The following is a 72089-nucleotide window of genomic DNA, read 5'->3' on the forward strand; positions in this document are numbered from 1 at the left end:
GCTCAGGTGGTGATGGTGGGGTGTTCCAGCCAGGCAGCCCTTTGATGGGGAGTGACGCAGTCTCCTGGCTGGTCCTGGATGACCTATCTCCCAGTGTTCAGTTCCTTGTATAGGCCCCTCCCGCACAGGGTCAGAGCTGGTCTGTGTGACCAGTGGGCTGCAGCAGAAGAGAGTGAGATCTAATGGGTTTTAAAAGACACGGTTGGTCTCATGAGGAACACTTCCTCTTGGATCTCTCAGACAGTAAGCTAGCTGTCATGTCCTAAGGTCCTGTAGAAAATTTGTAGAGAGGCCCTGAGGCAAGAAACCAAGGCCTCTAGCTAGCCAGCGAGGGCCTGTGTCCACGAGCAGCTAAGCACATGCACTGGGGAGTGGCTAGCTGGCCCAAGGCGAGCCCTCGAGTTCTCATGTGACTGGAGCCCTTGCTGGACTGCAGCCTTGTGAGAGCCCCTGAGCCAGTACCACCCAGCTGAATCACTCCTAGACTTCTGATCCTCAGAGACTCTGAAAGAGGATTTGGGTTTGTTGTGAACAGAGACGGTGGCTGGAGGTAATTTGTTATGCAGCCATAGCTAACCAATACAAAGAGGGGAGATAGTAGTTCTTTCCCACTGTCCACATTCTTTTTTTTTTTTTTTTGTGGTACCAGGGATCGAACTCACGACCTTGTGCTTGCCAGGCAGACGCTTACGCCACTGAACTATATCCCCAGCCCCATGTCCACATTCTTTCAACACGAGGTCCTTGTTACTCTAACAGAGAGAGCTGTCCGTGCCTCTGGGTAGAGAGTTTAGGGCATCCCAACTTTCCTTGCTAGCTGGGGGACTGACATTTTGAGTTAAAAATAGAAGGGGATTTTCTTTGTGATCATTGCTGTAGACTGTTTTGTAGCTGATAGCACATACCCAAGATCAGCAATACAAGGTAGAACTTGTCTTCTTGTCCCATTCTAGTCAGAAGAAACACTTTTGTGCACGTGTAAGCTTTAGAAGTTGGTCTAAATAAGAAAAAATAAATTTCAATTATTTCTCTCTTAAGATAAAAGCAATAATATCAGCGGTGCAAAAAATAAAAAGCCAAAAACCAATAAATGCCATAATTACAGCATCTATATGTAGATATGGTTAAACTGGGACATATCTTTAACTCACTGTACCGCTGTGCACTGTCATGTCTCTATGGAGCTGCAGGGGATTGGTTCCAAGACTCCCACAGACACCAAAATCCAAGGACATCCAGGTTCCTTGTAAAAATGTACAGCATTTGCACATACTGCACAATATCCTCCCATAGCCGCATTTCCAGATGACTTAAAAACCCAATTCAATGTAAATGGTTTGCAAGTACTTGTTATATTATTTAAGAGCTAATGAAGTCAGGTGTGGTGGTGCATGCCTGTTCTCCCAGCACTTGGGAGGCTGAGGCAGGAGGATTGCTGTGATTTTTGAGGCCAGTCTAGGCTACATAGTGAGTTCAAAGTCATCCCAAACTACATTGTGAGACTCTGTCTCAAAAAAACCCAAAATCAACCAAACATACAAACTAATGATGAGAAAAAAAGTCTGCACAGGTTCAATATATGTGTAGTTTTTCTTTTCAAATCTGTGGTTGGCTGAATCTGTGCATGCAGAACCCATGGATATGCAAGGCCAACTGTACATATTTTGTACAAATAGGTAATACAATATGTACGTTTTATGACTTGTTTTTACCTTAAATATATTATGAACCTGTGTTTATTATTAACACATTTTGTCATCTACAATTATAATTTTATTTTTAAATTAAATTAAATTTTTTTTTTGTCTTTTTGAGTCAGGGTCTTGCTATGCAGTTCAAGTTGGCCTTGTGCTCACTGTGTAACCCAGGCTGGCCTTGAACTCACAATGATCCCCCTGCCTCAGCCTCCTGAGGGCTGTGATTACAGGTGTGCACTACCACACCCAGCTCTACAATTATAATTTTAACTGGTTGCATAATATTCTGTTACACAGATGTGTCTTAATTTCTTATGTCATCTGCCTTCTGTTGGATATCAATTTATATCTCCTTTTGCTGTTATATATAATGCTAAATAATACGTTTGTAGCTAAATATTTGTACCACCTGGACTTTCCCTCTCTTGGGGTGACTTATTAAAAGAAAAAATTATTGACTTAAAACAGATATACATTTTTAAAATTTTATTTTATTTTTAATTGATACATAATAATTGTACTACATATACATTTTTAAAGACCTTTTCCCCCTACATATTGCCAAATTGCCTTCCAAAGAGGTTGTACCAGTCTAAACTCATTGAGATTTATTAGTATGTATATTTCCTGCCAGTACTGAGTAATTATATATTTTTTTCTTTTGGCCTGGTGTTCAAATGGGAAGCACAAGGATTTTTCGAGTCTGGTTTACATTCAGAAATTGCCAGCAGCTCTGCGTGTGAGGAAACTCTAGGATAACCCAGGACCCAATCAAATGTGAGGGAAATGAAGTGACACATTGACTCTGCCTATTCCAGATTATGCTTAGAAGATGACAAGAAGAATGTTGAAAATCAGATGTATGTTTACGATGTAAGAAAGAGAGTCAAGCATGAAATATTCAAATGCTCTCACCCTGTTATTACGCTTTTGGGAATTTGTTCTAGAGAAAAATCTCAGTGAATGGAGAAAGAGTATTTACAGGGGAAAAAAGAGTTTATTAACATTGCTTAAGTTAAGGAAACATTATAAACAATTCAACAGGAGACAAATAGTTTCAAATATTGGGTTATATCCTTTCCATGGAATAGTATACAGTTGTTAAATTAGTACATACAAAGTCTATGTAGAAACATAGGAGTTTGTTCAGGATATTAAGTGCAAAATAAGTAAAGAAAATTTTAGCACGTAAAACTATACTAGTTAAACCTGCATGGATGAAAAGTGGAAGGCACTATAAAAACTACCTACAGTTGTGTAAAAGAATGACATCCTGTCTTAGTCTGTTTGCTGTTGCTATAACAAAATATTGGAATCTACATAATTTATATAGAAAACAAGTTTATTCATGTCACATTTCTGGGTGGAAGTGGGGAAGGCCAAAGGCATAGAGCCAGCATCATCTTGGCTTCTGATGGGTGCCTTCTCATGCTCCTGGCATGGTTGAAAAGCAGATGCACAAGCAGGTCATGTGCCATGAGACGGAGGGCTGACCTCCTGTAGTAGCTAAGTCATATCCATGAGAAAAACATTAATCCATCTGGAAGGCTTTGCTCCATGACCTGAACACCTCCTACTAGGCCCACCACCCAGTCCTTCCACAGAGGAATTAAAGCTGAACCTGAATTGTAGCAGGGACAAACCATGTTGAAGCTATAGCAAATTTCACATTTGAAAATTTTCTGTAAGGTCATCATTATGTAGTTACAGTGAAAAGTAGTAATTTTTTTAAGTGGGGGAAAGGTTTGTGTAAGCAGGCAAATGAATGCGTTACAGGGACGGCCATGGAAAATGCTTGGCCAGCACTGGGCATGTTACTTAGCAAGGTGTTGCTGACAGCGGATGGAGCAAGGGCTGGAAGCAGAGAGAGCTGGGCTAGAAGCCAGGCTCCACTTCATACCAGAAGCATGAGCCCAGACAAGTTCCTGAACTCCCTATGGCTTACAGAGCTGCAGAAATGGATGAATAAGACCTGCTTGTATGGTTCTTGCGGGTGGGGACCAGATCTGCTTGGAGGCCGGTATGTGCTGGGAGATCAGTGAATGGTGATTGTAAGATGTGATGCTGCTCTCTTTCTCTCTTCATATTTTCAGAAATTGTTGATACCGCCGTGGGGAGAAGGAAATCCAGTTTAAAAGGAAACATTTGCAAATATGTTTCTGTTCAGGAAATCAGCTGCAGACTGCACAGTTCTTTCCAGGACAGAAGAGAGTGAGTGAGAGAAAGCTCTTTCTCAACAGCGTCTCTGTTGTCTCTCTATCGAGTAATTTATCTGAGTATTTTGATTGATAAGGACATAGTATAAAAATATCACAAGACTGTAAATCTTCTGCTATGCACTGCAGGAATAAAATTAGTCATGAAAATGCAAAGAGCTGGCCGTGGTAGGGCATGCCTATAATCCCAGCACTTTTGAGGCTGTTGTGCTTTGTATCTAGATGTCCCCCCCAAGTCTTATGTGCTCATAATGAGGCTTTGGGGACTGACTGGATCATAGGTGTATGGTACTAGACCAGTCCGCTGATTGATTTAGCATAGTTCTGGACTTATGGAAAAGGGAAGACTCATCTTGGGTGTGGGTGACACCAAAAATAGGCTTGTAGCCTGTATAGAATAAAAAGGGAAAGAGGAAGGAGCTCTTGCTTCTTCCTGCCTGCCATGCCATGGACTCTTTTGCCTCTGCCATGCCCCTCTGCCTTGCTGCTCTGTCTTGGAGTCAGCCAACCGTGGACTGAACCATTACAAACTGTGAGCTAAAATAAACTTTCCTCCTTTAATTTGTGGGTGTTGAGTATTTTGTCCCAGCAACAAGAAAGTAAGACAGAGGCTGAGGCAGGAGGATTGCAAATTCAAGTTCAGCCTTGGCCCCTTTTGCAAAATTAAAAATAAAAATTAATAAAGGCCTGGGGAATGTAGCTAAATTCAAAAGTTCTGAGCTCAATCCCTAGTTCCCCAGTACTGCTTAAAAAAAATAAAAAGAAGAACAAGAATAGAAAAGAAAGAAAAAAAAGTGAGGACCAGAATTTTTAATTATTATTATGGTTATTATTATTGGAAATATAAAATCTTAACACTACCTATCGCTGTTACTTTTAAAAATCTGTGTAACTCTTGTTAATCTGGTATTTTGAAGTCAGTACTGAGAGAGTAAACAGCACAGAAATTTGCTTTCTGTGATATCAACAAAATTTGTCAATTACATTTAGATTTCCAGGACCTCTAGCCAGGGAGGAGAGAAATCAAATGGAGAGAGAAAACAGCTGACTTATGAATGTGAACAGAAACTCAGACCACCTGATGTCTGCAGAGAAATCTGTCGCCTGCAAAAGCCTGTATGTGTCTCCCTTGAAAATCCAGGCCAGCAACACAGCGGCAGTCCTCATCTCTGTCCACTCCTCCCGCCGGGGGAAAAAAATTCAGCACCTGTGTATACCAAGTCCTTTTCAAGATATTCCTTTTCATACTGGGGTGAGTTTTCTTTTTCCTCTTCCAATACTGTTTAGCAGTCAGAGCAGCTTGAATAACTGGAGTCATGTAAGCATCCGAATGCAGCTTTGCAGGCGGCTATGTTGGTAGAGGCAATTTTAAAGGAAAGCTCTTTGGCTGGGTATTTCGTGCTACATGGGATTGGGGGAATTAATAATGACTTCGTCAGTTTCCGAGCAGAAGAAAACGGTGTAGCTGGGGATATAGTTCAGTGGCACAAGCGTCTGCCTGGCAAGTGCAAGGTCTTGAGTTCGACTCCCAGTACCAAAAAACAAAAAACAAACAAACAAAAAAACCCCAAAACAGAAAACAGTGCTGCTCATTCCGACCCCTCTTCCCTCTGTGCATGTCTTTCCTCCATGTCCTGGAATGATGAAGGCTAGGAAACTCCAGCAGCAATCTGTCCAGCTTCTTGATGCCTGCTGGGCTTGCTGCAAACCTTCAAAACAGTTGGCTGATCACGGTATTAAAGATCCCAGTATAGCTGTCCTGTAGCCTCCCTGATTAACTAACATCAGCATGTAACCTTCTGTCATTCAGTAATTTTTATTATGCCAACAATAGTGGAGATTCTATTTTTGTAGTGCTTGGAATTGAACCCAAGGCCTCATGCACGCGAGGCAAGCCACCTACCACTGAGCTGCACCCCCAGCCTGATAGTGGAAATTTAAAAATAAACTCCCTGCAAACTCATGCACAAGGGTACTACCCCGATGGGCCACCTGCAACTATGCCGCTACAGTTGAAGCTTACTGCAGAAAGAACTGGGGTGTAGGTGACATAGCTTCATAAAAATAGAGTATTTTTAAGTGTGAGGCCTTGGGCTCAACCCCCAGATCCTTAGCACAAAAAGTAGTTTTGAGAGAGAGCTGTGAGTGCAAAAGCATCTGCTCCTCTTGCTGCAAGGTCTGCATCCCCAAGAGTCATCCTCCCTTCAGGAACTTCCAGCAGAGGAGCAGACGCTGACCTGACGCTCACATGTGTCCCCAGCCTGCAGGGGACAGCCACAGGCACAGCCCCCTTCTCCCAGCTCCCTGCTGGGTCTGCGGCTTGTCAGGCACCTGGTAAATTATGTGTCACCTTCCTCTTTCGGGCAGCCCCGCAGTGTCTGCAAGTGGCTCTCTTGGACTAAGAGTTAGTGAATGACAGCCCAGGGGCTATATCTGGCCTGCTGCTGTGCTTTTTTATGAATCACCCATGAGCTACAAATGGGTGGTTGAAGAAAAAAAGTCAAAACAGGACTACTATTTTGTGACATGTGCAAAAAAATCATATGAAATTCAAATGTAAGCATCCCTGAATAAAGTCTTATCAGAACCCAGCCTTACTTATGCCCCATTTGTCACTCTACCGCTGCCTTTATGCTGCCAGCAGTATTAGTACTTGTGGTGGGTACTGTGTGGCCTGTAACTCCTAACATGTTTGTCATCTGACCCTGCCCAGAGTGAGTATGCTGACCCGTGTCAGCACCCCCTTCACTATGGAATCTTTCTCCTTTCCTTCCCCACAGCTAGGGAGGCAGCGTGACCTGTGTGGGTAACCACAGCCCTCTCACTCCCAAGGCAAGAAAACCCAAAGGCTGCCTCTCCCTTCCCAGCCTGCTTGCTGGTAGATCTGGTTCGACTAAGCTCACAGCTGGGGGACAGGACAGGGCAAGGCACACGAAGGAGGAAGCTGTCTGCTCTGGGCCTAGATGTTTACGACAATCATTAGGATGAGAAATAATTAGGTGCCTGCACTGAAGACAGAAATGAATCAACAGTCATACGGGATGTGGGAGTCAAGGACCATTCATTCCTCTGTTTAGACTGTATTTGGGACCATGAATGGGGACAAGAAAGACCAGAGAAGGAACCGCTTTGGGAAGGGAGAAGGAAGATCCAAGATTCTGCTCTGGATGGACCAAGGTGGTGGTTTGTTGTGTGGACAAGTGGGGAACTGGCCACATGAATGTGGGTGGAAGCTCAAATTTGTGAGCTACCAGCAGAAGAAATCTTGGTAAATGAGAACACCAATGGAGTGAGTGCAGATGGGAATGAGGAACAGGCCAAGCACCCAGGACACGCCCTCCAACCTTCAGAAGATGGGAGGGGAAGAACCCAGGAGGGCAGAGTTCTGAATGTTTCATGCACTGCTATATTCCCGGCACTGGACACAATGCCTGGCACACAGTATGTGCCCATTAGAGCATATGTTGACTATGTCAGTGAAATTGCATTCCAGGGAACTAGAATCTTCCATTTGAAGTACGTAACAATAGCCACACCACACTCACCTACCCCCTCACGCTCCACCCCTTCTCATCTTCCTCTCCTCTTTTCTTCTGCCTTCTTGCCTGATCTATGCTACCCACTGGGGCACCCAGGCACCCTGGCTTGAGCATTACCTATTTGCATCAACTCTGGGTGATGCTGGTTGCTGGCTCAGTGACCAAGCCAGTCTAGAGCCTTCTTTTTGCCTATGTGCTGTACATTGTTTTAAAAAATGTCACACTTGGTCTTATTGGACTGCTCCTTCTATTGGAGCATTTTTCAGTTGGCTAATGCTATTGTGATTTCTACTTCCACTTCTTACATTAATGCCTCCCAGGTTGGTGTCATCTGTGATCTTAGGAAATTCCTGGGTACATCACTGGGGTAAAGCTAGAGATATTTCCCACAGGCTCCATTCTAACACAAGTGAGGTCATACAGGACACTTCCAGGTCAAGGCTACATCACTGATAAGGAGCCTTTTGGGCGATGTTATTCAGCTCTTAGTGCCTGCATTGAAGACAGAAAAATCTGTCTTGTTTCCTTCTATTCAGTTGATGAAAACTTATTCACAATGGAGTCTAAGGCCACATTCCAGCCCAGAGAGATTCTATCTCTTGCTCATTCCTTATCTATGCAGCTTATCTGCCATTGAATTAAACTTGTCCACCAAGACTTCATCTGCACATACCATGAGGGTGAGTGCAAACTGCTTGCTTGTTGTTGCTGGACTCATTCAAGAAAGGAGGACTTGTATTGGGACCTCCCTGGGAGTTGGGCGGAGTGGGGCACAGGACATCAGAGAGCACAAGCAAGGATCAAGGCCACCCTCACCCCCAGGCACTATGCCAGCAGGTGATGTAGACTTTCTCATTTAATGTACATAACAGCCCAGAAAGGTTGATATGTTTGTTTCTGTTTTCCAGCTAGGGAAACCGAGGCTCAGTGGGAAACACCTGAGGTAGAGCTTTAATTTCACACCCTTTGGGCTGACTCCCAGCAGTTGTAAATGTGTGCTACCCTGAACATTACTACCATGTTGTAGCAGAGATTTCTAAACTCACCCTGAAACACCACCGCGGTGTGGATGACTTCACCATGCATAACTCTGTTCTACAAGGTCCTGTCCCCATCTTTGATTCTCCTGGACATTTCTGCCTGGAAATCCTACTAAAAGCTAGAGCTCAATACATAGTCAAATAACTCTCTTCCCTGCTAAAGCCAGGCCTCCTTCCCTTGCCACCCTACCCTTTTCAGAGGTATGTGATTTTTTTAAACTTCTCGAAAGACCAGTTATTAGAAACCTCTCCCCAGGGATTTAATCTCCAAAATATTTCTCGCCTCTCTCCCTTTTCCATCTCCACCACCATTACCCTTTGGGCCTCAGTCCATATGGTTCCGTTTTCTCCAATGGCAAAACACATCTCTCCCCAGCTTTCACAGTTTAAACACAGCTCGATCAAGTCAGTTCCTCAGACCCCGGCACCTATGCATTGGAATCACCTGATATAAAGCACTGAGAATTAGTCAGCATCCTGGGTGTCCCCTTTTTAAAGCCCTTTTCAGAAGTCACATCAGGTGTATTTGTTCTTCTGAGATCAAGGACACTGTCAGGTTCTGAGGATCAGACCCAGCCCCCAGGCATTGAGAAGTTGTGACCCTCGCTGTGTTCTTGTCTTTTTGGATTGGATGAAGGCCGGGAGGCTATGCTACTAATAAAGAGTCAAGTACCATAGGTGAAAGTTAGCATCGTTGTGCTTTCTGATGTTTCCCCGAAAGATATCTGCTGTTTTCCAGTTACTCAGGTGAATGGTGCCCCCGTTAAGCCTTTGACCTCCCCACTAGAGGGTGATGCTTTAGGCTTACCAGCTGCAGTTTATGGATTTTCTGATCGGCTTTCTCTGACCTCTCTTCCGGGAGACAGTCCTTTGGTTGGCAAATCTGGCCAATTAAACCAGAATGTAATGGCGGTATTTCTTTTTGTGTTCCATATAACTATGAAGTGCTCCACACCAAAGAGAATCCCACAGCCCAACAAGTTTAGTACATCTCTTGGAGATCCACTTTAGCATGTTAAAAGCTCTGAGAAAATCTGCAGAAAGAACTCTTTGTTTAATTATATTTAGGCTAGTCTTTTTCCAAACATATCTGACATGGAACTCTTCTCCTTTTCCTCCTCCTCTTGCTTCTCCTCCTCTTTTTTTTTTTTCTTTAAACAATTTAAGAACAGCCCATCAAAGGCAAATTCCTAACCCTTAAAATCTAGCTTTTTGGACTATGTTTCCAAGTGAATAACTCTTCTTAGCATAACTAGACTACAGTAGATTGCCTTTCATTTATTTTCATCCATCCTTTTCCTGTGATGACTTCCAGGGACTATCTCCAGCCGCTATGAGTATTTTATAAAGGCTTGGCCATTTTCTAACCATGTGGGTGTACATCTGTTGCACATTAAGTCAGCTCACACCTTTCAGCAAGAAAAACATGGAATGTGAAGAGGAAAGGCATGATGCAACTAGCCAGGCACAATGGGAAGCTGCTCCAAGTATTTATTTCTCTGCGTTGAGAGCACTGTGTTCCTATTCAATTGAGAAAACCATCCTTACAATTCGGGGGAACGTTGTTATTTTTAAGCAGTATGCCTTACTTTGCCTTTTTGCAGCAATGCCAGCAGGAAGCTGGGAAGTAGTATACCCTCTTGCAGTTTTGTCACGCTAACAATTGTGTGGCATTCCTTTTCTAACAGTACCCATTCCCTCGACTTCTACAATATCACCCTTCTTGTAGGGTGGCCAAAGGAACTTTTTCTTTATGGCCAAGTAATACTGTATTGTGTGTATATACACCACATTTTCTTTACTTATCCACCGATGGGCATCTAGGCTGTTTCCATAACTTAGTTATTGAGAATTGTGTTGCTATAAACATGGGTATGCATGTATCACTGTAATATGATGGTTTCAGTTCTTTCAGGAAGATGCCTATCAGGGGAGTTACTGGGTCAAGTGGAATTTTTCTTTTTTTGAGGAATCTCTATACTGACTTCTGTAGTGGTTGTGCTAGTTTGCATTCCCACCAACAACACAGAAGGGAATTCTTTTATTTTCAAGTACCGTATTCCACTAAAACCAAGTTGCCAGAGCCTATAAGATGTATCATAATTTCACTGAGGTTCAAGCATAAGAAAAATGGTTGATGATGAACAAAAAATACACTGTTACACTCTGATTCCTTTTTCTTTTTCTTTTTGAGACAAGGTCTCTGTATGCAGTTCAGACTGGGCTTGAACTCACTTTGTAGCCCAGGCTGGCCTCAAACTCACAACGATTCTCCTGCCTCAGCCTTCCGAGGGCTGGGATTACAGGTGTGTGCCACCACTCCTGGCTAGTACACTCTGATTCTTGAGGTATTAAAATGAAAGATTGTATATCTTAGTCTTAATTAAAATATATTATTATCAGACCTGGTCATATGCGTGTACTCTCAGTACTCAGGAGTCTGAGGCAGGAAAATCACAAATTCCAGATCAACATGGACTAACAAAATACATAGTGAGATTTTGTCTCAAAAAAAAATAGGAAAGGAAATTAGGAAGAAAGGAAGGAAGGAAAGAAGGAGAGAGGGAGGGAAGGAAGGAAAGAGGAAGGAGAGAGGAAAGAAGGAAGAGAGAAAGGAGGGAGGGAGGGAGGGAAGGAGGAAGGCACGAAGTCTAGCGACACTCAGAATTTCCCTTGGGAATACTTGTGGGGCACTGCCAGGGCAGAGGCTGTGTTTTAGCAGGGTTATTCTAAATATGGTTAGACCTGGGTGAACATGGGCAACTTGGTAGAAAGGGCGGGATGAAGAGGAATCTGAGGGGAGTGGGGATTCTTGGCAGTTTTGGTTGCTCTGTTTTCTGGAGGACTGGTCTGGAAAGGAAGAGACTGCGTCCTCATTGCTCTGACTGGCAGAACAGCACGAAGTCCCCATGGAGAGAATGACAGATCTGGAAGAAGGGAAAATTGTCCACCCTTGGTTTTCAGATGCTGAGATAGAGACTCTTGGCTTGACCAGAAGAGGTATCGTGCACAGGAGGGTAGTGAAGAGGTTGCTGATAGGAAGAGTGTTGAACACCTATTCTGGCTCTGTGGACTTGAATGAGATTTTTAACCTACCTGAACGTCAGTGTCTTAATGAATAAGCACAAGCACTTATGATAGTATAGGCTGAACATCTTTTATTCAAAATGCTCCAAGGGCCTAAACTTTGAGTGCCATGGGTGGAAACTCTGATTCACACACAAAATTATTTAAAATATTGCATCGCAATAACTTCAGGCTATATATTAGGTATATGGGAAACATTAATGAATTTTATGAGTTTTTATTTTATGTTACTTTATGAGATCCCATCCTCCTATTTTAAAATCCAAAAAAATCCCCCAAATTAAAAATATGTCTGGCCCTGAGCATTTTGGATCAGGGATACTCAACCTGTAACTGTCATACAGATTACATTTGGGCTGTATACAATAAAAACTTAACCATGTTGTTTAACTAAGCACCGCCTTCTTCTTCTGAAGCTTCTTAGGAAGTCCAGAGGTCGGCAGTTGGAAACATCTTGGTGACATCCACACCCCTGGTTCCTTCTTTCTCCCTGTTGTGTGATACTCATTGGAAAGCTTTTGCTCACATCTGTCTCTTCAAGGTCATAACAAGGCTACTCTCTCTTCCACTGAACTCTACATTCCAGGCTGGAAGGAAAGGGAGAGAGGGGGATGCTAGTAGAATTTGAGCTAGAACCCACTGGTCAGCATCACGTTACACAATCACTCCCACCTACAAGGGGTGAATCTGAGCAGGCATGTGTTAATGGGCACTTTGCCATTGCTACCAAAACTGGGATTCTGTATATTGTTTGGACAATTAAAGGCCTGTATCTTGGACTCTGAGTAGCAAATTTAAAGATAATAATGCGCAATGTATTAACCATTGTTACCCTCCTATTATCTTGTTTTTAATTTTTTTGTATTTAAAAAAGAAAGCTAGAAGGCCCATGCAGATACTAGGTAAACACCAACCCGCGTCACCCATAAGTGCTGACCTCGCAGGGCTGCAGGAAGAGTGAGTGTGAAAACGCAGATGAGTGAGCTCAACTCTGTGCCCGACACAGAACAGACGTGCAGCAAGCGCTCTTTCTACACCTCTGACAGCTGGTAATGCTTGTCGGCTTCCTCCTTCTTCACGATTGCAAGACATCTTGTAACTCGTGGTTATACCACAAGGTGGCATGTATCCCAGAGGGAGCCAGGATGGTGGTTGTGCATGGCCAACATGCGCTGTGTGAAGAATGGAAAGGTTATTTTGCAACAGGCGGGAGCGTAACTAGGGGAACGGAGCAGTAATCAGTATAGTATTCCATCTCAGTTGGAGCAAGTCTGTGTGCGTTAGTGTCCTTTCTGACTTCCCGTGTGGACTGCTCTCTGTCCGGCCAGTGGAGTAAGTTATTTGTTCCGCTTTCTGACAGCTCTCGTGGTTATTTTTATGTGTTTACATCTTGTGTCTTTAATGGTGCTATAAACTCCATCAGGATAAAGCTTGTCCTTCACTGCCTTTGTCTGTTGCTGTCCCCAGCCCTAGCCCTTCCAGCGGTCCTTGGGGACCAGCCAGGTAACAATGTAAAGTGGATCTGAGGCCCATGGAAGGGAGCAGCCTGGGCTGTATGTAACCCTTGCCTATGGGCACTCAGATTTAAATCAAACAATGAACAAGCAGTGAGAAATAATGGATCTAAGGAACATCCACAATGGCTACTCGCGGGACAAAAAGACAATTTACCTTGAGCCTCCTGATCAGGAAGTACACACTTGTGAGGAATTTGTGTCAGAAGGAAATCAAACACTAATCCCGTCAAACTTCTAAATGTGGCTACCAATTTACAGGCCATCAAGAAGACAAGATGCCGTGCTAGGTGTCACCACAGGAAGGCAGTTAGTGAGATCCAGACTGTGGGGAACCCTATGGGACAACATGACCCAGTTTCCTCCACAAATAAGTCGCAATGAAAATGAAAAACTTGGAAGGCAGGGCTGTGATTAAAAGAGACTTAGGGGATGTATCAGTCAGCTGTGATGTATAGGATCTTGTTTGGTTCCTGATCTGACCACACTAAAAGAAGTTTTCTTGAGACAATTTGAGAAATGTAACACTGACACTTGTTTATTTTTGTGTGACAATGGTGTTGGATATTTTTTGAAAGAGCCCTTATCTTTCAGAAGTGCATAGAGAAATATTGCAGAGATAAATGATATTAGGGGCTTGCTTCAAGATTACACAATTTATGTGGAGGTGAGGCTGGAAAATAGGGTGTAGTGCATTGGCTGAGGCGGGTAAGTATGACATGTTAATTAGAAAATCCCAGGACACATGCGCAGAACAGGTCCCAAAGCCCCGGATGTGGACTTCTTCCGAGAACTCAAGGGGGTTTTCCATACCATGGCCTAGAGCAGCGATGGTGAACCCTTTAAGAGCTTTCAATGACAACAAACAGTCCACTGCTGCACGTGTGCTGTGGGAGTGCCACCACTGGCCTAGGCCTTATTCGGCCTGAGAAGTGGGAAATATAAAAGGAAAGTTGCCGTTGAGCTTCTGATACTGTGTTCTTTCATAGTAGGCCACTTTCACACTGTACTGTATACCTCTTTTCTTCCTTTTTCTTGGCCCAAATTTGCTCTGCAGGGCATGTTTATTTTCCTACCTTCAATAAATATAAAACCTTGCTACCATCTGCACTTGTCTTGACCAATTCTCTGTTCAGGACAGAAAGAACCTAGAAACCACCTCTAGAAGGATATTCCAGCACCCCAAAACCTAGTAACAAAGGGGCACGGGTGGTTCATTCATTATGGATAACTAAGACTAACCTAGGACTGGTGGTTAGCTGGGGGGCTGAGAGGTGAACAGAGCATTATTGCCTTAATCTCCCTAACTTCTTGTTATGTGTGACATGTTCCTGGTAATGATAACAACAAAACATCAAACAAGGAAAGGCCGCCGAGTGTGGTGGCGCACACCTGTAATCCCAGCACTCCGGAGGCTGAGGCAGGAGGATCGTTGTGAGTCCGAGACCAGCCTGGGCTACAAAGTGAGCTCAAGGCCAGCCTGAACTGCATAGTAAGACCCTGTCTCAAAAAGACAAAAAGCAAAACAAAACAAAATAAAACAACAACAACAAAAAAAAACAAAACAAAACAAGGAAAGACCATGGAACCCGTCAGTGCATACCCACGGGAGACAGAGGTGAGGCCACCAGAAGGCACAGGAGACACCAGCTTTGGAAATCCCCATCAGCATAGGTCCTTCCAAGGCCATTTTGTTTTGCAGAGTTTATTTTTTCTTTTTTTATTAGTACAGTACACGTTTGCAATACATAATGATTCCATTCCTTGTGGGGAGTTGGTGTTTGTAAGCAATACATCTTACTTCTTTTATCCCCTTCCTCTCCCCTCCCCCTCCCTCCCTCCCCTTCTGTCCATCTCTTGATCCCCTTCCCATTTGAGAAAGATTTATCTTGCTATTTTCTATTACCTGTCTTTTATGTTGCTCTTGATTTCCATTTGAGGTTTCTGATATAAGAGGAACTATGTGATATTTAAGCTCATGTGTCCGATTTGTTTTACTTCACATTATAGCCTTAAGGTGCATCCATATTCCTACAAATGACTCAGGTTTATTCTTCTTTTTTTTTTTTTTGGTTTTTCTCTGGTACCGGGAACCGAACTCACGACCTTGCGCTTGCCGGGCAGGCGCTTTGCCGCTGAGCTAAATCCCCAGCCCCAGGTTTATTCTTCTTTATGGCACAGTAGTACTCAGTTGTGTGTGAATACCCCAATTTCTTAATCCACTCATCTGTTGATGGATATATGGGTCACTTCCAAGATTTACCTATTATAATTTCTGAGGCTATAAACATGGGGATGCATGCATCACTGTCATATAATGACATTAACTCTTTTAGGAAGATATCATGCAGGGGAAGAGCCAGGTCAAATGGAATTTCAAGTCTCAGTTTTTTGAGACATTGTCGCACTGCTTTCCGTAGTAGTTGCACTAGTTTACATCCCCACCAACAATGTAGAAGGGTTCCTTTTGCCCTGCAGCCTCACGAGCATTTATTAGTATCTGATTTCTTGAGGACAGCCATTCTTTCTAGGGTACAATGGAATCTCAGTGTTGTTTTAATTTATATTTCTCTGATGGCCAGAGATGTTGAGTGTCCCTTCATGGATTTATCCAAGAGCATTTTGTATTCATTTCTTTCTTTAAGAAACCTTCCCAAACTGTAAGAGTTTTAGATACAATAGCAGGCAACCAATGGACTTCTGTTTTAGGCATTCAGTAAAAGTTTGCCCACATGATGGTGACCCTGATGATGATGATGATGATGATGATGACAACGATGATGATTGTGGTCCTGGGAATGAAACCCAGAGCTGGGTGGATGTAGGAATCCATGCTAGGCAAGTGCTCTACTACTGAGCTATACTCAGCCCTGTCAACATGATTTTTCCAATCACTTGTTAATAAGCATTTTTGAAATTACCTACAATTAGATGTATGGTACAATTAGCCTCATGTATCTGTCCCTCATTAAAGTTCTCAGTATTTTTCTTTCCACTTCCTTCTCTTCTTCCTCATTCTTTTCTCCTAAATAGTTCTGTTTCTCCACTTACAGTCACAACCACAATATTATTATCATACCTGACAAAATTAACAGTAATCTTTAATGTTGTTTAAGGTCCAACCCAAGACTGAATATCCCTAATCATCTCAAAGTGATTGGTTCTTAAGCAAAAATCTGCAGTCAACATTCAAAATATGAATGACGAACCATTAGTGAATTATCCCCCTTTTTGCAGTAAATTCTTATTCCAGACCTGCCCACCTCCTCTACTGCAGGCGCTCCAGGGAGCCCTGCCCCTGAATTAACTTCAGTTTTGCACAGGTTTTATTACATTCCTACATCCTTGATATCTGTGCCATCCAGGACAGTAGCCACCAGCCACATGTGGCTGTTGAGGATGTGGAACATGGCTAATGCCTTTGGATGAAGTGAAAATATGCAATCCCATATGAAAATATTGACTAAGGCTGACCTTTTCGTGAAGGTTAATTGTGCTTATAACTGTAAAATAGTTGTATTTAGCAGTGGCTGCTAAAGGTGAATAAATAAGATATAAGCATGTTAGAGCAAAGAAGAGCTTTTTTGAAATACAAATGAAACAACTTGTGCATTTATTTGCTGTTCCTTTTTCATACAGATAATAGCTATCATTTTGTGTTTACCTGTGACCTTTACTTCTAGCCTTACCATTTTGTAATAATTTAATGTTTCATGCCTACTTTGCATAATATGTAGACTGTACCGTATAGAAAAGAAGGCACACTCTATCTAGTATACTAAAAAGGTTGCATTTTAGTAGTTTGCTAGGCATAACAAGGTTAAGAACCAACCAAGGGTATGTACCTTACATTAGTCAGCTTCCGCTGTCATAGTGAAATACTACCAACTGAGCAGTTTAGAAAACCAGACATTGATTTTCTCACAGTTTCAAAGGCTGGAGAATATCCAGGTGCCAAGAAATTTTGTTTTTCTGGTGAGGCCTCTCTTCCTGGCTTACAGACTGTGCCTTCTTGCTGTGTCCTCTTACATGACCTCCCCTGTGTGTGTGTGTGTGTGTGTGTGTGTGTGTGTGTACATGAAATAAGAAAAAGAGAAAGCTCTCTGGTTTCTCTTCTTCTTCTCCGAAGGACACCAGTCCTGTAGTACTAGGGCCTGGCTTAGTTACTTTCACATTGCTGGGGCAAAACATCCAACACCCACAAGGTAAAAAAGGAAAGGTTTATTTTGGCTCAGTGTGTAGAGGTTTCAGTCCACAGCTGGCTGGTTGCAAGGCAGGATGGCATGGCAGAGGAGAAAGAGTTCGTGGCATAAGCAGGACACAGCAGCCATCAAGGGAGGACGAGGGATATATACCCTTAGACTGTGCCCACACTGACCCACCTCTTCCCACCAGGTTTCACCTCCCTATAAGCTCTCTAGCAGACCGACATGGTATCACACACCCATGATCTGGCCACCTCCTAAAAGCCCCACCGATGACCACATGAGGCTTTGGGGAAACATCTAGATATAAGCGATAACAGGGCTTATATCTCATCCTTATAATCTTGTTTAACCTTCATTCCTTCCTTAAAGTTCCTATCTTCAAATACAGGAATATTGAGGGTACGAACATATGAATTCTGGGGTACGTGTGAGTGACACACAATGTGGTGCGTAATATGTGTGGTAACTCCCCTTCCCCCAAAAGGCAATGAGGAGAGAGGGGAACTGCACATCAGGTTTGAAAGAAACAGGTCTTTAAGGGTGTGACTGAGCACACTGCATCTGTGGCACATACAAAGTAAACTACACTGTACATTGGGAATTATCTAGGAGTGAATTGACCTATGAACTAACACTTACGGACTTGTCTTTGGAGGAGAGGGGTGATATAAAGGATCATTATCAGTTTCTTCCTGAGTGCATGTGTGTGCTTTAAGGTGAGAGAATAAATGAGTGTGAAACATCAGATGACAGATACTAGATTTAAAAGGGATCTCAGGAAATCATTTACTTCAGTGGCTGTGATAGTTACCTGATTGTGTCAACTTGAGTAAGAAACGCCCAACTCAACTGGAGCAGTATAGTCCTGAGTGTGGCTGAGGGGATTTACTGAAGACAGAAGACCCACCCTAGGACTGTTGTCATGTGAATGTTATACAGAAGAAATGAAGAAGGAAGGCTTCTGTTTCTTCGAAGGAGCTCTCTTTACCTTGACCTTGTACATCTCCCAGCACAGACCCTTCAGTCTTCTGTTGCAAACCCTTCAGCCTTCCATCAGAGACCCTTTGGCTTCCTGATACTTGCATGGAATGCTACAGTGCGCTCCAAGCCTTCCACTGGATGCTTTGGATCTTCAGTGCACAGACAGACTATTTTCACTCTTCTACATCTGACTCTGTGAACGGCCATTGTAAGCCAGTCTTGTAAATTCTTATATATTTGGATATCTTGCAATAAATCTGTTTCTCTAGTAAGCACTGACTGATACAATGGTCAAATTGATTTAAGTACACTTGAAGAAAAGAATCAGCTTCAAATTCTCTTAGAAAAAAGAATTGCATCCTTGAGACCGGTGAGACACTGGTGTTGCAGAGAAAGCAGGGAAGGAAGGTCATAGTTTTAGGCGGGGACAGCACTCACAAGAAGATGGTGGTTGGGAAGTACTCATATGATTTAAGTCATTTACAAAAGGTGAAGAAGTGAAGAAGTGACTAAAACAAAAGGGGTAGTGACGATTGGGTTGAGGGGTTGGGTTAAAGAAATTTCCTAATTATTTGGATCGGGCTAGGGCTAATGCTCAGCGGCACAGCGCCTGCCTGGCAAGTGCAAGGCCCTGAGTTTGATTCCCAGTTCCAAAAAAAAAAAAAAAGTGAGTCACCTAATTCTTTGGATGTGGATAATCATTCAAATGGGATTTAGACCTGCAGTGCAAACAGGGGACAAGAAGAAGTTGGACAGTCCCAGCAAGTTAGAATGCAGGCACCCTGCCAGTGACTGTCTCCCGTCTGGCTGGAGATTTGTTCACCTGCTCTCCAGCTATTTGCAATGTGGACAGACACTTGTCCTCTGCCTTTCAGAAACCACAGAGGAAAGCCCCTCAGGGTTTCCCTGGGGCAGTTTAGAGCCAACCTCTGAGTGCTCGCTTTGGCAGCACATATACTAGAATTAGCCTCTGAAAGTCTAAAGCAGGAGAACCTTGGCCCTCAGCAGCACAGTTAACTTCAGCAGGGAGACTGGGTTGCATTGGCTGCTTTGTGCTCCAAGGTTCAAGAGATAGGTTTTATTAGATTAGTTCCTAGAACAAAGGGAGAGTTGGTTCCCAATTAGTGTCAGCAAAATAACTTTCTAAAAAGTGTAGGAAAATACTTGTCCCTGATTGCCTACGTCTGGAAATTAGCAACATATTGAAAAACATTTAATTGCTTGAACCTCTGTTTTTAAGAAATCCCTTGACTTTAGATTGAATTCCTCTTGGTGAACAAATTAGTCTTGGAAGAATTTTTGCTATTTTTCAAGAAATCACATATAATTTCCAAGACATTTGAAGGGACTGAGGTTTTATCCCACTTGCAAGCTCACAAATTACCTCATTACAGTTTCCTGGGTACGGTAAAAGACAGGACTGCTGGTCAGAGAAGGCAGTTTATTGCTCACCGTTACAACAGTAGACTGACTCTCAGCCAGTCTTTTGAAATTTATGCTGTTTTCCTACGTATCAAAAGGATGATTGAAGAAGGTCAAATTATACCCACACATGCAGTGGGTTGCCCTTCAGGAGAAAAATCCTGAATTTAGAGGACCTGAATCTTTTCTAAAGGGCAGTAAGCAGGCATGCCCTTTGCTTTAGGAGTAGATGTTGTCTCCACCTTCCTAGGAGGTAGGTAAGTCTGCACTAGAGGCAGATGTGATTATTTTTTAAGGTTGCTTGTTATTAAACATCTTTCAAAAGATAGTCCAGAACAAATGCCACGCAGTGCCTCTGCTCAAGATGCACAGGCGTGCAAGGCATCCACAAAGTATCGTGTCCCACAGTGCTACACCACTGGAGATAAAATTCTTAACCAATGGAATTAGAGTAAATGCAGTTGTACAGCATCTTATATTCGTTTTTACTCCAAACCCTCTTTTAAAAAAGCAGAATTCTTAAAGGATTTTTTAAATATCTTATTACTATTGATGCTCCCAGGCCAAAACAGCCTTCCTCAAAATTTCTGGCATCTCCTGTATGATACTGTGTCTGCTTTGATCATTTTTATCTTTGGTAACTCAGAGTCCCTCTGGCCCGAATGTCCCTTTTTTCATGTCTCTGTTGGAATGACTGCCTTGCAGCAACTTTTCTGCACTAACTGTATTCAGCAATGTTTACAGTCTCTACCCTTTCATGTTTTCTGCTCTTCCTGGACTTCACTTCATGTGCTTTGCCCTATAATCTTTGTAAAATTTCTCAAAACCCCGACAATTCTACTTCACACGGTCTTCTCTCACTGCATAAATCAGAGAAGAATCTTGGTGCTACCTGATCCAACCTGCTTCGTTTTTGGGTGTGTGGGACTCTGTGATCAGATAAAAATTGGAAATCTGAAGTTCAAAGGATTAAGTAGGGCCAGGCATGGTGGTGCAAGGTTGAAATACCAGCACCTGGGAGGCTGAGGCAGGAGGATTGTTGCGAGTTTGAGACCAGCGTGTGCTACAAAGGGAGTTCAAGGCCAGCCTAAACTGCATAGCAAGGCCATGTCTCAAAAGAGACCAAAAAAAAAGTTAAGTAGGTGCAACTACTTTGGAGAACTGTTTGGCACTTCTTATAAAATTAAACCTCTATATATGTGTCCAGGCAATTCCATTTCTAGGTATTTACCCAATAAAAACATATCCGCACAAAGACTAATATAGAAATGTTCATACCAGCCTTATCCACAAATAGTCAAAACCTGGAAATAATTCACATGTCTATGAACAGGAGAATGAATAAACAAATTGTGGCATAACAGTCACACATCACATAATGTTTTGGTCAAAGATGCCCCATATTTACCATGGTGGTCCCATAACAGTATATTTTCTAGTGATGTAGCTTCCTTAGTTTGTGTGAGTGAAACCCTCTATGGTGTTCAAACAATGACAGAATTGCTTAAAAATGTTTTCATCCCAACATAAACCTTGTCATTGTCACATGACTGTGTATATTTGTTAATGCGCACATCAGCAATAAAAAAGCTGAATTATTGATATAAATAAAAGAACTGATAAAACTGAAAAATCTGAGTGAAAAAGCCTGCCCCTCTCAGAACTCATTGCTCTGAACACATAAGATCTGTGTCTATGTTAATTATATCTCAATCTATTTTTTTAAAAACTTGCTTCTTTTTAATAGGAATTTTCAGAGGATGAAATAAACAAATATGTATTGTGCATCTTAAAGAAACAAATAGAACATAGAGTGTTAAACTACCTGAAGAAGAGACTTTATTTGAAAGAGCATCCCATGGGACAGGATGCTTCACCTCCAGCAGGGCCAGGGATTGAACCCAGGGCCTTCCATAGAGTAGGCAAGCACTCTACCACTGAGCTAATCTCCTAGTCTGACAGAAAGCCCTTCAGAGATGTAGTGCTTTGGCTCACAATGGACCTCTGTGATTTGTAGCCTTACCTTTTGTTGCCAGTTTTCTTCCTTTGCTAATCACGGAGATGGACTGCCTGTGCCAACCCACGGGCAGGGTGCTAGGTCCATCCCCTGCTGTGGCCCAATTCTTCTGCTTTATTAATCCAGACCAGTCCTTGTGTTGCCACCCTCCTTTCCCCTATGCCATGAGCCCAACCACCCTGCACCTCCCACCAGCAGCAAGAGACACATTTGGGCAAAGGAGCCTGGCTACCTGCTGCATTTGCAGACCTTGGCTTAATCAGCCATACAGTTCACTTGTTCATTCACAAGTGCACGCTTGTCCTCCCTCACCACCTTCATTTATGTGAGCACCTCTGTCTGACACCATGCAATTCTGTGGAGACACAAAATTGAAAAAGGCACAATTCCTGCCTTAAGCAAAGAGAGTCACAGTAACACAACCCTTAAACAATGCAGAACCATGGTATTACAGTGGTGTTAATGTTCTTGTGATCCCTCCTCTGGCAAACATGCAATTTCCTTTTTCTTCTATAGATATGCCACGGGCAAAAATACTGACAACCATTCAACACAAAAGGAGCAGTATTAGTGTATTAGTCAGCTAAGGACCACTGTGACAAAAAACCCGAGGTAAGTAACTTACAAAGGAAGAAAGGTTATTTTGGCTCTTAATTTCAGAGCCTTCAGGTCAGGGTCACTGGCCACACTACTCTTGGGCCTGTGGCGGTGCAGCACATCATGGTGATAGTGTGTGGTAGAAGAGGCTGTCCACCTTGTGGTAGCTGGGAAGCAAGAAAGAGGAGAGGGGCAGGGTCCTCATATCCCCTCTAAGGACAGGCCCTCAATGACCTAAGTTCTTTGCCCATATGACTTAATGTCTTTCACTAGATTTTACCTTAAAGGCAAAGTGCAGCTGTGCCATAGGATGAGGACCAAGATTTGACATACAGATTTTTAGGGGAAAATTTATAGACAAACCACAGCCATTACTTTAACCAAAAGTGTCTTTGCAACGAGAACATCCTATCTGAAACAAGATGGTGGGTGGTGCAGTAAATACAGGCTCCCGGGACCACTGGGGTTTTGCTGCACATTTGTGGGTGTAGCAGCTTGGGAAGGAAACCTAGAAGCTGGTGCTCCAATGATGAGGTGTTGTGATCCTGATCTGAATAGTCCATTTTTTTTTTTTTTCTTACCTTTGTTTGGATAGAGAAGTGATGGGAGGAGAGCTCTAGCTTTTGTGGAAATAAGGCTGTCTCACAAATGCCTTCTGACTTCTCCTTTATTGTTCAGCTCAAATATGTGTTATTTTCTTTATCTGAATTGGGCATCAGGGCACGTGGGCAGGGTAAATTCAGCCTACGGTTGTCCTTAAGGGCGGCAGAAATAGACTGGCCTTGAGCTCACTGCTGACCTTCATAAGCTGGTGTGGGAAGGAGGTGGTGAAAGTCCAAGTAGTAGTCAAGAGCTAGAGGGTTTGGGAGGAGAAGCATCTCTGTTGCTGACTTAAACAGTTTAACACACAACAAGATTGCCTGTGTGTGTATGTAGGGTTCCACACGTACACAGAGACTCGGGGTGCACACGGGCTCCATCGTTCCCAAATCCCCTCATGCCAGCCCATTTGAACACACCCCACCCCACCTCAACCCCTAGGAATCACTGATTGTTCTGCGTTGGCATAGCTTTATATTTATGAGAGTGCCATACAAACAAGCTCTATACAGTACATGCCCTTCTGTGACTGGCTTTTCCATGGGGCAATGCTGCCTGCATCTTTCTTTCACAACTTTTCTAGAGCAATTCTCCTACTTTTCATTCATGTCAGTTTCCTTCGCCTTCACTCTTGAAGGACATTTTCTCAGAATATAGAATTCTGGGATGAGCTTTTCCTTTTTTTCCTTTCAACATGTAACACTGCTATTGGTCTATTGTCTAACCTCTAATTGTTTCAGATAAGAATCCTATAGTCCTTCAGTTGTTATTCCCATATAAATAGTGCATTTTTTTTTTCCTGATTACTTTTTTCTTTTTTTTGAGACAGGTTCTCACTCTGTAATTCAGGCTGGTCTTTAACTCACTATGTAGCCCAGGCTGGCCTTGAACTCATTGTGATGCTCCTGCCTCGAGAGATGGAATTACAGGTGTGCATCACCATGCTTGGCTTTCTGATTACTTTCATGACTTTTGTGTTTATGCTTTTCTTTCTTTCTTTCTTTCTTTCTTTCTTTCTTTCTTTCTTTCTTTCTTTCTTTCTTTCTTCCTTCCTTCCTTCCTTTCTTCCTTCCTTCCTTCCTTCTTTGCTTCCTTCCTTCCTTCCTTCCTTCCTTCCTTCCTTCTTTCCTTCCTTCCTTCCTTCTTTCTTTTTTGAGCAATTTGAATAAGATCTGCATAGGATTTCTTTAGATTTGTCCTGTTTGGTGTTTTCTGAGTTTTTTTTTTTCCTGTACTTGGGCTTGAACCCAAGGTCTTCATCCTGAGCTACACCTGTAGCCCTTTTAAAAATATATATATATTTTTAAATTTAGAGACAGAGTTTTGCTAAGTCACTACATTGCCCAGGTTGCATTCAGACTTTGATTCTCCTGCCTCAGCTTCTCAGAGTGCTGAGATTATAGGTGTGTGCCATCAGGCCCAACTGAGTTTTTAATTTGTATTATTGCATGTTTCAGTCCTAAAATAGACATTTGACTCTTCTTTTATATCTCATTTATTTATTGATTTAGCTAGGGCTCTGTAGAATGTTTCCTTTTCCTTCTTGGAGCATGTTTTATGCAAGTTGCTTTAAAGTCCGTGTCAGACAACTGTTGCACATGAATCATCTTGTGCTAATATCCATTGCCTGTCTTTCACTTGTTAATTGAATTGCGGTTCCTTCTCCAATCTTCCTGCTCCTGTTGACTCTTTGAAGAGTCCTCACATAAATGCTCCATGCATTCTGTCCAGGTGTTACAGCTATATTCAATGGGAGAAGTAGAAATCTGTACCTTGACTTTGCTGAGCCATTTTTCCAACATCCCTTTGGCCTGAGAACTGAGGACATTTTCCTGGCACAAAGGTAGCATGGATACATGATCCTATGGGCTATGACGGCAACTGTCAAATCTGTGACTTTGTATATTTAACCTCTGCCTGTGTAGCAGTTGTGGTTCTGTGGGCAGCAACTTGCCTGCAGATGCCTTTTTAATGGTGTATTGACACAGACAGTATTCTAGATAAGGAGCAGTCAGCCTTTATGACAGTCAGCTTACTGAACAAACACCTGAGGTAATCAACTTATAAAGAAGAAAGGTTTATTTTGGCTTACAGTTTTGAAGGTTCCAGTCCATGACTTGTTTGTTTTGGGGCCTCTGATGAGGCAACACATCATGGTGGAGCAAGTGGTAGAGGAAAATCACTTCCCTCATGGTTGGGAAGTAGGGGTGGGGAGAGAGAGACAGATACACACACACACACACACACACACACACACACACACACACACACTGGGGTGTCACAGTCTCCTCCACAAATGCACTCAGTGACCTAAAGATGCCCCAACTCTTCTGCCAGCCCCTTCTTATGGAGCAACGGCTCATTAGGACAGAAAGATTACGTCCAAATAAAGGAATGGGTGGGGTTTTGGTGGGAAGCAATGAGTTCTTATATGTTGTGAGTGTTCCGAGTTAGGCTGCAGCAGTCTGTGGGGGAAAAGCTGAGGTGCAGAAAATCCTTGATTGATAAAGGTAGCTGTTCTTGCCGATGTCATCCAAAGGATAAACAGCTTGCCAGGCATAAAATCTCTTTAGTCCTGCCAGGTGAATGAAGAAATGTAGAGGTTTGTGGTCCCGCTCTGACCGAGGCTATTATCTCAGGACTGCACCAGCGGTGTGTTAGGGGTCTCTCTGAAGATTTCAATTCGCCTGTTAGTAGGTTCGCTTCCTTCCTTCTACTGCCAAAACCATTCAGCTTCCTTTATTGTTTTTGGATTCATTTTCAGAGGACTGAGCTATCGTAACTCTCTCTCCAAAAAGAGTCATCCTTTGGCTATCGCCCCCAGGGCTCAGTCTTAAAGGAGATTTCAGTTTGTGCGGTGGTGTGTTGGCGTCCTGGGTGTACAGTTGAATAATGGAGTTGAAAACCTACTGAGAATCGAAAAAGTCAGAGAACCTCTGAAAAAGACATCAGTATTGTGATACTGCCCTTGCTACATATTTGGTAATATAAGAAACATGAATTCTTCAAGAACTGTTTACTGGCTTCGAGTGTGTGACTGGTGTCGGGAGCTGTAGGTGACGCGAGAATACACTCTGCTCCCTCAGAGCCTGCACCCTGCTTGTGAAGAGCAGGCACACCAGGTGGTGATGTCTAAGTGTCCCCTCAGTCACCAGGTCAGAGCACTTCACTTGTCGGCTTCCTTGCTTTCCACGTTCAGCTGGCTGCCAAGTCCCCGTGATCCAGCATGGTTCTCAAATTTACTTTGCTTCTCTCATCCCGCCACGCTTGTTTCCATGAGGCTATTATTTTTAAAATTGGCTTGACTCCATTAATCTCCTCCTGGCCAATCTCCAGTCAAAGTAACATGAATGATCATGTCTTTCCCCTCCTTGAAATTCCTTCATTATGTTAAGAATGGGCTTGAACTCTTCAGTGTGTGTGTGTGTGCGTGTGTGTGTGTGTGCGCACGCTCTCGTGACTGAGTATTGGACCCAGGGGCACTTAACCACGGAACTACATCTCCATCCCTTTTTATTTCTAGACTAGGTTTTGCTAAATTGCCCAGGCAGAACTTGAACTGCAGTCCTCCTGTCTCAGCCTCCCAGAGACCTGACATTACACGTGTGCACCACTACCCTGGCTGAACTTGAACTCATTAGCACCTTATTTTGGTCCCACTTCCTCTTTCATTGCTCTCTTCCACTGAATCTATGATGTTAGTTGCTCTCTGAAAAGGCCATATATTTTGGTCTTGCTATTTTTTGTTTATAATTCTCTCCCTTTTTTTTTCTGCCAAGAAAACTATGACCTTCAATACTAAGGTCAAATGCTACCTCTTCACGTAGCCAGTTAGTAGTTTTGGTTCCCATTTCTACACTGCAGAATTTTGTTCAGGTCCATTCACTTATTCAATCTGTACATTGAAATGATATTTTATTACTGGCAGTAGATCAGTGGTGGAGAATGCAAAGGTAAGAATTATTCTTGTCTTCAAGGGAGTTAGCCCAGTGAAGAAATACACTTGAACACAAACATATGCAAGGGGGGGAGATAATGGCTATAGCAGATGTGTATGCAAAGCTCTTTCTCTTTCTATCTCTCTCTGTGTGTGTGTGTGTGTGTGTGTGTGTGCGCGCGCGCGCGCGCGCGTGCTATCCAGGAGGAGAAGAAGCCCCTAAATCTGCCTCTCCTAAGAGAGCATGCAGCAGACAGAGCATTTGAGCTCAGCTTCATGGCTGGGTAAGTTCTCCTGATTGACAAGAGGAGGCAGAAAGTTTCAGATGGATGGAAGGACGCACAGAAAGGTCCTGAACAAGGTGCCCTTGGGGAAGGAATGCTCACGCTGAGAGAACGCATGTTGGGAGGGTTTTGGTTGCCAGTGACTACCAATAAGAGAGAGCAGAGGAAAGTCATAGATACCAAAGCAGAGGCTTCTTGGCTCTTTCTGGAGACACCATGTGCTTCGGTGGGAGACTGGAGGACATGATCTGATTACAGAAACAAAGTGTTTCAGGAAGATGCCTGCATTTTTAATTTAAAGGGTACTTTTATCCCCTCCAAATGACAGTGGCTTTACTAAAAGAGTGAGACACCAGTTTCTAAATGCTTGACTAATACATAAGTTGTATTACTGCCTTTCTTTTCTTTCTTTCCTTCCTGGGAGTTGCTCTAAAATAGTATTTAAGGTATACTATTAAATGTCAAATCTGACTAGTTATAAAATTTAAAAATAGTGTAGTATTCTATATTCACTATTACTTTTGTTGTTGTTGTCTTTTTGAGACAGGGCTTCACTCTGCTGTTCAGGCTGGCCTTGAATTCAGTTTGTGGCCCAGGCTGGTCTCGAACTTGCAGTGATCCTCCCTTACTTGAACTTAAAGCTCCTAACTGCTGAGATTACAGGTGTGCACCACCATGCCTAGCAATATGTTAAGTATTACTTAATTAACTAAACTTATTTTTGTTTTTAATTATGAAGTTCTTTGTTATTGTTTTGTTGCTGTTGCACTATGCAGACCATGGTGTGTACGCCCACTAGTCCAAAAACATACACATCTTTTCAATTCCTGGTATAAAGCACTGCTGCCGGATTCCTGGGACCCATCCCCAGTGATATAGAGGAGATAGGTTGACCTCTAGAATTTCTGACACAGGCTCCAAAATGACACTGATGCTGCCAATCCAGAGGCCATTCTTGGAGTGCATTCTCTCCACACTATCACTGAAATTAAATTCAACAGATGCACTAATCCGTATGTTACTTTCTGAGTTGAAAGGCGTTTTAAGAAATTATCTAGACCAGGGATGGTGAACCTTTTAGAGCCTTCAGTAATACAAACAGCCACTGTGTCATGCGTGCCCGAGGTTCGCCACCACTGATCTAGACTAATCATCACTAGTCAAGGCTACTCAGTAGTTTTGAGTTCCAATATTCAACTCAGTTGTTAATCTTGCACAAGCAATGAGTCCATGAAATAAAAGGAAATGTTATCAGGCATGTAACAAGTGACACACCACCTTCCAAACTAACAGTTAACGCCTTGGGACGAAGTTAACTGGTCCACTAAGCTTGTTGACTTGCACTTGTAGCTGCAGTTATCACCTCTCCATAGCTTCAGCCATCAACCACATTTTTTTCAAACAACTTTATTGTCCCGGCCCGCGGATACAGTCAATGAGGACCCTAGAAGGGGAGTGGGGATTATAAAGGGACGAGAGACACGAAGAATGGAGACAAGACAGGATTCTGATCAAGTCTCGTTTATTGGCGGGGAGTACTGCGTATATATAGGGCGCGGGAAATACGGAAGTTCTTAAGGCCGGAGTAACCAAGTAACCTGACAAAGGCGGAAGTAACTAGGTAGCGGTGGGCAGTCCTAGTTCTAGAGGCGGGAGTAACTAGGCAACGATAGGTAGTCCTGACTTAAAGGGAAAGGCGCATCTAACAGAAACTTAACTCAGACAACAGAAACTTAATGCTTAAGACGGCTACTAATATACAATGGAGGTCAGTCACGGTCTCCTACACTTTATTAAAGAATAAATTAGGAAAACTGCATCCATTTGAAGTGTTTACAGTACTGTCCCCTTACATTTGGGGGATATGTTACTGGCCATTTGTATAACTGTTGACAAGTATCTTTCAATTCAGCGGCCCATTTTTTGATTGGGTCTTTTACTTTGGGAGGTCTAATTTTTTTGAGTGTCTTTATATATTGTAGATAGTTCTTGGTCAGAGGGCAGGCTGACAAAATATTTTTCCCATTCTGTAGGTTGTCTCTTCGCTCTCTTGGTTGTCTCCTTTGCTGTGTAGAAACTTTTTAATTTGATATAATCCTATTTGTTGATTCTTGGCATTAGTTCTTGTGCACCCGGCTGCTGTTCAGAAAGTCCTTGGCTACATCTATACATTCAAGAGTTTTACCAACTTTATCTTCCAGCAGGCAGATTGAGTGTTTTAGTAACTATTAAATTTAGTGATTATTTAATATTTATAATAGTTAATAATTATTAACATATTGATGTTAATATTGATTAATATTTATGGATGATTGATGTGATTAACATGTTTAATATATAATTATTCATTTATGAATAAAACTGCCATACATGTGTATGGAAAAAACATACTTAATAGTATATATATTAACACAATCCTATATGTAGTTTCAGGCATCTACTGGGGGTCTTGGAATATAAACCCCAAATATAAGGGGACAGTCTTTGATCCTTTTTTAATATAGTATATTGCGAGAGATATAGGTCTAGACTCAGTCTTCTGCACATGCATAGACAATTTTCCCAGCACCATTCATTAAAGAGGCTATCGTTACTTCAGCACAAGTTTTTGACCCCCTCTGTCAGTGATTAGGTAGCTGAATGTGCCTGGAGCTGTTTCTGCACCTTCTGTGCTGTTCCACTGATCTACATGTCTGTTTTGTTGCTAATATTATATTGCTTTTTTTTTTTTTTAAATCACTGCAGATTTGTAATTTAAGTCCATGATTGGGATGACCCAAGCTTTGCCCTTGTTGCCCAGAATTGCCATTGCTATTCTATGTGTCTTCTGGTTCTATGTGAATTTTAGGATTGTCTTTTCTAGTTCTGTGAGGAATGCTATTGGTACTTTTATTGGGATTGTGCTAAGTTTGTATACTACATTTGGAAGTATGGCCATTTTGACAATACTGGGCCTACCAATCCAGGGATAGGAGATGTCTTTCCACTTTCTGATGCCCTCTTGTCTTTTTTTTTTTTTTTTTTTTTGGTTTTTTTCTGGTACCGGGAACCAAACTCACAACCTTGTGCTTGCCAGGCAGGCACTTTGCCGCTGAGCTAAATCCCCAGCCCTCTGATGCCCTCTTTAATCGCCTTTTCCATAGTACTGTAGTTTTTGTAGGAGAGGGCTTTCACTTCCTTGGTAGGATTAATTCCTAATTATTTAATTTTTCTTGATACTCTTATGAAAGGTATTGTTTCCCTAACCTCTTTCTTGGTGAATTTATTATTGGTTTATATGCATGCTATGGATTTTTGTGTGTTGGCTTTTATCTTTCTATGCTACTGAATTTGGTTATTAATTCTCAGAGTCTTTTGGTGGACTTTCTTTTTGTATGTAGAGGATCATCTCATCTGCAAGTAATGATGACTTGGCTTTTTTTCCTATACATGTTCCTTTATTTCTTGCCTGATTTCTCTGGCTAATGTTTTGAGGACTATATTGAACAGGAGTGGTGAAAATGGACATCTATGCTTGTTCTTGATTTTAGAGGAAAAACTTATAGCTTCTTTCCAATTGATATGATGTTGGTTATTGGTTTGTCATAGATGATTTTTATCAGATGAAGATAACATTATAGAATACCTACTTTCTTCAGGGTTTTATCATGAATGGATTTTGGATTTTGTCATAGGCTTTTTCTGCATTGAGATGATCATATGATTTTTGTCCTCCTTCTGTTTCTTCCTTCTTTCCTTCCTCCCTCCCCCTTTCTCTTCTCTCTCTCTCTCTCTCTCTCTCTCTCTCTCTCTCTCTCTCTCTCTCCTTCTTTCTCTTTTGAGACAGGGTCTTGCTATATAGGGCAGGCTGGCCTTGAACTTATGGCAGTCCTCCTGCCTCAGCCTCCCAAGTGCTGGGATTACAGGTATGTACCATCATGCCTGGCCTGCTTATTCCTTTTCATAAGATGTATTACATTTACTGATCTGCACATGTTAAATCAACTCTCCATTCCTGGGGCGAATTTGGTCATGATATATGATTTTTTTTGATGATTTGTTACATCCTTTTTGCCAGTATCTCTTTGAGGATTTTGCATTGACATTTATTAAAAAGATTGGCCTGTAATTCTCTTCTTTAGTTGGGTCCTTTCAGGCTTTGGAATCAGGGTAATGCTAGCTTCCAGGGAAGAATTTGGAATTACTCCTTCCCTACCAATTTCAGTAAGAGTTTGAGGAGTACAGGGATTAATTTTTACCCAAAATTCATGTAGAATTCAGTGGTGATTCTACTGGGACCTGGAGTTTTCTCATTTGGTAGCTTTTTTTAATTATTATTACTTTTATAATCTCATTGCCTGATATTAGGTTATTCAGGAATTTTACAAGTTCTTGTGTCAGTTTTGGTAATTCACATGTATCTATAAATATATCCATTTTTTCTGGATTCTGCAATTTCTTGGAGTAGTTTTTCAAAATATAAAATATTTTAGATTTCAACTGTATCCATTGTGTTTTCACCTCTTTTATTCGATTGCACTGATTTGGCCTTTTCTTTCCTTTTTTTAGATTTGTTAGGCATTTGTCTATTTTGTTTATTCTTTCAAAGAACCAGCTCTTTGATTCATTGAACCTTTGTATTTTTGAGTCTTTGAATTGAATCTTGGTATTCAAAGATTGTTTTGAATCTTTGTATTTTTCTCAATTTAATTAATTTATTCCCCCATCTTTATTACTTCCTTCTTCCTACCAACTTTGGATTTGAATTGTTCTTGTTTCTCTAGGGCTTTGAGGTGTATCATTAGGTTATTTCTTTGGGCTTGCTCTGTCTTTCTGATGTCAGCATTCACAGCTATAAATTTCCCTCGTAGGACTACTTTCATTGTGTCCCTCAGGTTGTAGTATGTTGTACTGGCAATATCATTTGATTCTAGGAACTGTCTAATTTCTTTTGTGGTTTCATCTGTGATCCACTGATTATTCAGAAAGGTATTGTTTAATCTCCATGTGTTCACACAATTCTGTGGTTTCTTTTCTTACTGATTTCTAGTTTCACCGCACTCTGATCTGATAATATAACTGGAATAATTAAAATCAGTTTGGATTTACCTAAGCATGCTTTATAGCCTACTATGTGGTCTGTCTGGGAGAAAGTCCCTGTTGGAGACCAGGTTAAGTTGCTGACCATGTAGGGATCTCTGGCCATATTGGAAAAGCTCATATTCACAGGCTCTGAAGACAAGATAACACTGCACTTGCTGACTGCTGACACTCCCTATCCTACAGCAATAAACTGCCAACCTTAGAGATCAAACAGTTCTCTTAATTGGCAAAATTTACTGCTTGGAGAAGTCTTTGATCTACCTTTCCAAGCTTCTGCTCATTTTTCTGCCTTTATCACAGCTATCCCTTTTCTTTGTTTGAAAACCCAATAAATACAGGTGATCTAGAAAAGTCTTTGTTTTAGCTCCTAGAGAGTTCGACCTTCCTAGACTCTCCACAAAGTCATATTACATTGCCTGTTTTATTTAAGCCTTTGCCATTACTCATTTTAGTAGGTTGGGAGCTAGGCCAAGTCCCTGATAAGTCCCATGCTCTGCTGAGAAGAATATGTACAGATATTCAGATATTCCTCTTATAATGACCTGCCTGTTTACAACTATTTGAACTTACACCTGAGGCACGCTGTGAGTACTTGCACCTCACCACTCAGACCCGTCTTTTTTTCTGTACAGTTCTCTGTATCTTGTTTATAGAGCCTCAGTATCTTTTTCTTTTTGTCCAGTACACCTAGTTTATACAGTACTGTAAATTTTGATGATTGTACAGCATAGTACAGTACCATAGTTTTATGTTCTGTTATGCAATACAGTACTGCATCTAAGAGTTATGAAAATACAAGAAAAATCATGAAGTTAAGAGTTTCCTTTGACTATTTTTGTTCTGAATGTTGTAATGTACACACTGCATACAATTCCTGTTTTAGTGGCTAATTCATTTAACAACCTAGATGCACTACCAGAACAAATAATGGCTGTATTTTGTTGTTGTTGGGTGGAATTCTCTGTATGTATCTATTAAATCCTTTTGCTTGGAGGTTTTGTTCAACTCTGATATTTCTTTGTTGATGTTTTTTGTTCTGGTTGATCTATTTGTGATAGTAGGGTACTGAAGTCCCCCATTATAAGTGTGTTATTTATATGAACTTTTTTAAGGTCTAGTAATATTTCTTATATGAAGTTGGTGTTTGGTGCATAATGTTTATAATTGTTATCTCTTCCTGTTGAATTTTTCCCTTATCCAACATATGAATGTGTACAGATATTCCTCTTTTAATGATCTGCCTGTTTAACAACTATTTGGACTTACAACTAAGGCATGCTATGAGTACTTACAGCGCGAGTACCCTTCTTTGCATCTTCTGATCAGTTTTGTCTTGAAATCCACTGTGTCTGAAATTAGGGTGCTATGATGCTTTTTAATTATTTATTTATTTATTTTTTGAGTTCTTGTTGTATGGAACATTGTTTTCCATTCTTTGATTTTAATGTGTATTTCTTTTTTTTATTGAATGTGTTTATTGTATACCGCATGTCACTGGGTTTTCTTTCTTGATATATTCTGCCAATACATGTCTTTTGATTGGGGAATTGAGACCATCCTCATGGAGAATTATTACTAAAATAAGACTTATTCCTGTCATTGCATTCTTTCCCATTGCTGAACCCCTCTTCCCCTATTCCTGTTTAACTGCTCACCTTTTCCTGGTGTATTCATTCTATTAGACTTGTTGGTATTATTGGGTTCATTGTCTCTTTCTAGGATATCCTTGAGAAGTATTTGGAATGCTGGTTTGGTGGTCATGAATTTCTTGGGTGCTCTTTGTCATGGAAATACCTTATTTCTCTATCAATTTTGAAAGAAAGTTTTCTAGGATATGTGAGTCTGGATTGAAAGTTGTTATCTTTTAGGACCTGGAACATTTCAGTCCAAGCTCTACTGGCCATTAAAGTTTGTGTTGATAAATCTGCTGTGCTTCTAATAGGTTTAACTTTATAACTGATTCATTGTTTTTCTCAAGCAGCTTTTAAGATTCTGTCCCTGTTTTGGACTTCTTGGGTTTTGACTATCATGTGACATGGAGAGGTACTCTTTTGATCATGGCTACTTGAGGTTCTATATGCCTCACTTATATGTACATTTAATGCTTTCCCAGTATTTGGCAAGTTCTCTGCTATTATTGCTGTAAATAAGTTTTTTAATGCCCTCTTTGATATCTTCTGATTTTCCACTTATTCCAATTAATGTTAGGCTTCTTTGAGTCATCTAGTAGCTGTTGGATCCATGCTTTATGTTCTCTTGTTTCTGAGTAAGTGGTCTTTGAAAGCATTCCTATATTCTAATTTTGATATTCTGTCCTAAAATTGTATGCTTCTGCTGCCTGTACCTCCAACATAATTTTTAATACCTTTGCATGGACTATAAGTCTGGATAGAACCTTTGCATGACTATAAGTCTTTGCTAAACTGGTTATTCACATTTTATATTATTTTGTTTAGCTCAGCTAGCTTTTTGCTAGTGTCTTCCTTCTCTAAGCCCCCTTAATATTTTATTTATGATCTCCATTATCTGTTTAGTTACATCTTCTGTAAGCCCACCAAGCACCTTATTTATCTGTTTTTAAAAAAGATGTCTTCTTTTGCCCTTTCAAAAAATTCAGCTGCACGGCTTTTGTGTTCCTCCCCATTGAGGAACACAAAAGCTGATGAGCTGATGCCCATGCATCAGCTTTAGGGAAGTTGGGAGTTTTGGGAGGCATTTTCTTGCTTTATATTCTCATGTTTTCATTGTTTTGTGTTTAGTTTTCAGTTGCTTATAGTGGAAAGACTTTGTGGCTAGTATGAAGATCTCTTTAGTTAGTCTGGTTTTCAGTGATGCACGCAGGTTATGGCTAACTATAGTTCTTTGCCTCTGTCACAATATCAGACCACATTTGTTAATTTGGGAGGAGGGGATGCAGTGTAACTGGTCCAGCACCTAGCTCTCTCGGAATTGACAGCAATATTAAAGGTAATTTGGGTATTTGCACACAGAAAAAACTGATTAATAGCAACACCTATGTTCACTGGTAGTATCAAGTAAATCAGTGATAGCAACATTGTCCACGGCAAACTGAATATTGGCATACCAGAAGAACCAATAATGTATCACCTTTAATTTTAGACAATAAATCTCTAATTAGAGTATAAACATCAAGACAAACCAAATATTGCCACACAGTAAATATCAACTAAATGTGATAACTATACCTCTGCTAATGATAGAAAATAATTTAGTAACATAGATTTAGCTGTCTAAAGATCAACAAAGCCTAATAGTTATACTATTAATGACATAGGGGATTGAGAATGGGAGAATGCAGAAGAAAAATTTGAAAAATTAAACAAGAGATGAGGAGGACAGAAAAGTGAGAATAAAGGCTCCATAAGGATGACATTTGTAGAATTAAACAAAGGTAACAGAAAAAAATCAATGACTAATAGAACAAAATAGAAAATAAAATAAAAATGAGAGAAAAAAATTAGTATGGAGAATAAAAAATAGAAAAAATTAAAGGAAAAAGTATAAAAAAGAAGAGTAACAAAAAGGACAAAAGAAAATTCCCCATCCCCCAATAAACTAGAATGAGGAAAGTAAGCATGAAAGAAAAAAAGAAGGGGAGGAAGGAAGGAAGAAAAATGAATCCAAAACTAGGAAAAAAATCCCCTCCATCCGGGATCTACAGTTTTGTAGCCCAGCAAGTCAGTTTTCTTTGCCTAGCCTTGTGGTCCCTTTATTCCAAAGGCCCCTCTGTTTACCCCAGGGTGAGACATTGTCCGTGATAAGACGTGTCCTTGATAATTTTGGTAGATAGGGAAAGCAATAAGAACTCAGATCTGTAATAGATATAGGCAGGGCTAGGGTCTAATACTTAATGCTGCACTTTCAAATCCAGCCATTCTTTTTTTTTTTTTCTTTCTTTTTCTTTTTTTTTTTCTTTTTTTTTGGCTTTTGAGACAGGGTCTCACTATGTAGTTCAGACAGACCTTGAAATCACTATGTAGCCCAGGCTGGCCTCAAACTCATGTTGATCCTCCTGCCTCAGCCTCCTAACTGCTAGGATTACAGGTGTGCACCACCATGCCTGGCTAAAACCCAGCCAGGTGCAACTCAGCCAGGCCAGGCTTCTGTCTTAGTTACTTTTCTCTCATTGCTAGGACAAAATAACTGACACTCAAAGTTAAAGAGGGAAAAGTTTATTTAGATTACAGTTTATGGTGGTTTTAGTCCATAATCAGCTGGCTCCAAGACAGGCTCGTGTGCCAGAGGGGCAATAATTCATGGTGACGGCAGAAGACAGCAAAAGCAATAAGAGCAAAAGGGGCAGAGCAAACCTCTTTTCCTTCCTTATATTGCATGCAGGCTACTTGCCCTAAGGCAGGTGCAGCACTTATACCCTCAGTTCTAGCACTAGACACTGAATCAATCATAACCTCTAGATTCAGCCACCCCTGAAAAGCCCACCCCCCTGACCATATGAGACTTTGGGAGAACATCTAGACACAAACCATAACATTCTGCCCCTGCCCTCTAAAGACTTATATACTTCCCTTTATGCAAAAGACATTTAGTCCATTTCTAAGAGTTGCCAAAGTCCTAACAGTTTCAGCACTGCTGACAAGTCCAAGTCACAAGCCTCTTCCAAGATGTAAGGCAAACTCTTAGCTGTGAGTCCCTGCACAAATGAAAAGAAAGTTAAATACTTCCAACATTCATTGGCATGAGATAGACATTTCCATACCAAAAGGTACAAATAGGGGGATATAAAGGATTGGGGCCAAAGCAAGTCCAAAATCCAGCAGGGCAAACATTAATTCCAATAATTCTATGTGCAGCATCAGTGGCCATCTGTGGTAAGTTGTGAGCTCCAAAGGGTTTGGGTGGTTCTGCCCCTACAGCACTTCTGGTGGTTGTAGCTCCCAGGGCTTTTCTCTTGGGTGTGCTCTGCTCCTTCCTTGCAGGTTTCCTTAGATGATCCACGTTCCTGGCTTTTCCAAACTTTTGGGGTCTCCACAGCACCTTTGGCTTCACCATCACAGCTTCACACACTACCCTTTTAGGGGCACACTGCATGGCCTTCCAGGCTCTCTGAAATCTGAATGGAAGCCTTCTTAACCCCACAACTTGTACATTCTGCATGTGCCTAAAACCAGTACCATGTGGTTGATGTCAAGGTTTGCTGCCAGCTGCAGCAGTAGCCAGACTTCCCTCTCTCTTAGCTGCAGGGGTCAAGTGCCTAAATTTCTGGGCACTCTGAACCTGACTCTGAGGAAAAAATTCTCTATGCCTCTACCATTTGGGAACATGGTGCTCTGTGGCTTTATTTGCAAAGTGAAGTCTTTCACTTTTGCAAGTTTGAGGCTGAAAAGGGTGGAAACTTGCTGCTTCTTGTAATGCCTACAGGCCGTCTTTTCTCTTCTCATGTTCCTTCTCAGCAATTGAGATCTCCTCTGCTCTATCTTTGCAGTCCACAGCTTTACTGGAGCTTCCTTTCTGGCCAAACTCACATTTCAAATCATCCTTCTGGGTTCTTTGCTTTTTTTCTTGTTTGGGCTCTTTGCTCTTAATTCTCAACACAGATCTGGCTAAAAGGCCCTATCAATAGCCATGCCACTGCTTCAACACTTGACTGCCTTGAAATTTCTTCTACCAGTTAGTTAGTCCACTGCCTTTAATCTCAGTCTCAGGCAAAGTATCTGGACATAAGTCAAATGCAGACAAACTTTCTGCCAAGGCATAATACACATTGTCTGGACTCCAATAGCTAAGTCCTTCTTCCCAGAGGAAACCTTCTGAGCCTGGTCTTTACTGGCAGGATTTCTATCAGCCTTCTGGTCTTCTGAGCTTTGACCACAATCTCCCATACAGAACAGTCTCACGATTTCTAGCTCTAATCTTTTTTGGTGATATCTGTGAACCTTTCCAAACTCTTCCCACAAGCCTTTCCCAAAGGCTCTTGAACCACATGGTCAGGTAATATTACAGCAATGATCTCACTCCTGTTACCAAATTCTGTCTTAGTTACTTCTCTCTTATTGCTGGGACAAAATAACTGACATCCAAAGTTAAAGGGGAAAAAGTTTTTTAGCTCATAGTTTGTAGAAGTTTCAGTTCAAAATCAGCTGGTTCCAAGGCAGGGTGGCACGGCAGAGGGGCAACAGTTCATGGAGGTGCCAGAAGACAAAAGCAACAAGAGCAAAAGGGGCAGAGCGAGCCTCTTTTCTTCCCTTATATTGTTTGCAGGTTACCCACCCTAGTGCGGATGTACCACTCCTGGCACTAGACAATGAACCAATCGCAAACTCCAGATTCAGCTGCTCCTGTAAAGCCCACCCCCATGACTATATGAGGCTTTGGGCAGGGGGACATCTAGACCCAAACTGTAACAGCTTCTCACTGTGGAAAGCAGTGCCCATGTCCTTCCCACCCTGAGCTTATATTTCTCAGGACATCTCTTTCTATCCCACACTCACTGTCTGCAGCTGTCTCCTATGGCCATCTCTCATCCTGTCACTGAGGAAGGGTAACACTTGGAACCCTGAAGAGAAATTATTTTTTAGTTGTTCTGAGTCACAGATTTAAATAATCAACCCTTTCCCAAAATGGTCTCTGATTAAGCATTGTCTGGTGATGTCAGGCTCCACTGCTAAAATTCCTCTCCTGTTACCCGCTATGTGAAAGAAATCCCCTCAGAGCAAAACCTTGTGATGCCTTTGCAGTTCACAATAGCTGTGAATTCTGCTGTCACTTCTCTCTGCATCTCCTGTTCCTGTGTACTCTCCCTGCTTCTGGGGAGCCAGGTTCTCCTTCCCATCAGCCAACAGCCTTGGCGCCATGGAGACCTTCGACATGGTTTTTATGTTTTTTCTTTGTGTTGTGGATGTCTCTCCAACTTCTCTGTAGCTCCTAATTTTCCTGTCAGTTCCTTCCTGATTCCCAGCATTCTACTTCTCTTTTTTTCTTCACCAAGTTGTTATTTTTCAGCGTCTGGATTCCAGAACTCAGAGAGGCTAAACTTTGCAGCAGATCACCACTCTGTCATTTTCCTCCTGGAATTTTCTGTTTAATTAAAACTATGGTTGACCAAGAGTAACTGAAACTGCAGAAAACAAAACTGTGGTTAAGGGCAGGAATCATGACAATATTCTAAACTTTTAGTTATATACTTGGACCAATACCCCACAATGAATGTACTCATTATGTACTTCAGACATACATTAATAAAAGTTTTAAAATTCTAATCTTTTAACTTACTAATGTCTTAATAATTTAACATTATTCAGCCATATGAATAAAAATAATTTGAGCACCCTCCATAATTGGCCACTAGTGGGAAATGACATGTGTATCACTTACCATTTGGAATCCACTGGTCACACACATGAAAAGCTAGAGGGAGTCACCAGGATGAGACAGCTAAGAAGGATATGGGAATGGCTGTCCAAATTGGTGGGGTCTCTGTTCTCTAGCATCTAAGAAGGAAGAGAGGAAGGAAAGAGCTCAGATACCCTGGGAAACTTTGGAAATGCATCTGGTGCTCTTGATCTTTGCCTGGTGTGCTCAGCTGATAAAGGCTGGTTGGAGGAGATGTGGGTTGTCAGAAGCATGTGAAGGGAATGAGTCTTTGTACCTAATCTCCTTAGCCATGCAGGACCTCATCAGGTTGTACTCAGATTACTAATCATCTGATACTTGCTTCTTATCTATACCCACATGACTCTACTTTGGTGATATCTGTGTTTATACTGTTTCTTTTTTTTTTTTTTTTTTGGTACCGGGAATTGAACTCAGGATCTTGCGCTTGCCAGGCAGGCGCTTATGCCACTGAGCTATATCCCCCCGATTTTTTGGGGGGGAGTACCGGGAATTGAACTCAGGACCTTACGCTTACCAAGCGGGGGCTTGTGCCACTGAGCTATATCCCCAGCCTCTATGTTTCAACTAAGAAAACTTCAGGGACTTTCACAGCAAAGTCAGACTCCTTCACTGTAGTACTGGAAACCCTCAACTTTGTGACTTTTGCCTGGTGTAGGTTTGGCAATTATCTCACCTAATTTCGTACAGACACCATCTGTTTCTGATGCATGGCTGGGACTTGCCCTCATGTCCTCACCTCCTTCCCATGGAGAGTTCCTTCATCTTCCCTACCTCTATTTCAAGATCTGTGCAGCTCCCTGCAAATTTCACGTGCATAATTAGGACTCGGTTCCCTCAGAATTCCTTCTTGTCTGCAGTTTTGTAGCTCTCATGGCTGTTGCTACTTACAGTATTTTATACATAGTCATGAACAGCTTTGGGTTCTTGTTTAATGTTTCATGGGCATATGCCCTGTTTCTCAAGTGAAGCATAAACTGCTTGAGATCAGGGACCATGCTGTGGCATACTGCTTGGACTTTAGGACTGCATATCATTTTAAAATGATACTTTAAATGTGTAACTACAATCTTGTTCAGACTTTCCACAAAACACATCTGCAAACCTGAAAACAATCTTTTATTAGAACATGTATCTTGTTTTTTACTTCAAAATATGCTATTTTTATAGGTGTGAAGGAAACTCAAGGCATGGTGGTAATAACAGCAAACATTTATTGAATTCTTACTGAGTACTGGACAATTTTTCAGTGTTTTTTTTGTGTAATAATTGCTTTAATGTTCTTGACAACTCTGAAAGAGCGGTGTTGTTATTTCCCTCATTCTACAGTCACGGAAACCAAGGCACAAAGAGATGAAGTCACTGCAAGGTCAGAAAGCTGGGCCTGATGACTAAGGGCTAGACCACAGCACACACTGCATCTCACTCATATAAACAACATGTGCAATGCAAGCTGAGTGGAGGAATTTATAGCAGGGCCATAATTAATGTAACTAGAGGCTACAGAAGGCGTGTGAAGACCACGTCAAGATTTCTGCCCCAGAGGTGGTGAGATGAAACAGTGTCCTCAGCGAATGAAGGTGTTGCTGATAGATTTCTCTGGTGCAGAAAAGTTTAGAAACAAAATTTTTAAAATGCCTGTATTGTAAGCATGGGGAAGACCACAGCAGGAGGGAGGGACATGGAGCTTCTGAGGGTCCGGCCTTGGGGACAAAGGCTAAATAGGGCCAGGCTAGAGGCAGGGTTTAGGGGTTAGACTGCTTGATGTGGCAGATGGGACTGGGCAAGAGGTGGGTAAGGGGGAGCAGGATACTACAAAAGGGAAGTAGGAAATTGTAATCTGACCCAGAAGCAGTGGAGCGGGGCTTAGCACATGGCCTCCAGTGGCCGGTGCCATATTGGCTCGGCACCGTGGTGACTCAGCAGAAGTTTTATTAAGATGAAAAATCCATCAGTTGCCTTCCAGTGAACTACAGGTAGAGGACAGTTCATTACCTCTAAGGTTTACTTTTTGGCCCCTTTTTTGTGACGTTATGAGGAAAAATATAAAGTCTCCAGTTTGATTACTCAGTATATAATAGGCCTGACCTTACTATTTTTTCACATACTCTATTCAAACTTTCATGTATGTAGTGGTTGATTGATTATGTCAACTTGAGAAGTTTAGAAGCATAACTAAACTTGGCTCAGCAATTGGCTCAGCAAATCTACACCTTTGGGTATTGAGGAGCCACCCTAGGGTGGATCATCACCTAGATAATATAAAAGGGAAATGAAGAAGGACAGAGGAACCTCCATTCCTTTTGGAGGAGCTCCAGTCTTCACCTTCAACTTGGACTTAGTCTCCTGGCTTCTAGTGCAGACTCTTCGGCTTCCACCTTGGATCCTTCAGCCTTCTGTTGCAGACCCATCAGCCTCCTGGTATGGACTTGCATGGAACTCTGCAGTGAACTCCAGACCCTGGACTGATTCCTTCGGTCTTCAGTGTGCAGACACCCTCTGCACACTTCCCCATACAACTCTCTGGCTGACCGTCGTAAGCCAATCTTATAATTTCTCATAATCTGTACATCCTGTGTTATATCTGTTTCTCCAGTAAAACCCTGACTGATACAATGTAGTTGGTTGCATTTTTCATTAAAAATTTCCTTTTCAAACCTCTCAGACACCTCTTTTCCACTTCAGTAACTAGAAATTCTCTCAGGAGGGAACTAAATTCTTTAAATATTTTTAGCTTGCCAGATTTCTTTTGTTAGCTCTCCAGGAAGCCAATTTTGTTCCTGAGCCTCTGAGACTAGTCCAGTTGCATCTTTTGCAAACTCACTGCATCACAATAAAACACTGCTTCATTACTAGTTTTTAGGGATGCCAGAGGCATGGGTATTTGTCTCCAGGCTATTGTACACTATAAAATCTTCTCAGGTGAGAAGATAACCATTCCATGAGAGATGAACCCTAGAGGTAATGAACTGTCCTCTCTCCTGAGTTCATTAGAAGGCAACACCTTCATTCCAATGAGGAGACTGTTTCATCTCACCACCTCTGGGGCAGAAATCTTGACATGGTCTTCATAGCCTTCTGTAGCGTCCAATTACACTAACACACCCCAACTGTGTGCAGTCTTCTTGTAAAAGAAGCGATCAAATGAGACAATGCAGCTCACACTGAGAATGTCTAAAAGGAACAATTGAAGGGAATATCTCTTTTGGATGGTGTTCCATTCTAAAAGGGGCTCCTAAAAAGTCAAGTCCTTTTACTATTTGCTTGCTTCACTTCCAGTACAAGAAACCAATGCAGTGATGAAGGTGAGGAAGTATTATGTCCTCTCTTATGAAGACACAAAGTCAAACTCCAATGATAACTATACTCTGAATTTTGGATGGATGGTTTTTCCTCTGATAATGGCTTATTTGGGAAATTTGAGCCAATAAAGAAAATCAATTATTTTTTTACTAGAAGCTACTGTTTATAGGTAAGAAATATATCACATTTTTATTTATAAAGTAAATTTATGCCTAGTTGGATTAACCTTAAAAAGAAAAATCATAGAGAGCATGTATAATTTACAAATACATTGGACTTCAATAGAAATTAATGCTTAAATACTGCATGATTACTTCTTTATGATTAGTGGCAAAAGTCAGAGAGTCAGCTGTAAGTTCTCTATGTACTTATCCTCTAAGACTTCTTTTTGTAACAAAAGTGTACAATTTTCTCATCATTATGACATAGGGAAGGTACTGGGGAATACTGGCAAGCAGTAGATCTCAGTAGAGGGACAGTGATGGCGGAGGGGCTCTGTCCTGCCCAAGGCTCTCTGCCGAGCTTACCACCAGATCCACTACACATGTATCACCCAGATTTCAAACCATGTCACTTTAGAAAGGAGGAGCTGTGATCTGGATTTTGAGTGACCCCAAGGGCCATGTGTTGAGGGCCTTGTGCACAGTCTGTGGCACTCTAGGGACAGGGCGAAACTTTAGGAGTTTAGGCAAATGGGAGAAAGTTGAGTTATTAGGGGAATGCCCTTGAAGGGATATTGGGACTTCGGTTCCTTCCTCTTTCTCCCTTTTCACACCATGAAGTGAATAGCTTCTTCCACTACACACTCCAGCCATGATGTTCTGCCCTGCTACAGGCCAAGGCAGCAGGGTCAAGCAACCAGGACTGAAACCTCTCCAATCACGAGCCAAAATAAACTTTTTAAAAGATTATCATCTCAGGTATTTTGTCACAGTAAGCACAGCAACAGAAAAATGACTCAGCACAGCAAGCCTGCTGTCTGTACGATGGTAGGATTTTAGCAGCATTGTAGTTTCAGCACATGGTTCAATGCCTGACTCTCTTTTCCGAGTGACCTCAGACCTCATTTGACTTCTGTACTTCTATATAACAAATGGATTTTTTGAGAACCACAAGGTCTGTCCTTCAAAAACTGCGATCACTTTCAGCCGCCAGAGAGATGCATAAATAGTCTGAACAGCAGTACTCCCTAACATTAGCTGCATATTATAGGTTTAGAAAGTTAAAAAAAAATACTGATGCTCACTTCCTCTCCCACTTCTAGATTAAAACTGTGACTGGTCAAAGTGGGGCCTGGACACCTGTATGTTTAAATCTCCCCAGGAGAATGCAATGGCAACAACACAGAATCATTGCTCTAAAGTCACATTGAGAAGAGCTTCCCCTCCTCCACTGGCCTGCAGCTGGTGCCTCTGTAGAGACTGTAGGCACAGGTGTGTTTTACAGGTGACAGCTTCAGAATTACTAAGTGGCTGCAATGAAAGGCACTGCCAAGTAGAAAGATTAGGACAAGTATTATCCTGATTATTTTGTCAGAAAAGATTGCTAATACCTGATGTCTGCAGATTACCATCTCGGTTTTAAAGCACTTACACACATATCAACCACCTATACTGTCCTCACAAGCACTCGAGGAGGCAGAAAGGGAAGGCATTATCATGTACATTTCTTGTAAGACAGGAAAAGAAGCTCTAGAAGTTGAAGTCTGAGATTACACAGCTTAATACCTACAAGCCTTGACATTAGAATCCCGGTTTCTGATTGTTATTCCATTGTAACAAGTTGGCACTATGATAAATTAGAGTCCCAGACAGTTATTATAGCCCATCACTTGCTGTGTGACCCACCTGTGGTAATCTCTCTGAACTTTAATCTCATCTACAAGATGTAGCTCATATTTGTACCTACTTCAAGAATTGTAGTTAGTACGAAGTAACAGAAAGCACCTCACAGAGTATAAACCTTAGTACAAATATAAGCTGTTTCAACAATTATTAACCAGAAAGAGAAAAGAACAAATTGAGGGAAGTCAGGATATTTATAATGCTGCTGTCCTGCCTTGGAAGTGTAGATACAGCTCAAAGCATGACAGTATTGTATTCTTTTAAATATAGACTGTATTTGTTTTTAGTTTGGTCTATTCACATTAATTTACCAGGGTTGCAGAATTGACCTTAGCAGACCGGGTCTCCCAAGGTCAAAGAAGTGTCTGAGGGTGAGATGCTAAGTCCACTCTGGACTCACCCGTCTCTCCTCTGCTGCATTCCTGAATGTTTTGACTCATCACAACATGTTCAGCAGCTGCTGGACATGTCCTGACTACCTTGAAGTCTGTAACAGGCTCTATTTCCTCACTTTGGTTTTCTGGGACTATTTTGGAGAGTCTGGATTAGTAGGTGTGGTGCTGGATCAAAAATCTCTGGAACAGCTCTTTTGCTCCACATTGGCCTCACTGAGAGCAGACACAGGTAGAGAGCAACGTCCGAGGGATGCCTGAGGTTTCTCTCATAAGAGATGAAAATCAGGAAACAGCTAAGGGATAAGAGAAATGAGTGCTTTCAGTCTATTGTCAGTGCGACAATTGACACTTCGCTGTAGATATAAAGACAATCTTTATAAATACAGGCCATTTTATACCTACTTTTCATTTAATACTGTCAAGTTCCACTATTTTTTCTCATAATTCTCTCCAGCACAATGCTCTATAGGCAATAGGTTTTTCTTTGCCTGTGACATCCATTCATTTATTTATTATATAAGAAACATTTACTAAGTTTTTCCTTTATGTCACACTGCTAGGGCTGGGGATATGAAACTGTGAAGACACCTGGGAGAACAGAAGTGAGCCAATGGTTAGAATCAATGAAGGGCTGCTCTGGCAGGGGCAGGGAGTTCTACGGGGCACATGAAAGAGGACCAGGAGCCAGGGAAGGGCATGGAGCGTGGGGACCTCAGGAAGCTTTCTCATGGCTCCGGGAACAGTTTCCTAGTGTGTCCCACCATGTGGGACGGGTGTGTGCGTGCGTGCGTGTGTGTGTGTGTGTGTGGGGGCAGGCCCCTGGTTTCTTCCAGCTAGTAAGAGGTTCATAGGTCTACCTCAAATTTATCTCCCCTCTTCTTTCTTCTTTCCCATTTTCAATCATTCATTGCCGTAAGCAGCAGCCAGAGAGCCTGTTATTAATCTAGTCTCAGAACAAATCATTTAGGTTCCATGTGTGCAACTTAGAGTTTAATATGCCTTTTTGTCCTCACGTTTCTGTTCCCCATGAAGTTTTACTCAGTTTTCTCACTCTTTTAGGAAAAATAGCTATTGGTAATTTGGTCTCCTACCAGAGTGGCCAACTGTCTTAGTTACATTTCTCATTTCTGAGACAAAATACCCAACACTCAATGTTGAAGGAGGAAAGGCTTACTTCATCTTACAGTTTGTAGAGGTTTCAGTCCATAGTCAGCTGACTCCAAGGCACGGTGGCATGGCAGAGGGGCACTGCAGAGCAGGCAGGAGGCAGCAGCAGCAGCAGCAGCAAGCCTGTCTGTTCCTTTTATCTCATCCAGCTACCAGCCTTTTGGGTGGTGCCAACCACACCCAGGCTGGGCTTTCCCTTATCCACACTCTTAATCTCAGCATCACACTTTTAATCCTAGTATCACATGCTAATCCAGCTACCTCTGAAATTACCCATCTATGAGTGCACGAGCTTTTGGAGGGCACTTAGATATGAGCCCTAACACCATCTACCCTAGTTTACTTCTTTTTGGGCTCCAAGTCCCACCTGCACTTTTCCCCTAGATGCCCTTTTATCTCTGGGTATCACTATCCAGAGAGTAATGAGCCTTCTAATAGAAATTTGGCTAATTTAGAAATACATGCCTGATGGCCTGAGCAGAACAAAGGAATAGCCAGTAAAGTTCTTCCCAAGTAGCTCCATCCTACTTCTTAAAACTTTTTGAGGCATTTTTAAAAATAGAGGCACTTGTAAGGGATACTGTTTCTGAAGTTGCTAAGGGAGTCCCCGGGCAGGGGTTCCACTCTGATCTTATGGGAGCTTCTATAGGAGCCCCTGGGAAGGCTCCACGCCTCCCCCTAAGGAGTCAGTGGGCCAGTGCTGCAGGTGCCCGTGGTTTACTAGCAAAATTGGGGGCAATTCTCCAATTTGGCTAAATTGGACTCTACCTGTCAGAACTAGGCCAGGCCATGTTTTTTAGACTCCTTGAGGTTACCACAAAGACTTCAACTACTCTTTATCTTGCTTCCTTGCTGCCTACAGGCTAAGAAGTAGGCCTCCCTTGTGAACAGGTGATTTTCCAGACCTATGCAAGTAGACAGGACGTCAGTGACCTGCCCCTCCACAACCCTGAGGCGTGGTGCACTGACGGAAGTAGGTTTTCTATAGGATGGCCTAGATCTAATGTTGGCTTGAGGAGCTGGAGATACAAAAAGGACAGCTGATAGTGAACTCTTTGCTACAGTGTTCTTTCACTCTAGCCTGCTCTCTCCTGTGGAACATACCTATTTTGCTACTTTTACTTGGTCCAAGCTCACTCTGTAGAGCCTATATGTATGTTTAATAAATGTAAAACCTTATTAACTATTCCCCCCATAAAAACAAATCCTCATGGTAAGCACAAAGCAAAAATTATGGCAGATAAACAAAAAATAAAACTCAAGGAATAGAAATAAACCACTAGAGAAAACTGCTTAACCATAAAAGAAGACGGTATGAGAGTAAGAGAACAAAGGGTCTATAAAACAACTAGATGGGTAGGAGGGGTGATGCACACCTGTAATCCCAGCTTGCAGGAGGCTGAGACAGGAGGATTGCCATGAATGTGAGGCCAGCTGGCCTGAACTACATAGTGAGTTCATGTCCAGCATGAGCTACATAGTAAGACCTTGTCTCAAAAAAACCAAACAACCCCCCAACAAAACTAGCAAACAATGAACAAGATGATGATAGGAAGGTGTCACCTATCAGTAATAATCCTAGATGGAAATGGAAAGGTATGAATTGTATTCTAAGTTTATAGCAGTTAAAATTAATGGGCTAAATCCACACTTATCAACATGGATAAATCTCAGATACACAATGTTGAACAATTAAAAAAGAAAATTCATGAAGGCATAATATTATAGCATTTACATAAAAGTTGACAACTTGAAAAACAACATTATATGATGCTTATGATATAGAGTTATGTAGCAGTAGTGTCAGATGCATCCCCCCAAATAAAAATCAGGACATGGTGTGTACCATGTACCAGTTTCTGTCTCTCTCTCTGTGTCTCTGTCTCTCCGTCTCTCTCTTTCTCTCTCTCCCTCTCCCCTAGGATCCAACATATGCTAGTCAAGCTTTAATCAATTACTGTCTGTTAGAAAATCAAGTGCTTGTGTCATGAAGGTATAAATCCTGGCACAGATCAAGGAGGAAGAAGCATGTGTTTCTTCCAAAACTTAAGTAATTGCTGTGCTTATTTTTTTCAACCTAAATTCAACTGAAGAGAGTAAGAACAGAGAACCAGGGCTTTGGGGAAAAGGGACAGAGATGAGGTAGAAAAAATGCTGTTAGAATTCTTTATTACCAGTGAGGATTTTTGGAAATGTGAAATTTGAGGTGAGAATTGAGAAAGGTGTCAAGCAGCCTGGTGAACATAAGGAGAGAATATCAAAGAGAATGGGATGATGAACACTTTGCTTAAATAGTTAACCATTTAGGATTGACTCAAGGAAGCCAACAAATACCATTTTATACCATTCATGCACATAAATCAAAAAGAAAACCCAAAATGCACCAGAAAAATAAGAGGGAGAAGAAATGAAATCTTTCTCCAAAAGCCGTCACCTAAATTCTCAATAGTTGGAGTAGGGTACAAGAAAACTAAGAAAAGGATTTTAGGGGTGGGAAGGATTGATATCTTCTTAGAGGGTGTAATGGGATGCCAGCTGTGCTGTTCCTTCTTTCACTGAGATCTGAAACATTTTATGGTTGGGGTTGCTTGCCACAATGCTGCCTTCTATGAAAAGAAAACCTGAGCTTTTCTTCTGTGACATTCCTCCTATGTTGTTACCCGCTTCAGTGGATAAATAAGGTGACATGCTTTTCACTTCATTAGAATTTACTCTGTATGTCACAAAGGAAGTAACTCTTGCTAACATCTGTCTGAGTAATTCATCTTCAGTTATGGATTCCCCTACTCAATGTAAGGGCCTAACCAGTTAGTGAAAAAAGTGTTGCTAATGTTAGCCTCTAGCAGAGTATTCATGATGACTTAACTGCAGTCCTCAATGAAAGTGCTATTACTCCAGCCCTCCCGGATGACATTTTTATTCATTGACTTATGTACCCACAATACTCCAGAGTATCACCATCCACTTACCACACTCAAATCCTGGGGTTTCTGCTCATATTTTCAAATTAGCATAAAGAAATGCAAAACCATAAGCAAGGAGAATCCTCATAGATTACTGCCAAGAGGGTTTGTGGCCTTTTTTTGCATACATAAAAATATTTTGATTTTCTAAAACATGGAGTAGTTCATTAGGCTTGTGTAATTGAGTCTTGCTTCTAATGGGAGTTGGAAGCATAAGTACAGTAAGTGAATAAAATACAGTGAAACTCTCATTTTGACTGGATAAAGTAGCAATGTAGGCACAAGGTATGTCTTCATCTCATTCTCTTTATCTTTTATCTCTTTACAATACCTTCAAGAAAGCATCAGATACAACTACTTCCCCCAAAATCTTTTTAGTCCTCTCCTTCCATTCATCACATTCTACTTCACTTTGAGGTCCTGGTCCTGCTTCCTGGCTGCCTCCATCATTAACATTTTGCTTCTTTCTGCTTGCTAATGAGGAGTAAAGGTGTACCAAGTCAAAAGGCTGAGTTTCCACATGTCTGAGAGAGGTCAGATTCCATCTGAAGCATGGATTCAGGGCAAGCTCTGGGGACAGCTGCAGGTTTGCTGGAATGCATTCCTACAGGCTGGGCCAGGGGTCCGGGCTCACAGAGCAGCATCTGCTGTGGAGGACCTTGGTCTCTGCTTCTCATGAGCTTGACTACATGTCAGGACTGATTCCTTGCACTTAAGGCATCTGTCACTTTAAAAGTGCCTGCTCCTCTAAGACGTGGTTTGTTAAGTCTTTGGACTCAAAGAGTAACAAATGTTTTATTTTAAAGCTTATTACTCAGGAAAGACAAAAACCCAGAGTATTTTGACAGAAAGAATCTAGTGTGAGTAGTTGACTAAACATGTTGGGAGAATAAACAATTTTAAAAAGTGACAAAGAAATAATAACTCCAAGAAGCAGCTATGGCCTGTAGCATTGGAAATCAAAGAGGACATGAGGCAGGGGTTATGAGAGTCCAGAAGCTTGGACAAAGGGCCCATAGAGCAAGAATTCAGACCTCTGAAAAGGAATACTGCTTAGCTGAGGTTAAAGGACAAGAGAAACGATGTGGCTGGTTTGTTCTTTTTTTTTGAGACAGTCTTCACTATGTAGTTCAGGCTGGTCTGGAACTTGCGGTGATCCTCCTGCCTCAGCCTCCTGAATGCTGGGATTACAGTTGTGCACCACCATGCCCAGCCAGATGTAGGCTGGTTTTGAAGCGCCATAAAAAGCTGGACAGGAAACGCTGCTGCCAAAATGAAGGGCCGTCACTGGGGTGGTGCTGGCAAGCCCCGTGGCCAACAGGAAGGGGCAAGTTGTTCTTGGCTCCCCGACCCTGGTGCACTTCCTCCAGTGTCCCTGGTGGCCAGATGACAGAAGTGTGGCTTGCACAGGCCCAACCCCATGGACACAAAGGGGAGGGGAAAGTGTAGGTTTGTGGCTGAAAGATAACAGCTCAACTGCCAGATGATACTTTCACTAGAAGCATATACTTTGAATTTTTCAATTGCATTCTTTTCTGTTTTACTTTTCTGTACAGTACTGCTTTACCACATTGGAAATATTGAAAAGCTGGAGGAGCTCCATCACACTGGCTTCATGACTTTAACAGTAGGCTGTGACCCTCAGTGAGGACAACTCTGCTCTGCCTTCAAAGACAGCAGGACTGAGCACCCGAGCTAAGCACTTCTGACCTCCCTACTCTTCTCACAGCAATGGTGACTTAAACGAATAATCTCAGAAGTGACCCCTCCATGGAATGCGTGTGGGGACCCACACCTCCACAGGCTTCAGGGACATTTACGTTAAGAAGCTGAAAACGCTCTGCATAAAACAGTACCCCCCACCTCTGGTTTTTCTTTGTACAGTTTGTTACAGAGAGGCAACTGTGGTTGGAAAATATTAAATGGAAAATTATAGGAACAAAGAATTTACAATTTTTAAGTAACTTTCACCACAGAAAACTATTATATATTGCTCTTATTTTTAAACTTCTTGCTAGGCCCAATTTATAAACTAAACTTTATTATCGTTATACACGTTTAGGAAAACCACTATACTTAGGTTCAGTACTATCCCCTGGGGTTCTTTGAATGTATCTCCTGCAGATACATTCTGCAAGAGAATAGAATGCAATTCTATTTTATTAAAATAGAAAAGAATGCAATTACCATAATATTAGCTGGAGGTTCAAGAAGTGAAAACTTAAAACACCAATCAAAATATTAAGTGAAAACTTAAACACCAATCAAAATATTTACTATATCTTTATTTGTTTTGGGGTTTGTTTTGTTTTTGTCTTTTTGAGACAGGGTTTCACTATATAGTTCAGGCTGTCCTTGAACTCACTTTGTAGCCCAGGCTGGCCTCAAACTCACAGCAACCCTCCAGCCTCAGCTTCCCAAGTACTGGGATTATAGGTGTGTACCACCATGCCCGGCCTACCATGTCCTTATATATGTGGTATTTTGAAGGTGTTTAGGGGAATGCCCAGGAATACACACCAGATAATCTTGAGTGCTGGGGATTTAGATCAGTGGCACAGCACCTGCCTGGCAAGTGCAAGGTTGTGAGTTCAATTCCCAGTACTGGAAAAAAACCAAAAAGGAAAAAGAAAATCTTGAAATATGAGAAAAGACAAAAGCAACTAGTAAATAATAGATGTGGTGTCCCTACGCAGTAATGGTTAGTTGTGAAGTGATTAACACAGGCTGGAAATAACGTGAGTACCCATCAGGGCCATATGGTTATGAGAAGGACCTGGAAAGGTTTCATGCAAAGGCCTGAGTTAGTTTTTGTCCAACAGGTGAAATTTAGATGGGGAAAGAGAATTCTCCATCAAAGAGAACAGCAGAAGCAACAGTACCAGGCAAGGGAACGTAAGGCCTGCTTGGGGCAGTACTGGAACTTGGGGAGCAAAACTGGTGAGAGGCATGTATCAGGAAGACCTTGGACATGGAGAGGGTGTAGACACTGAACCCGAGGAACTATCCTCCCACGTCAGAGGCTGGTAACCAGCCAGTACATAACTCACTGAAGGATGAATAGAAAGCTTTGAAGAGGACCAAGGTCCTGGACGTCAAGGATGGTGATCAGCAATGTCAAATGCTACAGTCAGCAAGGAGATTGAGAGCTTGGGGTGAACACTGGAATTAGTCCCAGATGTGCTAAGCCTCTTTAACAGGTGGTGGCTCTTTTTTTTCCCCTAAAGACAGGGTCTCACTATGTAGTGCAGGCTGGCCTTGAACTCAGTGTGTAGCCCAGACTGGCCTGGAACCCTTGTTGATCCTCCTGCCTCAGCCTCCTGAGTGCTGGGATTATAGGTGTGTTACCACGCTCTGCCCAAGGTGATGGCTCTTGAGCACATGGACATTCAGCTCTTTCTTTTGGATTTGCATAGTGTTAAACTATCACTTGAATGGGCTCAAAGTATCAGGTAATGGTTCTTGTTAGTCTTTATTCCTTCCCAGCTGCCTGTGGCCTGTGAGGCATTTTAAGGCTGTGCTTCAGTGGCTCATGGTCCTCTTTCGTGTGACTGTCCGCCTTCAGCTCACTCCAGAGCAGCTATCTGCTTTTCCTGTTGTCACCCATTCTCGAGTGACTTGTCAGGCTGGGGATATAGCTCAGTGGCACAGCTCCCACCCGGCAAATGCAAGGTCTAGAGTTCAATTCCTGATACCCCTGCCCACCCCCCAAAGTTACAACTACTCAGTTATAGTCTGTGGCAGTGAAGACTTTGTGGTGTTGTTTCTTCAAGTGACTTGTCATGTTGAGCTAATTCCCTGGGATCCTGGCATTAAAGAAAACGAGGGCTATGCATTGGTCTCTTGCCTTTGGAGACCTTTTCAAAGATGCAGACTACACTACCACCCTGGCCAGCTGCCTAACAGACAAGTGACTGGTCACAAGGGAAACCAGATGAGTGCTAGGTGGATCAGGTGAACCTATCATCCCTACTACAAAAACATGTGTTCAGCTGGTAGCATACCAGTATCATCTTCTCCAGGTGCAAAGGAGAATCTGTTCATATACTCATTATATATGCAGAGTTGTGACCAAAGTACTACAGGTGATTAGGTATTGCTTCTGTAAGGATGTCATTATGGCTTAATGCTCACATTTTGTTCTGGACTGTATGACTTAAATGCTGTCATAGTTTCTGCATTATATGACCTATTGTTATGGAGACTCTGGTGTCTTTTTTCTCTTCCTAGATAACAGATTCCTGCTATTATCATTTGCTTCCTTAGCTATATTAAATAAACTATTATGGATGTAAGAGAATGGTTTTCACAATTGGACCCACTGTGAGCATAGCCTGGAAAGGTCACATACACCATTGGTTAATATTTATTAACTACCCTGTGGGCTGTATCAACTAGAATATGAAGGTATATACTGTGTTAAAAACGGAATTTAATAGCAGCATTTGTCTTGCGAAAGGCACTTTCTTTGCTTGGGAAAATATTCTGATGAACAATTTGGGATTGGTAGACAGCTAGGAAGGCACAAATTACAGGATGGAGATAACTAAAAATACCGTATAAAAAAAGAAAAGAGAGAAAGGGCCTGAGAGATGGTGGCTAGTAGGAGGTCATGACTTATGCTGAAGGGATGGAAGTAAGTGGATAAAAATGCCTTGGAGGAATTGAAAGACTTTAAGACCTTCTAATCTTAGAGTTTTTGTGCCCTTCACTTTAAACCCCTTGGCTGCTCAAAACCTTTAGAAGACTCTGTTATAGAGACAACCAAAGGAGAGGGGTTGGCCTCCACACTGTGTGCCAGAGAGAAAGGAGCTGCAGGTGAGACGCGAGGGAATCTGAGTGTCTGGAGAAAGCAAGAACTCAGAGCCAGATGTGACCCTGGGAGTATACGCCCCTAGGCGGGTCCAGTCACAGACAGGACACTGGCTTCTTCTGGAGAGGTAGATAACAGACTCAAGTCAGTTGCAACAAAATCTTCCTAACAGGTTGACCTTAACTTGCAACACACAGTAGTAGCTTGCTGTTTTGAACCTCAAGAGACATTTACTCCTAGGAAATGACAAAAAGAAAAAAGAAAATGACAAGGTCAGTAATGCATTGCCACCCCTCTTTTCCTATTAAATGTCTAGGCCTCACTTTCCTCATCTATAAAATCTGGAGGTTGGGCATAGAGTATCTATCAGGTTTCTGATAGGGCTGTGATAATAACAACTAACATTTTATGTTCCTTTTGGGAGAATTTACACACAATGAAACGTACAAATTTGAAGGATACAAGTTCAATAGTTTTGTTTTGTTTTTTTTTGTTTGTTTGTTTTTCTCCGGTACCGGGAACCGAACTCACGACCTTGCGCTTGCCAGGCAGGCGCTTTTGCCGCTGAGCTAAATCCCCAGCCCCAAGTTCAATAGTTTTGACAACTGTAGTAGATACTTCTACAACTGAAACCCTTACCTAGATACACAGCTTTTTCATCACTCCAGAAAATTCCCTCCTCAGTTAAATTCCCGTCACAGACGCTCTAACCACTCATTAATCTAACTTCTAGCATGATAGATTAAAAATATTTCTGAACTATTATAGCTATTGCGGTATAGTTATTTTAAAAGTTTTTACTCGTACATGTTTGTAGTACATAACGATTAATCCTTGTGGGGATCTGACACCTAACACACCTCAGCTCTTTTTCATCACATTCTCTTCCCTTCCTTCCCCCATTGTTTCATACTGCTTCATCAGCGTCAATGTATTTATTTCTCACAAGAACTGCGAGAGAGGTATTTTCAGTCTGCAAATTAAAACGTCGAAGGGCAGCGCAGTGGGTACAAGTCGTCGGCGCGCAAGCACAGCGGCAGCGCGTCAACTTAGAATCTTCCAACCCCACGCTGTCAACCTGCGTATGCGATCATGACCACCCTGGAGAGTTCACTAACGATCGCCTAAGAAATACAGCTCCAAATTCAATGGAGATCAACGCGATATACATGTTCTAAAGCCTCCTAAATAATCTTAAGGGCCCGTGTGCCTTGCCGTTTTATCAGATGCCCCGTTTCTAACCCCGCTCCCCAGAGACCGGCAGGAAGGACCGCGAGCGAATTCGGTTTGTTTGGGGACACATCAGAGCTGGCCGAGGCTCCACACCGCGCACGGGGCAGGAACAGAACCGTCGGCGAGCGAGCCGCTCGCGCCCCTGGCGTTCCATCCGCGGGGCCACAGCTGCGGGGCGCGCCCGGCCCGGGCACTGGCTCAAAGTGCGAACGGCCCGTCCCGCCGGCCGTCCCGCGCAGGGTCACCGTCTCCCCGGTGTCCGCGAGGCGCCCTCCCTGCCGCACGCCGCCGCGCCGCCCAGCTCCTCTCGGAGCTGACTCAGGGCCCCGGCGCTCTGCCCGCCGCGCGGCCCGCGACTGCCATGGCAACCGTACGCCGCCACCGCCTCTTCACGCACGTCGTGAACTAACGGACTCTGCGAGGCCCGCGTCCCACGGCCACCCTACCGCACCGCACCCCACCCGCATCGCATCACCGCACCACGGACCGCCGACCTGCCGCACCTAGGTAATGAGCCTGAGGGCGTGGGTCGCGAGCGGGAGGACGGCTGGTGAGTGTCCAAGTTGACAGCCTCGCCCCAACTCCCGCAGTCCGGGCGCCCAGGCCGTGAGCGGCGGGGTTAGGGGGCGCGGGCCGCCGCGTGAGGAGGGGGAGAGGGGCGTGAGCGCGAGGCTCGCGGGGTATCATGGGGATTGTAGTTCGACGGGGCTCATATGGCTCGCGGCCTTGGCGGGGCGGCTCGGACCGGCGAACTACAAAGCCCGGCGGCCCCGACAGCTGCGAAAGACGGATAAATTTTGGCGGACCCGGGGGAAGCGAATCTCAATCTCTTTGTTTTAAGGGGGCTGTTGGGTGGTCTCGGAACTGGGCTGTGTGCGCTGGGAAAGGGAAGTGGAGGTGAGACGAGGGCTTCCCGCCCTGAGTTTGGCCCGCCCCGGCTGCGGCAGCGCCCAGCCCACCCCGCGGAGCCGCCGCCCTGCCCAGGCTCGGGGAGGGCGGCCGCCCGCTGCAGGGCCTCCGGCCTTCGGCGCCTCGGCCTCGCCCAGGGCGCTGCCTCTTGGTGCAGAACCGCGTGTGCGACAAACGTTTGATGTGAGACTCGAGAAACCGTGTTGTAAGCGGGCTTGTCTCCTTTCCTGGATACGCGTTATTTCTAGATGATTAACATGCTCATTTTAAAGTAACTCAAAGGCATTTGCATATTCAACCCATCCACCAGTGATTGCTCAAAGGGCACTAATGTTCAAAGGGTAAGTGTAAGAGTGGATAAAAGATATCATTGCTGTTGTTTGGTGTATCGGATTTTTATCGTTTTGCACTTTTGCATTTTACCTATGAAGGTTGTGAAATGAGTCGTCCCCACCAGCCACATCTCCCCCATTGACCAGCCCACACAAAATTCGGTTCTATTTTAAAGCCTAGCTTAGGTTTAAACTTTTAAAGCCCAGATTTTCCCCCCAGTGGGAAGTAGTGTTTTCTTTGATTATTCCAGTGCTTTTCAGAATTTCTCAAGTGCATGTTTTCAGGATGAAAAAATACCATGTTCTATTTTTTCCTTTTTAATGCTGCGGAATAAACCTTTATCAGAAGAACTCACTCAAGACCTGGCGGTAAGGAGGCTGACCTAGATTGAGAAAACCTGCCTTGACTGTCCTTTAAAATTTTTCAGTATCTGCCACCACCTCCTAACAATTTGGTATTTTATAGGATTGGGAAGTTGTTGATAGTATTGTGGGCTTTTTTTGTATGTGTGTATGTTTAGAAATAAAACCCATAGGAACAGTGACACTATAAAATTCTTTTACTATCGATTAAAATGATGCCAAGGGGCTGGGGATTTAGCTCAGCGGCACAGCACCTGCCTGGCAAGCGTGAGGTCGTGAGTTTGATTCCTGGTACTGGAAAAAAAAAGGATACCGATTCTATAAATTTTACTTAAAATTTATATAAGAAATTTTTATGAGAAGGATACAGAAAGTAAGTTTCATGAGACTGTTAGGGAAAAAAGCATTATGCAGTATAGGGATTTGAAATATTCCTTCAGAATTTATTAAAAACCCATTATGTGCCGTGTATTAGGCCAGGTGGTGGGACTAAAGAGAGGAGCAAAAGCCCGTGCTTTGCATGGAAGTCGTTTAATCCTCACGGTGAAGGTATAAAGTGCTATGAAGAAATAGGGTTAGAAATTTTGCCCAAAGTCCGAGTTGGTAGTGTAAATATGGCATTCCAACCCCACTGGGTCTAATTCATAATAGAAATCATGATTTCAACCCGTAACACCTTTCTCCTTGCCAACTAGAAAGATTCTGTCAGGAGAGCCCTTTGGTATACAGTGGCTTTTTTGGTTTTGTTTGTTTGTTTGAGAGTCACTGTGTAGTTCAGGCTGGCTTGGAACTGACAGTTCTGCCTCAGCCTCCCCAAGTGCTGGGATTGCGGGCGTGTGCCACCACGCCTGGCCATAAAGTAGTTTTTGACAAGCCAGATTTTAAGGTACTTGGTACCATTGTCAGAGTTTGGAATTTTTCGTAACATGGGGCAACCGTTGAAGAATTTCAGAAGAAATTCTGGTGTCACTCAATGTATATTTTAGAACGATAACACCAGCTCCAGTGTGGACAGTGGATCTTGAGGAGGAAAGATTAGAATTGTGGTAGGGAAACCAGTTGTAGAAAAACAAAAAGGTCTAGTAGAGAAATGGAGAGAGTCTGAAGTCAGCAGTTGGAGTCTCAGAAAGAGATGGATTTGGGGAACATTTAAGAGGGAAACATGTGATTTATGACTTTGGATGTCTAAGACCGATGATGCTAGATGACAGAAGACAGTGAAACTGTTGATTGATGTGGGAGTGGCAAGTGTTTGTGGAGGTGAAAGGCAAAGGTAAGTTCAGTTTGGAGTGTTCGTTCAGGGTTTCTTTGGCGTGTTTCTGTGGGGATACGTTTAGGTTTGGAGTTCCGGGAGGTCAGGACTGGGTATAGTTTACACATAAGTAAGCAGTTGAAGTTACAGGAGACAGTGGCCCAGCTCAGCTCGGAGGAGTGAGTAGAAAAAAGAAGCATGAACGTGGAGCTCCCTGGAAGCGGCATCATTTAAGGTGTGTGTGTTGGAGAGGTGGGAGAAGGGCCCACAGATGAGAACGTGGAGGTTGTGCAGAGAGGAAGAACTGGAAGAGAGCATCACAAACCACAAAGGGAGGAAAGTGGGAAACCGCTTGAAGAGTGAACACGTAACCTGTTCCGCTTCTTCTCTAACTGCTGCCCTCCACCTGGGCTATTTTGAAGCTGAACTCCACTATTGCATCTTTATTTGTCCATAATATTTCAACATATATCATAAAAAGTTCAAGATCCTTTTCTTTTTTTGAAAAAAAAGTGTAACTCTGCTCTCTGTGTCTTACTTGACAATACTTAATATAAAAGTTCCGGTTACATTTCACTTTGAAAGACTTGGCTATACAGAAAAGAGATACAGTCATTAAAAGCGGTTTGTGAGGTTGAATTTTTGTTTGTTTTGTTCTGAAGATTGATAAGCCACTGTATTAGAGAAGGAGCCAATAAACAGGCAGTATTTGAGGATGTAGGAAATGAGAAGGGAAGAGAGAACTGATAGAGGTCCCAGAAAATGTAGGAAGGAATGGATGAGCAAGGTAGAAAAACTGGTCTAGAATTGGTCACGTATGGCAGTTGTCAGTCAGGTGCTGTGTTCCTAGGCAGTGTGTAGAGCTGATAGGAGGAGGGGCTCAGAGAAAAGAAGTGAAAGTGGATATATGCACTTGTAGGCTGGGTTGTAAAAAGAGAGAGAGTTCAAAGGTGATAGTCCAGGAATAAAAGCCAGCTGACTAGAAGATTATGGTTTCAGAAGGAGAATGGAACAACCACTGTGGAAAAGAGCTGCTCTAGGGCAGGTGAGAATTGTCTCACTGACCCAATAGAAGTTGGTGGTTTACAGTGATAGCAAAATATAAGATTGTGTGAGTTTTCTCCATAAATTTAGGTTGATCTAATAGGAAAACACGTACTTGAAGCAATCAAGTACTTATTAGTAGACTAATAAGTAGCCGAAGATAATCCAGGCCTGGAACTGAAAATTGGGTCATTCCTGGACAACTTTAGATGTATTTTCTTAATAACTATTATCTCTTTACCTAACTATATTAATCTTTTTGATTCACACCTTATTTTCTCAACATTGAAGTGATAGCTCTTTTATTGAGAACATTTTCCCCAAGTGTCATTTACTGATTGTGGTGTAGTAGGAGATGTCAGAAAGGTCTGTTGGCCTCTTCTGGACTGTTGTGTGTTTTCTGTGTGGTCATAGGCAACTTTCCAAACCTGTTTCTTTATCTTGGAAGAGGTGTCAATACTGTTCTGTGTCATTTGGGGGAAGACTAAACAGTTTAATTGAGGTAAACTGTAAGTGCCCAGTAAGTACATGTGTTTCTCTTCTCCTTCTCCCCTTTTCTTACCAAGTGTGGCAGGACTGTCATTCTGTCCTGTGATTTTGTCTGTACAAGTAGGTGTATCAGCTAGTAGCTACATAACAGAAGGATGACTTACTTCTTTCAAAGGATTCATCAATTATATTTAAAAAAAAGAAGCTTCCTTAAATGTTATAAAATGTTATTTTATAGGCCTTAATAGTGACATTACTTTAGCTTTTTTTTTTTAATCATAAAAGAAAGAGGAAGATACAGGAAATTACTTGACATCCCAATAGCTCTAAAATTCTTTGATTCTATCTCATTTTTGGGCAGATTTATTTTAAACTTGTACTGCTGTAATAGCATCTGTTTGTTAATGCAAATAAACATGTATTTTAGTGAGCTCAGCATTATTAAATATTTTTCTCTCTAATGATAACCATACCTACATCTGATAGGCCTATGGAAAGTATACCTTAGACTGTGTAGTAAGGTGTATATAAGCATTTGCCAGATAAATTCAAGGAATATGAGAGTGGTTTTAAAAATGGAATAGTTTTCCAAGGTGGGTTTAATCCCTTCTGGATGTCTTTTAATATGTTTCTTTGCTAGGGTTGGTTTCATTATGGTGTTACTTGAAGGTATGTGTAATGGTTGGTACATAGTGTCAACTTGAGAAGTCTAAAAGTTTAATTAAGGGACTCAGCAGAGGGCCAGGGTCCTTAATTTGTAAACATCCTGAGCTTGTGGAAGAGGAGGTCAGGGGGATGGTGTGGGCATATAGCGGTGTATAGTATAAGGGAGGAAAAAAGCTGCCCCCCCCTGCACTTTTGCTCTTGCTGCTTTTGCTGTCTTCTGCCAACTTGAACTGTTGCCCCTGGGCCATGCCACCCTGCCTTGGAGCCAGCTGGTTATGAACTGAAACCTTCACAAACTGTGAACTAAATAAACCTTTCCATCCTTCATTTTGGGTTTTGGGTATTTTGTCTCAGCCACAAGAGAAAAGTAACTAAGACAGTATGGGAAAGGAACAAATGATCTTTGAAGTCCCTTTCAAACTTTGTTTCTCCATTAAAAGCTCCTACTAAGGAGCCTATCAAAAATGAACTTTATTTTTAATATTCTTTTGGTATGAAACTATTTATTTATTTTTGAGACAGGGTTTTGCTGTGTAGTTCGGGCTGGCCTTGAACTCCCTATGTAGCCCATCCTGGCCTAAAAACTCACAGTGATCCTCCTGCCTCATCCTCCATGCTGGAATTATAGGTGTGTGCCACCATGCCCGGCTTGAAACTATTCTTACAGCTTTTAATCATGTCTGTGTTTTGTTTTTGTGTTTTATGCTTAATTCTCAACACTAATTGTATTTGCTTTGTAAGATATTCTAGACTTCTTAAGAATGATCGTTCTATGGACATTTACCCAGCACATGTGCCTTGTATTTCAGTTTAAGACACATTGTTGTGTGTCTCTGTTGCATATTGTACCAATCTCTGGTAATACACTAATAAACCCTATCCCTCTCCTAAAGGATCTTAGGATCTCCTAAAGGCATTGCTTAATAAATTACCTAGTTGTGGACTACTCTTTTAAGGAGATAGCATTAAAAAGCAATGTATTTTATTTCATACCTTTCACTTATTTGAAATACAAATGATATATCTTGTTTGCTGTATTTCAGCACCCTTTTCTTTTTTCTCATTTATTCCTCTGTCCTAGGAGCATCTGTATACTTCATTATCCTTTTCTTCCTGGTGTTTTTCCTTTTGTTTTTTCTTGGTGCTTAGGAGGTTTAAAGAGGAAAGGAAGGAGAAAGAGCGACCTAGTAGATTCTGTTCTACTTTTCTTGCTTATTTAAGGGAGCGCATGGATGAAAGCGGTATTTAACATGTGTTTTCTGGTATGAATGTAGGTATTTTTATATTTTTATTTCCTCTGTGTTATATATTCTTTGAAGTTAAAAATTAGGTTGGTAAAGCCCATGTGGCCTTACATAGTTCCTTACATATACATAGGTAGTTGCTTAGTGGTGTAGATGCTTACTCAGTGTAACTTGGATGATGAATGGATAAGCATAAAAGTGTGATAGTAAGTTACTTGTTTAAAAAGAGCTTGATAAATTAATATGAAGCAGACAGTTTTTAAAAAAAGTTTTCACATGAGTGTGGTGGTACACCCCTGTAATCCCAGCACTCTGGGAGGCTGAGGCAAGAGGGTTATAAATTAGAGTCCAGTCTGGGCAACTTACTTATGAGGCCTTGTCTCAAAAACAAAAGCAAAAACAAAAACCAAAAGACAGTATTTTGCTCAGTGTGAAGGTGCTGTGTTCCATCCCAAGTACCAGGGAAACAAAGTTTTTATCATTCAAAACACTATGAAACTAAGAGCCACATAATTTTTAATTATATAGGCAGCTGGGACAAAATATATTATTTCATCTCTGCTAAAGAGCCTTTTATCTTTAATTAGCCTCATAACTTTAAAGGAACCAAATATTTTGAAGGAATTTGAGGTAATGGAGTATAATGAGCCGCGAGGGATCTGAGTTAGATACATCTGGATTCAAATCTGGGGTTTATGGACGAATAGTCTTAAATTTTTGAAACCTCAGCTGCCTCGTCTGTTAAATGGAAGGTGACTGTTTTGTTTTGCACTGTTGTGTGGATTATGAGATGATAGTTAGAAAATCATTTTTATCATATTGCCTGATGCAGAGTGAGCAGCATTCAGTAAATGCTACTTTATTTTATTGCTAAAGGTACAGGAGCAAAAATTACTGTGATGGTTACTTCAGAGAGACATGCTGTTAAAACCACGTATTTAGGTTCTGTAGCATTTCATGGACAGTTATATTTGTTTCTAATGTATTTGACACGTGAATTCAGATAAGGTAGTAAACGAAAAGCCTTCATTGCTACAGACATTCTTTTCTTACCTCTGGCTTTGTGGTTAAGTTATATTCTATATTGTTCATGGCAGGTTACAGTCCTTGAGACCATTACCCCACACAGACATGGGTGATATTGTGACTTTAAGTTATCTATTTTAGCGATAAGTGTTCACAGGGTGGGTTAATTTATTGCTATTAAAACATACCTCAAAGGAGACTATTAAAGAGGAGGAAGGAGATCAAGGGGAAGGGTGGAGGGAAGGGTAAAGATGATAATGAAAGAGTAGCCATGTTCAAGTGTATGCCACAATGAATCCATTATTCTGTATAATCTGTGTGCAGTAATAAAAGACATACTTCAAGGTGCATTGATTTTAGAAGTTGTGATTATATATTTTCATAATTGCCTGTATTCATAATACTTATTACCTGAAATAAGCTGGATTTTAGTGATTTGAAGAAACATTTTAAATACGTGAAGGCTAGACATACTAGAATTCAGTATGATACAAAATGAGGAAACACTTGGCATGTTGTTTTGTTAGCATTGTTCTAATAATGTTATTTACTTCATATAGCTGTAGCTGGTTTAAGATTGCAGTGTTTCTAAATAAACATCTACTTTGACGAATTTACAACTCAAAAGGAAAGGAGCAATATGAGAGAAATAAGCGAGTAGAATGAAAACAGTTTAAAGCAGAAGTTTTTTCTTAGCTCCATATATATTATAACAATTAGATAATTAGTAATAATAAAATTACTTTTGAGACAAAATAATTGTAAATACTTTGATTTTATTTAAAAATTATATTATGATACCCTAAGCAGGCTTGGATTCTGAATACAGGCCATCTTTTAATTTTTTAGTTATATGTCTTAGTCTTGCTGTGGGAAATTGAAGTATATTGAGAGAGAAAGCTTGTGTTTGTGTGTTACGAGGGATGCTAGATTTAAAAAAAGGGAGTGATGGGAGGTGGAAGGAGGTAGGTTCGAAGTGTGACTTTAAAAATTATTATGATTTTTTTTCAGTTCTTTTTTTCTTTTCCAAAAAGATTTTATTGATACATTTTAGATATACATAATGATCACATTCATCATAGAGAATTTGTACCTGATCTAACTTGCGTTAGATTTGTACATGATCTAACTTGCGTCTTAGTTGCTTTTCTCGTTGCTGGCACAAAATATCTGTTGCCCAAAAATCAAGAAAGGGAAAGTTTATTTGGCTTAGTTTGTAGAGGTTTTAATCCTTAATTGGCTGGCTGTGAGGCAGGTAGGCGTGGCAGAGGAGTAACAGTTCATAGCAGCGGAAATCAGCAAAAGCAACAAGAGCAAAAAAGGGGTATCAAGTCTCTTTTCCTCCCTTATATAGTATGAGGCTAGGGGCTGGGCATTTAGCTCAGTGGCACAGTGCCTGCTTGGCAAGTGTGAGGTCGTGAGTTTGATTCCCAGTACCAGAAAAAAACAAAACAAAAAAACCCCAAACAAATAGTATGTAAGCTACCTACCCTAGGGCAGATGAAGCACTCACACCATTAATCCCGGCAATAGACCATGAACCAATCACAAACTCTAGATTCTGCCACCTCCAAAATCCCACTCATACACACTGCATGAGGGTTTGGGGGAACATCCAGACACAAACCATAACTTGTTTCTCTTTTTTTCCCATTCCCCTAGCTTCACTTCAACCCCTCCTCCTTTCCCCATTTACAAAAGCTTTGTTTCCATTTTTTCCTTTTCTCATGTTTTTTTACTTTTCCCTTCTTTCCTTCCCCCTCCCTCCTCCCTTGTTCTCTGCTCCATTTGAACATTTTCTTTATCACAGTATCTATTATACATTTCAGGCTTTATTTGCACTTTGGGTTTTTCACACCAGAGAAACAATGCAGTATTTTTACATGTGTCCAGTTCATTTCACTTAAGAGTATGGTCTCAGGGTGCATCCATTTAGCTAGAAATGTCTGAAGCTTATCCTTCTTTATGGCAAACTAATACTCCACTGTACAAAAAACCCCCACATCTTCTTTAGCCATTCACTGGTTGATGGGTATTTGGGCTGTTTCCAAGATTTGGCTATTACAAATTCTGCTGCTGTAAACATGAGTGTGCATATATCGCCGTGGTATGATGCTTTTACTTCTTTTGGGAAGAGACCAAGGAGGGAAATAGCTGGGTCAAATGGAACCTCTAGCCCTAGTTTTCTGAGAATCACCACACTAATTTCCACAGTGGTTGAACCAGTCTGCACTCCCACCAACAATGGAGAAGGGTTCCTTTTTCCCCACAGCCCCTCCAGCATTTGTTATTGGTTGACTTCTTGATAATAGCCATTCTTTCTGGGGTAAGGTGGAATCTCAGTGTTGTTTTAAGTTGCATCTCTTGAATGACCAGTGATGTTGAACATTGTTTCATATATTTATTTGCTGTTTGTATTTCTTCATTTGAGAAGTGTGTATTCATCTCAGATGCCCATTTTTGGATGGGGTCTGTAAATTTGGAGGGTCTGATTTTTTTTTTTTTTTGAGTTCTTTATATATTCTAGACAGTAATCCTTTATCCGAGAAACAGCTGGCAAAATTTTTTACCCACACTGTAGGTTGTCTCTTCACTCCGTTGGTGGTTTCTCTTGCTGTGCAAAAGCTTTTTAATAAGATAAGGTCCCTCTTGTTGATTCTTTGTGATACTTCCTGTGCAATTGGGGCTTTATTCATAAAGTCTTTGCCTACAGCAGTGTCTTCAAGAGTTCTTCCTATTCTGTCTTCCAGCAGACTTAGTGTTTTTGTTTTAATGTTTAAAGCTCTCATCCATTTCAGTTTTAGTTTAGTGCATGATAATCCTTGGCATGTGGAAAGCCAGCTTTTCAAGCACCATTTATTAAAGAGGCTAGTTTTCTTCCAGTGAATGTGTTTGACACCTTTGTCAAAGATAAGGTGTCTAGAGTTGTCTCTGTATCATATTGATCCTTGGGTGTATTTTGTTGCCAGTACCCTGCTGTTTTTATCACAGTAGCTTTGTAGTAAAATTTCAAGTCTGGGATTTTGATGCTGCCTGCCTTGCTTTTGTTGCCCAGAATTGCCTTTATTATTCTAGGTCTTTTCTGAATTCCAAATGAATTTTAGGATTGTTTTCTCTAATTTTGTAAGATATGCTGTTGGAATTTTGATCGGAAGTACATGAAATCTGTATAACAGTTTTGGAAGTATGGCCGGTTTTCATTATGTCTGCTCTTCCTACCCAAGAGCAAAGGATCTTTCCAATTTCTGATATTCTCTGCAGTCTCCTTTTTCAGAGTAGTGTAGTTTTCAATGTATTTTTTTTTTTGTTTGTTTGTTTGTTTTGTTTTTCTCTGGTACCGGGAACCGAACTCACGACCTTGCGCTTGCCAGGTAGGCGCTTTGCCGCTGAGCTAAATCCCCAGCCCCTTGGTTTTCAATGTATAGGTCTTTGAACTCCTTCGTTAGATTGATTTTAGGTCTTTCATTATTTTGGATGCCATTGTGAAAGGTGGTGTTTCGCTAATTTCTCTCTCAGTGGGTTGATTGTTTGATAACAGAAAGGCTCTTAAGTTTTGAATGTTGACTTTATATCCAGATATACTACTGAATTTGCTTATTAAGTCTAGATGTCTTTTTGTGGAATTTTGGGAGCCTTCTATGTAGCTTGTCATGTCATCCACAAATAATGATAATTTAACTTCTTCCTTTCCTATCATTACTCCTTTTATTTCTTTCTCTTGTCTAATTGCTCTGGCTAAAGTTTCCAGAACTACATTGAATAAGAGTGGTGGCAGTGGACATCCTTGTCTTGTTTCTGATTTTAGAGTAAAGGCTTTCCGGTTTTGTCCACTTAGTATGATGTTGGCTGTTGGTTTGTCATCGATGGTTTTCTGTCAGATTGTCATGACTATCTATTCCAGTTTTCTGTAGGGTCAAGAATTGTTATTTTAAATCTTGGTCATGACACACTGATGCACCAATATCTGGGACCCAGTAAGGCAGTATTCTTCCTTGGTCAGAGCATAGGCCTGAGCTAAGCTCTTCTCAGTCTGAATGTAGAGCTCTCCTTGAGGATCTTACTTGGGTTATTTTGTGTAGAACATTGCTGGGTTACTTTACACACTGAAAGAAAAAGCTGAATTCATTTTTTTGAATACAGGATAAGTTCAAAATAAGAGAAGTATTTTCACGTATGAGACATTGCTAAGATATTTCATGTGTTCTTTGGGTTTAATCTGACCTTTTAAAAGCCCTGAAACTCTTTTAATTTATAATGAAGGAAATTTTAAAAGAATACTGGATTTCAAGATTATGGTTAAAAGCAATTGAAATTTTAATAGTACACTCTTACAGTATAGCTTCTAGAAATTTGTAGTGGAAGTTGGATGATTTAATGTTCATTGTGGAGTAAATATGTTGCGCATTGATTCAGTGGTTATTATATGCCAGGGATGATGCTAATATTATATTAAAGTTTTAAAATACCATTGTTGATATTATTTTTCATATTTTATAGGTGGAATTGCGGCCTAAAGAAATTTCATTTTTGCTGAAGTCACAACTAAAAATTTATAGTGTCTAGTTTCAGACCCAGAGTTTTCTGTCTGAAGTGTTTTTATTGCCTTTATAAAATAAAAACTTGGATAGTGTAGTTTGCTAAATAGTCTATGTTGAACCCCCCCACCCCCCACCACAACTGTCTTTAAGCTTCAAGTGTTACTCTTTTTTTTTTTTTTTTTTGAGACAGAGTATTTGCAGTTCAGGCTGGCATCAAACTCACTTTTTAGCCCAGGCTGGCTCAAATTTTCAGTGATCCTCCTGCCTCAGCCTCCCAAGTGCTGGGATTGCTGGCATGTGCCAGCATGCCTGGCTCCAGTATTACTTTTGAGTGGTTGGCTGTTCATGTATTTTTTTTTTTTTTTGGTTTTTCTCTGGTACCGGGAACCGAACTCACGACCTTGCGCTTGCCAGGCAGGCGCTTTTGCCGCTGAGCTAAATCCCCAGCCAAAACTTTTCTTCTATTATTACTTTGTTTTTGTTTTTGTTTTTTTCCGGTACCGGGAATCGAACTCACGACCTTGTGCTTGCCAGGCAGGCGCTATGCCACTGAGCTAAATTCCCAGTCCCAAGCTAAATTCCCAGTCCCTGTTCATGTATTATCTCTTTGTAGATACTCTTTCATTTTTCTCTCTTGCTTGACATTGTCAGTTTTCTACATTGTCTCAAGGTGTGAACTTGTTTTGAAACTGAGTTTTGTCTTTTATCAGTTTTGGAAAAATTACCAGCCGTGGCTATTGAATATTGCCTTTTCCTCTTTTCTTCTGGAGTTCATAATGGACATATGATGGGTCTTCTTTTTCTACTCTGCAGTTTTTAAACTTGCTTATTCTGTTTTTAGATGCTTTAATGTTCTGAGCAGTTTCTATGATTGTAAATTGTAATGCTAGAAGTTAGATTATTTTTTAGATATGCTTATTTTAAAATTGTCTTATTCCTGTGGTGGGTTGTGTGGTGCATTTTATTTTGAGATAGCAGGGTCTCACTAAGTCTGAGTTGCCCATGCTGGGCTCAAACCTGCTGTCCTTCTGTTTTAGCTTCCCAGAGTGCTGGGGTTACAGGCGTGTGCCACCATGCCTGGGTTAAACAGAAATATTCTGAGGCATGTCTCAAGGATATGGGCTGTTCCTTTGTGTTTATTTTCGCTTGCCTTAACCAGATTTTAGTATATCTATACCATTTTTAGCAGTAAAAAGCAACAGATTACTGATGTGTGAAAGGACAGGGTTGAATTGAAGAAGCATTTTCTAAAAGAAGTAGAAAACCAGAGTATAAGTTGTTATAATTCTGTTTATGTCAATGAAGTCAAACACCAGAGTATAAATTTGTATAATTCTGGAACAGCCAAGACTGTAGTGAGAAGTGAACAGAAGAATACACAGTGAGGGTTGTGGATTATTTTGAAAATGACGTAAAGGAGATTTCCAAGGTGACAGAAATATTACTTCCATTGAAGTGCAGTTTATATACTTCTTAATACTCATCAACTGAAATACTTAGAATTCATGAATTTAATAATATGAAAATTACACCTCCAAAAAGCAGAGTTTTGGATTGGTGGTATAACTTGGTGGTAGAGCTCTTACCTGGCATGTGTGAGGCCTGTGGGTTTCATCCCTAGCACACAAAAAAGCAGGTGAAGCTCATAAGTGGTCTCAGAATAGTGATTACAAGAAAACTAACAGGGAAGGTACTTGAAAGGTCCAATTCGGGAGCTGGGAATGTTCTGTATTTTTATCTGTTCCTAGAGTATAGTGTTAGTAAGCTTTCCACTACGGTAATAAAATACCTAAGAATATCAGTTGAAAAGAAGAGAGGTTTATTTTGGCTCACAGTTTTGGAGCTTGCAGTCCATGCCCAGTTAGTCCCACTGCTTCGGGCCTGTGGCAGCACAGTACATCTTGAGGGGGCACCTGGTAGAGGAGGCCTGTTTACCTCATGGGTGGTAATTGAAAGAGAGAGCAAGAGACTTGCATCCCACAGTCCCCTTGAAGGGCAGCCCCATCTCCCCCCACTCCAGTGAACTAAGATCTCGCACTCCCACTAGGCCCTACCTCTTAAAGCTTCTACCACCTCCAAGTCGTGCCATGTGGGAGACTAAGCCTTTGTTTAACACTGGAACCTTTGGGAGATGTTTAAGATCCAAAAATAGAATATAAACTTGAGAAAAATCACTAAGAAAGCAAAGCTGAAGAAGAAAGAGGTGAAAATAGGAGAGAAGCTAAGAATCAGGACCAGCCTAGGAAGTCTACTATTTGTTTTTTTTTTTTTTTTTTTTTTGTGGTTTTTCTCCGGTACCGGGAACCAAACTCATGACCTTGCGCTTGCCAGGCAGGCGCTTTTGCCGCTGAGCTAAATCCCCAGCCCCTGAAGTCTACTATTTGAATAAAAGATTTTTTTTCAGAAAGAGAAAAAAAAAAAAGGGCAAGGATTTATCAGTGAAATCACTCAGAAAATTTCCTAAAGTTGGAAGACATTAATTTGTACATTGAATGAATCCCAAATCCATTTCAAAGCACATCATCAAAAATTTTAGAAAGCTCATGTCAAAGAGAATATCCTACAAGTTCTCAGAAAAGGGGAAAAACAGAAAATGTATAAAGAATCAGGGGTTGGAATGATTTCATTTGTCTTAACCTGATAGTGAAGCCTAAAAGGTAGTGTAGCAGTGCCTTCAAAATTCTGAAGGAAAAATATTTCCAAACTAGGATTTAATAACCAGCCAAGCCGTCACTCAAGTCTGAGTAGAATGAATGCATTTTGAAGCATACATAGTGTCAAACACTTCATCTTCCATCTATGGAAAATGTGTTCCGTAGAAGTCAGGGAATAAACTAAGAAAGAGAAGGACATGTAATATGTAAATAAGGGCAGTGTTGAGGCAGAGTGCAGAGAGGTGCCAGGCCGAACAGCTCTGGAGGATGGGTACAGTGTCTGCCCTGGAGCAAAGGTTCCATTTACTTAGAACCTTGGGAGATACAGTATTTCCCTTTGCAATAAAGGATGGGCATATGTGCTGTTTACTGTGATAGATTCAGGGTCTGTAAATTGAGGGTGCCTCTCCTGTAATCCAGCCTACTTCATATGCAGATGTTACCTTGCCCTTTTCTAATTGCTCTGGTAGGGCTGGGGAACAGGTGCAAAACAAAAACAAAAACAAAAACAAAAACAAAAAAAAAAAACAGAAAACACTTTGGGTTAGGTAGTTTTCTGAAAACTTTATAATTTTAACTATATGTAGGTCAGTAGTCCATTTTTAGTTCATTTTTGTATATGATGTAAGGATTAAGGTCAGTTTTTGGTTTGGTTTCCATGTGGAATCCCAGCTTTTTCTTTTTTTTTTTTTTCCTGTACCAGGAATCAAACTCATGACCTTGCACTTGCCAGGCAAGCGCTGTGCCGCTGAGCTAAACCCCCAGCCCCTTCCAGCTTTTTCTTTTTAAGCATCTTTTTGTTGAAAGGAGTTGTCCTTCCCTCATGGCATTGCTTTGGCACCTTTGTTGAATATTGATTAGCTGTATATGTACGGTTCTGTTTCTAGACTCTTAATTTGTTCCACTGATCTATGTGTATATGTCAGTTTCACAGGGTGTTGACTACTGCAGCACTGCAGCAAACTTTGAAATCAGTATGATTCTTCCTGCTTTACTCTTCTTTCTCAACACTGATTTGCCTATTCTATATCCTTCGTATTTCCATATAAAATTTAGAATCAGCTTGTCTTTTTTTAAACAAAAAGTTCTAGGATTTTGACTGGATTACATTGACTCTAGATCAATTTCAAGATAAAATAGACATCTTAGCAATTTGAGTGTTTCAGTTCATAAAAACATTCACACATACATGTCTCCACTAATTCAGGTTTTCTTTAATTTCTCTTCAGTGTCAGTCATTAACAGCTGACACATCTTGGACATACTTTTACAGTTTATCTTTGGGTAATTAGTACTTTTGAATGGTTTCATTATTTTGATTTTAGTTTCCAACTATTTGTTGTTAATAGGTATAAATACCATTGATTTTTATATATTGACCTTGTATCCTGAGGTTTTAACAGTTCACTTACTGGTTTAGAGCTTTTTGTAGATTTTCTAGGATTGTCTCCGTAAACAATTTTGTCTGTGAATAAAAGCAGTTTTACTTGTTTTCCAATCTGTGTATCTTGTATTTTTGTATTGCCTGTTGCATTGGTTAGAACCTCCAGATTGGATGTTGAATCAAAGAGGTGAAAGCAAGTATCCTGGCCTTGTTTTTGATCTTAGGCTAGCACTTAGACTTTCACAGTAAATACAGTGCTAGATACAGGTATTTCATAGACAGACCTTTATTAACTTTCTGTTCAGCTGAAGACATTCTCTCTTAATTCTTAGTTTGCTAAGCATTCTTATGAATTGTGTTGAATTTTGTCAAGTGGTTTTCTGCATCTATTGAGATGATCATACCAGTATTAGTATTATATTGATTGGTTTTAAAATGTGAACTACCTTGAATTCTTGGGATAAACCTCACTGGGTCTTAGTGCATTATCCTTTTTATATATTACTGGATTGATTATTTAAAATTTGAATTTTTTTGTATCTGTGTTCATGAAAGATACTGGTATGCCATTTTCTTTTATTTTTAAATTTCTTTTATTTATTTATTTATTTATTTATTTATTTATTTTGTCTTTTTGAGACAGGGTCTCGCTTTGCAGTTCAGGCTGGCCTTGAGCTCACTTTGTAGCCCAGGCTGGTCTCGAACTCTCAGTGATCCTCCTGCCTCAGCCTTCAGAGTGCTGGGATTACAGGCCTGTGCCACCACACCCAGCTGCCATTTTCTTTTAATGTATTTGTCTGGTTTTAGTGTCAGGGTAATTCTGACCTTATGTATAAGTTAAGAGTGTTTCTGCTTCTTTTGTTTTCTGGGAGAATTTG

General features: G+C 41.4%; 1 protein-coding gene and 2 long non-coding RNA genes across 6 annotated transcripts in view; all 3 read left to right on the plus strand.

The window, feature by feature from the left end:
- Positions 1-2909: 2909 nt before the first annotated feature.
- Positions 2910-9523, plus strand: LOC102022416. The gene is made up of 3 exons (XR_261478.2): positions 2910-3908; positions 4904-5165; positions 6694-9523. It is a non-coding gene; the product is annotated as an uncharacterized LOC102022416 (long non-coding RNA).
- A 3304-nt stretch (positions 9524-12827) lies between these two features.
- On the plus strand, positions 12828-51551 carry LOC106148879. The gene is made up of 3 exons (XR_001234622.1): positions 12828-12911; positions 22238-22333; positions 50821-51551. It is a non-coding gene; the product is annotated as an uncharacterized LOC106148879 (long non-coding RNA).
- Positions 51552-55737: 4186 nt separating this feature from the next.
- Katnal1 (katanin p60 subunit A-like 1) overlaps positions 55738-72089 on the plus strand; it is an 82592-nt gene continuing 66240 nt past the window's right edge. The window contains exon 1 of one of the 4 annotated variants that reach the window (XM_005387747.2): positions 55738-55817. The gene's annotated coding sequence lies outside the window, so the exon portion shown is untranslated. Of the gene's footprint in view, positions 55861-56035; positions 56561-59687; positions 59731-72089 lie in introns of those variants that run through there. The other 3 variants (XM_005387748.2, XM_005387749.2, XM_005387750.2) reach the window with 3 other exon arrangements.

This window comes from Chinchilla lanigera, unplaced genomic scaffold, assembly GCF_000276665.1.
Source record: "Chinchilla lanigera isolate Chin_1 unplaced genomic scaffold, ChiLan1.0 scaffold00030, whole genome shotgun sequence".
Lineage (NCBI taxonomy): Eukaryota > Metazoa > Chordata > Mammalia > Rodentia > Chinchillidae > Chinchilla > Chinchilla lanigera.